The sequence below is a fragment of the Vombatus ursinus genome, unplaced genomic scaffold, assembly GCF_900497805.2.
Source record: "Vombatus ursinus unplaced genomic scaffold, bare-nosed wombat genome assembly UNPS02014812.1, whole genome shotgun sequence".
Taxonomy (NCBI): Eukaryota; Metazoa; Chordata; class Mammalia; order Diprotodontia; family Vombatidae; genus Vombatus; species Vombatus ursinus.
The window spans coordinates 71,641,788-71,713,876 of record NW_020954590.1 but is presented as its reverse complement, the minus strand read 5'-3'; the positions used below and the strand labels follow the sequence as shown (position 1 = coordinate 71,713,876).

Below are 72,089 nucleotides of genomic sequence, written 5' to 3'. Positions count from 1 at the left end.
CATGTCTGACTCTTCATGACTTAATTTGGGCTTTTCTTGGCAGATATACTGGAGTGGTTTGCCATGTCCTTCTCCAACTCATTTTATAGATAAGGAAATTGAAGCAAATGGGAATAAGTGATTTGCTCAGGGTCACAAAAGTTAATTGTCTAAGGCCCGATTTGAACTCAGATCTTCCTGACACCAAACCAGGCCCTATATCCACTGTGCCACCTAGCTGCCCTATGAGCTGGAGAAGGACATGGTGAAACACTTCAGTTTCTGTGCCAAGAAAACCCCAAATGAAGTGACAACAAATCGGACACAACTGAAAAACAAGAACAATGAATCAAATAAAGGTAGAAGTGAGAATGGAGTGTATTCCAGGCACAGAGAATAGGCTTCAGACACAGGGAAAAAATGGGATTTCATATGTGAGAAACAGAAAGAAGGCCAGTCTTGGAGTGCATAGGAATAAAGACTTACCAATGGTTACATAATTAGTTAGTGTAAGAGGTAATATTCAAATCCTGCTTCCATACCTGGGACTTTGCATTACACTAGGTTATTTCTTCATCATAGACCTCATCAGTGAGTTGCCAATGTAGCTTACTCAGACTTCAAATAAACCTGAGATTCTTTCAGTACAATGGATTACTACTTTCTACTTTCATTTAGCTTTATGAATGCATTTATCCCCAGGAAAGTAGTATAGGATAAATCGAATAAAGAACCCTTTTGAATACCTAAGATGTTAAGGTAGAAGAGGAGTTCTCTGTGTCTGATTTAATTGGATTATATAGTGAATAAAAGCTCTCTTCTTTCAGCCTTTCACCCTTGTCCCATCCCCCCCACCCCAACAATGATGAAATAGAACTGAAAGGCCCATAGCTACCAATGGAATATCCAAGTTAAGTGCTGCCTGATCATTTCAAGTTGTATTATTACTTTTTATTTTTGGAAGCATACCAACTCTATTAAATTTCACTGTGAAAACTATAAGTCATACAGCTCCACAATAATCACAGAGTTGATAATGGAACATTTTCCTGAAGGAAAAAATATTGATGACAGGGATACTTGCTCAGGGGAGGGTGACAAAGTATTATTTGAACTTTATTTAGGCTACACAATTCATCACATTTGAATTTCTCTGATTAAACTATGGCAAGTTCCTCATAGATATTCTATCTCTTGCAAAAGGATATAGAGGGAAATCTATGGGGAAAAATAAAACAAAAACTCCATTATTATTCCCTTACCAAAAGACAGAAAGCTATCTTGTTTTTGAAAACAGTGGTTTATTAAGAATTTCTCATATTTTGTTATCTTACATTTACAGAGTATTTTCAACTCTAAGAGATCCTTATGTGTTATTAAACTGATATGGTTCCACAATGTGCATAGAGACCCTTTCTTCTTTATTCTCAAACTATAACTGGACTACTTTGAAATAAGAAAAGAAGAAAACCATACCTGGGGAAATAGAATGCATTTCCTTTGGTAAATGAATCAATCATATTGGATTTCAGCCAGAACTGCTGGGCTTGCATATGTACACTAGGTTTAGGATAGAAAGTGATTAGAAATTTTAGTAAACTATGGAACCAAATCAACATGTGTCAGTTGGCCAACTAGAATCAGGATAGAGAAGGGAGAGTGGCTCATACTAAATTACTAATGTCATTATAAGTGACAGTGGAGCTCATTTGCCTAACAAAACCTAGGCTGGTCAGCTAGAAATCTTGATGAAAATTCATTTCTAATATTCATCATCTAATATTCTGAAAGATTTATGTCTTGAATTGTCCATATCGTTGGCCCAAATTCACCAATTATCAAGCTCGATTTTTCTTTGGCTTCCTGTAAACCTAATTAGGTATAATCCTGGTGTAATTCCTTCCTCTCTCCTCTCCACCCTCTAACCTCAACTGACCTTCAAAGGTGTTAGAATTCCTCATCATAGCTCATTCATGTAGGAAATTGACTTGGGCTGATTTTACTTTTTATCCCTACTAAATTATCTTCTTAGATTCAGTCCAATGTCCTAACCTGAAATTCTTTCAAATAATTATTTTTCAGCCTGATATGTGAGAATCCAGGATGGAGTAGAGAGTGCAGTATGAAGCTCCCTAATAGCCTTCCCAATATTTTATCTTGTCAGGTCACATGTAAAGGTCCAATAAAATTACATTTCTTCCAGCTTGTATCCTTCATTCCACAACCCTACTGAGAGATGGAAACAAAAAGTACCTTTTCTGTGTGCTCTAAGGTTGATGTGATGATCATCAATTTCATTTGAATGTTTTATTGCTTATTTTTACAAATGGAAAGGTCTTATCATTTGACAGAAAGCAGCTTCCTTAGTTCATTCCCATGGCCAATTGACGCTACAATTTTTAGACCTCCTGTTCCAGTGAAAATGAAGAGGCCCCCTTCCTAATAGCTGGAAAGGAATAAGATATCTATAGACTAACAATACCATCAAAATAGCTAAGCAGGAAAGCTTCTAACATGACAGACAAAAACAAATTAATGTTCATAAATGTGAGATGCATAATACCAAAATACATTATTCTGGGTCTGGTTTATACATGTTTTGTTGAGGATTTGGATACTAGTCCTGGCTCTGATAGTCCTTAGCTATATAACCTTGCATAAACCATTTAATTTCTTTAAGCCTCAATTTTATCATAGTCAAACGTGGATGATAACACTTGAAGTATCTATTTAATTTGTGAAAGTAAAAGAAATTCTAGCATATAAACTCTTTTGCTTTACAATATTCTATAAATTTAAGATATTTACCAATAAGGTACACCCTGGCTATTACTTAACGAAGACTCTCTGCTAAGGAGTATAAGCAACCTCTATCTTACTGGCAGATGATACACGAACACAAAGTCACATGTATTAATAAATTCAATCATATGATTGCTTATGTTCCTAACAAGGAAACATTATTTTTAGACTTTAACTTATACCACCAATGGCTATAGTTGATAATGGTGATATATGTCATATAACTGGTCTTAATTTGAATCACACACTGATTTTGGAGTCAGAGAACCCAAGTTTGAACCTCAGAAGTACTACTTACTGTCCAAAGGCCTTGTTAAAGTCCCAGGATTACAGAATCTGACCATTAGAGGAGACCTGAAGGCTATCTAGTCCAAATCATTCCTAAACCAGAATCTGGTCTTTCTTTACCCCTCTTAAGAACATATAAAGAAATAAATATTTATGAGAAATAATTCTGCACTTATTTTAACACTTGTTTGTATTATTTACAGCTGTTTTGTTTCAGGGTGGGGATCATGTCTCATCCATTTTCCCTCTCCCCTAGGATATCTAGAACAAGGGTGTGGAACCTGCAGCTTTGAGGCCACATGTGGCCCTCTAGATCCTCAAGTGCAGTCTTTTGATTGAATCTAAACATCATAGAACAAATCCCCTTAATAAAAAGATTTATTCTGTAAAACTTGGACTCAGTCAAAAGGCCACACCTGATGACCTAGAAGGTCATATGTGGCCTCAAGGTTGCAGGTTCCCCACCCCTGGTCTAGAACATAGGTTCTTAAATTTGTTTTGTCATGGACCCCTTTGGTATGCTGATAAAACTAAATGAACTGTTTCTGAAAATACCTATTTTAAGTGCATGAAATTAAATGTATGGTGTTACAAAGAAAACTGATCATATTGAAATACAATTATTGAAGTGAAGCCAAGATGGCAGAGGAAAAGCAGTGATTTGCTTGAGATCTCCTCCAAACCCCTCCAAATACCTATAAAAATGGCTCTAAACTAATTCTAAAGCAGCAGAACCCACAAAAAGACAGAGTGAAACAAATTTCCAGCCAAAGACAGCCTGGATGATTGGTCAGAAAGGTATATTGCTCCAGGTGGGGAGAGGAGCACAGTTTGGCATGGGAGCGCAGGCCACAGTGACCCTAAGGCAGGCCTCAGAGGACTGAATCATGGGCAGGTGTGGTGGTTTCCAGACTTCTCAATCTATGAACACCAAAGACAACTTGGAAGGTCAGTGGGAAATATCTGTGACTGTGGTGAGAGAGGAGCTAGGTCTCAGCCACAAGTCTCTAGCATTCCCTGGGGCCGCAGCTGTTTCCTGAGCTTCTGGCCCACAGACTGAGAGGGAATCAAGTGGCTGATCAGAGGGGGATTGCAAGGATCTTTTTGCCAGTGCTGAGGCAGGAATTTCTTCCTTTGCCCATGCTTGGATCTGGGTCACAGTTCTGAGGGATGATCCTGGGGTGAGGAGAAGTGTTGGCATGGTGGAGCTTGTTGTGGTGGTGGAGAGGAAACACTTTAGCCCTTATCATAGCACCTTGAAAGAACTGAAAATTTACAGGTCCCTAGAAGTATCTCTAAAAACAGCTGTACAAAACCCCAAAGCTTGGGACAGTACATTCTCCACATTGGAAGCAGACTTTTACCTTAACAAAGAGTTTAAAACTCAAGCAATTGGCTGGGATCATGAGTAAGCAGCACAAAAAGAGTCAGACTATATTATCTTACTTTGGTCACAAAGGAGATCAAAACATACAACCAGAAGAAGACAACGAAGTCAAAGCTCCTACATCCAAAGCCTCCAAGAAAAATATGAATTAGTCCCAGGACTTGGAAGAGCTTAAAACGGATTTTGAGAAGCAAGAGAAGTAGAGGAAAAACTGAGAGTGATGCAAGAAAATCATGAAAAACAAGTCAACAGCTTACTAAAGGAGACCCAAAAAAATACTGAAGAAAATAACACCTTAAAAAATAGCCTAACCCAAATGATACAAGATGTCCAAAAAGCCAATGAGGAGAAGAATGCCCTAAAAAGCAAAATTGACCAAATGGAAAAGGAAGTCCAAAAGATTACTGAAGAAAATGCTTCCTTAAAAATTAGAGTAGAGCAATTGGAAGTTAGTGACTTTATGAGAAATCAAGACACTGTAAAACAAATCCAAAAGAATGAAAAATTAGAAAACAATGTGAAATATCTCATTGGAAAAACAACTGACCTGGAAAATAGATCCAGGAGAGAGAATTTAAAAATTATTGGACTATCTGAAAGCCATGATCAAAAAAAAAAAAAAGCCTAGACATCATCTTTCAAGAAATTATCCAGGAAAACTGCCCTGATATTTTAGAACCAGAGGGCAAAATAGAAATGGAAAGAATCCACCTATCTCCTTCTGAAAGAGATCCCCAAAGGAAAACTCCTAGGAATATTGTAGTCAAATTCTGGAGCTCCCAGGTCAAGGAGAAAATATTGCAAGGAGCCAGAAAGAAACAATTCAAGTATTGTGGAAACACAATCAGGATAACACAAGATTTAGCTGCTTCTACATTAAGGGAATGCAGGGCGTGGAATGTAATATTCTGGAGGGCAAAGGAAATAGGGTTACAACCAAGAATCACCTACCCAGCAAAACTGAGTATAATCCTGCAGGGGAAAAAGTGGTCATTCAGTGAAATAGAGAACTTTCAAGCATTCTTGATGAAAAGACCAGAGCTGAATAGAAAATTTGATTTTCAAGTACAAGACTGAAGTGGAACATGAAGAGGTAAACAGGAAAGAGAAAATCACAAATTAAGGTTGAACTGTTTACATTCCTTCATGGAAAGATGATATTTGTAACTCATGAGACCTTTGTCAGTATTAGGGTAGCTGGAGGGGAAAAATCATATGTACATATATATAGATATAGATAGATAGAGGGCACAGGGTGAGTTGAAAATGAAGGGGTCATATCTGGAGAATAAAATTAAGGGGTGAGAGAGGATTATACTAGGAGAAGGAGAAAGAGAGAGGTAGAATGTGGTAAATTATCTCACAAAAAAAAAACAGAAAAGAAATGGCTCTTACAGTGGAGTGGAAATGGGGGAAGGTGAGAGGGAATGAGGGAATCTTATTCCCATTGGATTTTGTTTAAGGAGGGAATAATATACACACTCAATTGGTTATGGAAATCTGTCTTACCCTACAGGAAAATGGGGGCGGGTAAGGGACAAGAGAGTAGGGGGATGATACAGAGGAGGGCAGATTGGGAAAGGGGGTAATCAGAAGCAAATACTTCTGAGGAGGGACAGGGTCAAAAGAAAGAATAGAATAAATGGGGGGTGGGATAGGATTAAGGGAAATAGAGTTAGTTTTTCACAGCATGTCTACTATGGAAGTGTTTTGCGTAACTGCACATATATAACCTGTATTTAGTTGCTTGCCTTATCAATGAGGGTGGGTGGGGAGTGAGGAAGCGAGAAAATTTGGAACCCAAAGTTTTAAAATCACATGTTTAAAAAATGTTTCCACATGCAACTGGGAAATAAGAAATACAGGAAATGGGGTACAGAATTCCATCCTGCCCTACAGGAAAATTGAAGGGGAAGGGGATAAGAGAAGGGGGGAGACATAGGAGGGAAAACTGACTAGGAAAAGGGGTTTTCAGAATGCATGCCATCTTGGGGTGGGGGGAGGAGTGAGATGGGGTGAAAATTTTGAACTCAAAATCTTGTGGAAGTAAATGTTGAAAACAAAAATAAATAAATAAATAAATACCATTAAAAAAAGAAACAACAGCAACAACAACAAAAAAACAAAAAAAGAAAAACCAATCAAACAAAAAAGAAATACAATTATTAAAATAGGTTTTTTAAAAAGTTCCAAGTACAGTTTAAGAAACCCTGGCCTAGAATAAATAATTTATCAATAAAGAGTGTTTTATGCTTTAGTTTTCTCATTTGTAAAATGGAGATGAGGGTACTAGATGAGCTGTGAGGAGAGTTTCAGCTCTAAATTTTATGATTTTGAGTCCACCATTAGCCAATTTTTAAGGTTGGGTAAATTACTTATCAAAGTTGAGTCTCATGTTCTTTATCTACAAAGTTGGGATAATAATACTTTCATTACCTGGTTGTTATGAACATCAAACATGTAAGAACATTTTATAACATGTAAGTTACCATGCATATACAAGCCCAATTAAATTTTAATCAGAAAACATTTGCTAATTATCTATTAGGTATAATTATTGAGCAAGGTGCTCAAAATAAATGTGCAAAAATGTCATTTCCTTCAAGTTGCTTAAGATCAATTGTAGTTATTTTTGCTACTTGTCTTAACTATTGTTTTCCTTATCTACAAAATGGGAGAAGTGTGAGCCTCACTTTCCTCATTGGTAAACTGACTAAAGTTATACCTACCTCTCAGGGTTACTGTGAAGAGCAAGTGGGATGATATTTGTAACTAATGCATTTGTCACTACTGTATTTGTTAATCTTTGTTTTCTATTTGTAGGCATTCACCCTAGTGAATCTTTGTTCTTAAAAAATAGCTTAGGTAACCAATACAAAATGTTGGCTTGTCTCATTCTCTTGCATAAATAATCAAAATCACCCAGATATTTTAGATCCCACTTGGTCTTTTATTGAACTTGCTATTCTATTACATTCCCTAGTGAACCACTTTTAACTTCCTGGGTTAGTTTCTAAGAACTGTATCTTAAGCTCTTTCTAAAAACTGGGTGAGTAAGATACATGATATACTTTTCCACCTTAATAAAAGCTGAAAAATGCAGTACTAAGCTCAAGGCTTTGCTTGTTCCCCCTGCTGTCCTTCACATTACTGAGTTGGTACCATAATAAATAATCCTTAGTGTAATGTGAACTACAGCAGTTTTCTTCCCAGATACATCACATCAGGAACTTACCATGTTGTATCCAGCAGTGCTAGGGAATATTCCTTTGTCACTTTAGCATGTGAGATATTGGCAATGGTCTTTTTTCTTACCTTTCTGCTTTCCTGTTGGATGCCAAATGAGTGACAGTCTGTTTTTAACATTTACCCAGAAGCCCATGATGAAAACTGAACTTTCCATATTTTTCTAGGCATGCTGGGACTGCAGGAGGGGAAGAAAAATATTTCATATCCCTGGGAACACTCTCTTTCTGTCTTTCTTTCCTTCCCTCTCTCTTCCTCTTTCTTTGTGAGCTAGTGTTTAGGCCATTTGCTAATGATGTTATTGCCTATGTATTTAATTTCTCTCTATCTTTACTCCAAGAATAGCACAGAGAATGTTGAATGTATTCAATGTTGAATGTTTCAATTAGTATGCACTTCTTTTATCTCTCTCCCACCCTCCAGTCCCCACTGAAAAATAGAAGAAAAAGAAACTTCTGTAGTTCTGTTTACCTCACCTTCCCTCAGTTTATACAAGTTCTCTCCAAGTGTCTATGACATTGACCCCTTTGATATAGCATGATAGTTTTCCATTACATTCAAATATATAAGAATAAGTAACATTCCACATTTGAGAAATGGTCAAAGGATATGAAATGGCAGAAGAAATCTAAGCTGTCAATAAATGAAGAAAAAAACATGTGCTCCAAATTACTAATAACTTGAGAAATGCAAATTAAAGCAACTTTTGATGTCCCACTTGACCTGGACTGGTGAAGTTAAAAAAAAACAAAAACAAAACAACACAATATTGGAGAACCTGTGAGAAAATAAATGTATTAACATAATGTTCTTGAGCTGTGACTTAGTATAACGATTCTGGAAAAATAATTTGGAACTATACTCAAAAAGTTACAAAGCTGCAAATATCTATTGACTCAGAAATGTTATTATTATGCCTCTAACCCAAAGAAATCACAGAGGAAATGGCCTTTTTGGCTAAATAGAAAATAGAATAGAATGATGAAAAAACTTGAGATATGGAGACCAACCAGAAGTCGATTATTATAGTTCAGGCATGAAGCAATGTGGGCCTTCACCAAGGTGGCATCTATGTGAATAGAAAGAGGGGGATGTGTACAAGACATGTTACAAGGATGGAATCCTCAGTACTTGTCAGTAAATGGGATATAAAGGTGGGAGAGTGCATCAAAGATAACATCAAGGTTATGAGCCTGAGTGACTAGGAGGTGAGGATATCTTTAAGAGTACTAGAGAGGTGCCCATTTGGTATTAAAAACACTATAGAGAGCATAGGAATAAATGGAGTCTTCCTTAAAAATGATAAGTAGCATCTACCTAAAAACTACATAAGCATTATATGTAATGCAGAATCAGGAGGTGGGGGGGAGGGGAGTGAAACAAGGATGTCCATTATCACCACTGCTTTTCAATATGGTACTAGAAGAAAGGATAGCTTTAGCACTAAGAGAAGAAAAGGAAATCAAAGGTTATTAGAATAGGCAAAGAAGAAACAAAGCTATCACTCTTTGCAGATGATATACTTAGAGAATCCTAGAGAATCAAGTGAAAAAGTGCTTGAACTAAGCAACTTTAGCAAAGTTGCAGGCTATAAAATAAACCTACATAAATCATCAGCATTTCTATACATTACCAACAAAACCCAACAGCAAGATATAGGAAGATAAATTCTATTTAAAGTTACTGTAGACATTATGAGATATTTAGCAGTCTATCTGTTGAAACAAATCACCAGAACTATGTGAACACAATTACAAAAAAACTTTTCACACAAATAAAGTAAAATCAAAATAATTGGGAAAACATCAGTTGCTCATGGGTAGACCAAACTAATATAATATAAGTGACAATTCTACCTAAGCTAATTTACTTATTCAGTGCCATACCAATCAAACTACCAAAAAAAATATTGTATAGAGTTAGAAAAAATAATAACAAGATTCATTTGGAAGAACAAAAGAATATCAAGGGAACTAATGAAAAGAAATGCTAGGGAAGGTGGCCTAGCCATACTAGATCTTAAATTGTATTATAAAGTAGCAATCATCAAAACTATTTGGTACTAGCTAAGAAATAGTGGTTTATCAGTGGAATAGTTTAGGTTCACAAGACACAGTAGTCAGTAACCTACTGTGTCATAGTCATAGTAATCTACTGTTTGATAAACCCAAAGACACCAGCTTCTGGGTTAAGAACTCACTCTTTGACAAAAACTGCTGGGAAAACTGGAAAAGAGTATGGCAGAAACTAGGCATAGACCAAAATCTCACACCATATACCAAAATAAAGTCAAAAATGTGTACCCAATTTAGATATAAAGACTGATACCATAAGCAAACTGGGAAAGCAAGGAATAGTTTATCTGTCAGATTTATGGAGAACAGAAAAAGTCATGACCAAAAAAAGAGATAGAGAACATTATGAAATGCAAAATGTTTAATTTTGATTACATTAAATTAAAAAGTTTTTGCACAAGCAAAGCCAATGCAACCAAGATTAGGAGGGAAGCAGAAAACTGGGAAAGAATTTTTACAACCAGTGTCTCTGATAAGGGCTTCATTTCTGAAATATATAGAGAACTGAGTCAAATTTATAAGAATATAGTCATTCCCCAATTGATAAATGGCCAAAGGATATGAACAGGTGGTTTTCAGAGGAAGAAATTAAAGCTATCTATAGTTATATGAAAAAATGCTCTAAATCGCTATTGATTAGAGAAATGCAAATCAAAACAACTCTGAGGTACCACATCACATCTATCAGATTGGCCAAGATAATAAAACAAGAAAATGATAAATGTTGGAGAAGATGTGGGAAAATTGGAACATTAATGCATTGTTGGTGGAGTTGTGAAATGACCCAACCATTCTGAAGAGCAATTTGGAACTATGCCCAAAGGGCTATGAAAATGTGCATACCCTTTGACCCAGCAATAGCACTTCTAGAGCTGTATCCCAAAAAGATGATAAAAATGGGAAAAGTACCCATATATACAAAAAAAATATTTATAGCAGCTCTCTCTGTGGCGGCAAAGAATTGGAAATTGAGGGGATGCCCATCAATTGGGGAATGCCTGAACAAGTTGTGGCATATGAATATAATGGAATACTATTTTGCTGTAAGAAATGATGAGCAGACTTCAGAAAAACCTGGAAAGACTTGTGTGGAGTGATGCTGAGTGAAGTGAGCAGAACCAGGAGAACATTGTACATAGTAACAGCTACGTTGTGTGATGACTAATTTTGATAGACTTCTCAGCAATGCAAGGATCTAAGACATCTCCAAAAGTCTCATGATGGAAAATGCTATCCACAAGCAGAGAAAGAACTGTGGAGTTTGAATGCAGATCAAAGCATGCTATTTGCTCTTTTTTTCCTTCTGTTTTATTGTGTTTCTTCTTTCTTGTGATTCCTCCTATTTGTCCTAATTCTTCTTTACAATATGACTAATGTGAAAATATATTTAATAGGAATGTATATGTAGAGTCTATAAGGTTGCGTGCTGTCTTGGGGAGGGACAAGGGGAGTGAGGGGGAGAAAATTTAAAACTCAAAAGTTTGTGGAAGTGAATGTTGAAGATTAAAAATAAATTAATTAATTATAAAAGAATACTAGAGAGGTTAGGAAGAGAAAATAGTTTTTCAGAGGAAAATAATAAGTTCAGTTTTGGAAATGTTGAGTTTATGATACCTGACATCTAATTTGAGATATCCAATAGGAGAAAAAGAAGGGAACAAACACATATCAATCATCTCTTATGTGCCAGATATTTTGTTAAGCACTTTACACACATTATCTCATTTTATCCATACAACACTGAGCATTAGGTTCTATTATTATCCCCATTTTATAGTTGAGAAAACTAGGGTAGAAGGTGATTAAGTCACATCGCCAGGTTCAAACAGCTATTAAATGTCTGAGGTCAGATTTGTACTGGACTTCAGGTCCAATGCTTTGTGTAGTGCAATATATAACTAGTTAGGCAGTTGGAGAAGTTAGACTGGAGGTCAGGAAAGAGGTTAGAAATGGATAAACCAATTGAATAAAGATGCCAATAGAATCCATGGGAACTGTTGGCATCACTAAGAGAAATAGTATAGAGGCAGAAGAAAAGAAGGCCCAAGGCAGAATATTGGGGAATATCCATAATTAGTATGTATGATGTAGAGGAAGATCCAGCAAAGGAGACTGAGAAATATCAGCATTATAGAGAGAAAGAGATAAAGAAAGAAAGAAACAAAGGAAGGAAAGAAGGAAGGAAGAAGAAAGAAGTAAGAGAGGGAAAAGTACTCAGTGGAAGAGAGTTTCAAAAGCCAAAGAGAGGTCAAGAAGGATGAGGATTATAAAAAAGACCACTAGATTTGGCAATTTGAGTGATCATCGATTACTTTAGAAGGGGTAGTTTTAGTTGAATAGAGATTAAAAAACAGATTCTGGAGAGTTTATAATGGAGTCAGATTAAAGGAAGTAGAGGAACCAATTATAGATTGATTCCTCAGAAAATTTAACCAAGAAGAGGTGGGGGAGGGGTGCTCTATTAAGACTGTTTGTCCCTGGTCAGGAGTCTATATTTTCTGTTTTAGGCTGCTGCCTAGAAATTTAAAACCCATTTTCAGACCACATCTCTTTACCAACTCTTCTTGAGTTGAGTGATATGACCAAGACAAAACACAAAGGCCAAGCTTTCACATTTGGTGCCAGGCTACCATTTCAGGCTTATTTTACATTTTGCATTTTTCTCCTTCATACACTACATATGCCAAATTGATCAACTTACTGTTTCTTCTATAGGAAATTCCATCTCTTACCCCAAAGCTTTTGCACAGGCTGTTGCCCAGGCCTGAAGGATTCTCTTTTTATCACCTCTGTGTCTTGGAAGCCCTAGCAGCTTAGGTGCCACCTGCTACAAGGGATTTTTCATTTCCTTAACTGTTTATTCATGTATATGTGGGTGTATGTATGTTTTGAGAACTTATGCACTAGTTCTATCCTTTTATTTTCACAAATCCCATTTCTTTTTGGAAGTTTTTTTTCTTTTATGTACTTTTCACTTTCTAAATGTTACAGAGACACATCTTCCTTCTCCAAAAAAAAAATCTGAGCCTTTGTTTTAAAGGGTTTTTTTTGTCCTTTTCATTGAGCAGCCAAGTGAGGGTGTATTTCAAATAAGCATTTTGTGTCATACCCAATTGCCAGTTCAACAGACTAAGATTACCTCCCACAAAACTGTCATTTATTTGGTCTGTCTGCAGCTGTCTGAACAATGAATAAGAACTGATAGTTCAGTTGTCCAGCTTATAAAACCAAGTAACAAGCATATCAAAATATTCATATTAAAAACAAATTTCTCAGAAAAACTAAATCACAAGATTAAACTTTTACAATAGTATTTCCATATAAAACAATAGTAAAATATTTTTCTTAAAAGTTAAATAATGAAACACCAAACCAATTGTATACAGTATACACGAATGTGGCAAAACATCTAGTTCTTGGTGTTTCTGGTGGCAAGAAGAGGAAATCTATCACATTTTTGGCACTAGAAAGCAATTCATTCAAGACCCTAGACTCATGAAGTACTCAGTGAGAAAATGTTTACATCTCCACACTTGACCTTTAGTGGACAGGTTTGACTCAAGTCTCCAGGGAGAGATCTTGTGTTTACTTCAATGGGTAGAAAATTGAAACATTTTTCTGACATTTTTGTTTCTGAGAAGCATTTAATGAGATACTATAAACAACAATAAAAAAAGGCCAACCCTTCCCACCCCATCCCTGCACAGTCCCTTCAAATCCTAATGCATGTTCTGTGATACTGGAACCAAGCATTCACTGGTGAAGGCTCAGGAAACATAAGGCTTGAGGTGAAGAGGACACAGTGAGAGGCAGTGCATAAATCTTGCTGTATTAGAATTTATCCCAGCACCTGTTTGGGTACAGGAGATGCTGGAGGCAACAACGCAGTTGCAGTTTACATAGAATGCTCTATATGTATTTCCCCTTCTAGAGGAGCCATATCTAATGTGGTAAACTGAATGAATAGGACTGGAGGTCTCCAACAAAAGTTAGTAGTGGTACAGTGAGTAAGGGAAGTCCTGTGAAGGCAGTCCCAGCCCCGGAAAGGTCCCTTGCTATCACATCAGAATCCCAAAGTTCTCCAGGATCGATCTGTTAGTGGTGATATTACACCTCCATTTTTGCTGATGGTGGGGAAGAATGCCTGGTATATTCTGGGAGGAACACATAGCAAGGAAGGCTGTTTGTTGGAGTAAGCAACTAGCACACCAGAGCTTGCAGCCATGAGCAGGGACCCTTGTCACAGTTCAAAGGCGGAAAAGAGTTCTTGTGGTCACTCAGACTAGAGCACAGGCCTGGAGATTAGTAAACACACTTCTCCTTAGATCATACCACCTTGGAAGAACTGAAAATTTACAGGTTCCTAAAAGTATCTCTGAAAACAGCTACACAGACCTCTGAAATTTGGAACAGTGTGCCGTCCACTCTGGAAGTAGAGCTCTACTTTAACAAAGAGTTAAAAGTCAAGAAATAGGCTGGGAAGAGATGAACAACAGAAAAAAATTCTGACCATAGAAAGTCACTGTGGTGACAAGAAAGATCAAAACACACACTCAGAAGATAACAAAATCAAAGCTCCAACATTCAACGCCTCCAAGGAAAAAAATATGAATTGGTCTTAGGCCATGGAAAAGTTCAGAAATTATTTTGAAGATCATGTAAGAGAGGTAGAGGAAAAATTGGGACGAGAAATGAGAGTGATCAAGAAAATCATGAAAAATGAGTCAACAGCTTGGTAAAGAAGACACATGAAAAATATAGTGAAGAAAATAACACCTTAAAAAACAGACAAGGCCAAATGGTAAAGAGGTACAAAAAGCTACTGAGGAGAAGAACACCTTAAAAAGTAGAATTGGTGAAATGGAGAAGTAGGTACAAAAGCTCACTGAAGAAAATAATTCCTTAAACACTAGAACTGAGCAAATGGAAACTGATGACTATGAAAAATCAAGAAACAATAAAACAAAACCAAAAGAATGAAAAGATAGAAGACAATGAGAAACATCTCATTGGAAAAAACTGATGTAGAAAATAGATCAAAGAGAGATAATTTTAAAATAATTGGACTACCTGAAAGTCATGATCAAAAAAAGAGCCTATATGTCATCTTTCAAGAAATCATCAAGGAAAACTGCTCTGAGGTCCTAGAACCAGAAAGTAAAACAGAAATGGAAAGAATCTACCAATCACTTCCTGAAAGAGATACCAAAGTGAAAACTCCCAGGAATATTATAGCCAAATTCTAGAGGTCCCATATCAAGGAGAGAACATTGCAAGCAGCCAGAAAGAAACAATTCAAGTATTATGGAGTCACTGTCAGGATAACACAAGATTTAACAGTTTCTACATTAAAGGATCAGAGGGTTTGGAATATGATATTCTGTAGGGCAAGGGAGCTAGGATTACAACCAAGAATCACCTAACCAACAAAACTGAGGATAATTCTTGAGGAGAAAACTTAGGTATTCAAAGAAATAGGGCACTTTCAAGCATTCTTGATGAAAAGACCAGATCTGAATAGAAAATTTTACTTTCAAATACAAGAATCAAGAAAAGTGTTAAAAGGTAATCTTGAAAGCAAAATCACACAGGACTTGATAAGGTTAAACTGTTTACATTCCTACATGTGAAGATGGTACTTACAACACAAGATCTTTTTCATTATTAGGACAGTAGTAGGGGTATATATAGAAAGAGGCATGAGTTGAATATGAAGGGATGACATCTAAAAAACTAAAATTAGGGGGTGGGAGGGGTTTATATTGGGAGGAGAAAGGGAAAGGTAGAGTGGGCAAATTATTTCACATAAAATAGGCAAGAAAAAGCCTTTGCAGTGGAGGGGAAGAGAGAGGAGGTGAGGGAGAGTGAGTGAATCTTACTCTCGTCAGAATTGGCTCAAAGAGGGAATAACATACATACTCAATTGGATGTAGGAATCTGTATTAACCTACAGTAAGCTGGGGGGAGGGGATAAGAGAAGGGAGATGGGTGGCAGAAGCAAGGACAGATTGAGGGAGGGGGTAGTCAGAAGTAAAACACTTTTGAGGAGGGGCAGGGTGAAAAGAGAGAGAATAGAATAAACTAAGTGGGGGGAATAGAATGGAGGGACATATATTTAGCAATTGTAACTGTGAAAAAAATTGAAGCAAGTTTCTCTGATAAAGGTATTATTAAACATAGAGAACTGAATCAAATTTATAAAAAAGAACCATTCCCCAGTTGATAAATGATCAAAAGATAAGAACAATTTTCAGATGAAGCAATCAAAGCTATCTTAACCCTAAGAAAAATGCTCTAAATCACTATTGATTGGAGAAATGTAAATTAAAACAATTCTGAGGTACTACCTCATAGGTATTAGATTGGCTAATAGGACAGAAAAAGAAAATGACAAATGTTGGAGTGGACATGGGATAGAAGGAAAATTAATGCAATGTTGCTAGAGTTGCGAACTAATTCAACCTTTCTGTGGAGCAATTTGGAACCATGCCCAAAGGGCTATAAAACCATGCACACCCTTTAACTAGTAATACCACTACTAGATTTGTATCCCAAAAGAGAAAAAAATAAACAAAAAGGAAAAGGACCTATATGTGCAAAAATATTTATGGCAGTTCTTTTCTGATGGCAAAGAATTAGAAATTGAGAGGATGCCCATCAATTGGGGAATGGATGTACATATTGTGGCATATGATAACAAAGGATATTATTGTGCTCTAAGAAATTATGAGGAGAATGCTCTAAGAAAAACCTGAAAATCCTTACACGAGTTGATGCAAAGTGAAATGCACTGTGTACAAAGTAACAACTATATTGTAAGATGATCAGCAGTGAATGATTTAGCTATTCTCAGAAATACAATGATCCAAGACAACTCTGAAGCACTTATGATGAAAAATGCTATCCATCCTCAGAGAAAGGACTGATTGTGTCTTAATACAGATTGAAGCATACTTTTTTAACTTTATTTTTCTTGAGGGTTTTTTTGTCTATGTTTTCTTTCACAACATGACTAATGTGGAAATGTTTTGCATGGCTATACATGTATAACATTATATTACTTGTCTTCTCAATGATGGGGATGGAGAGGGTAGTGAGGGAAGAAGGGAGAGAATTTGGAACTTGAAGTTTTAAAAATGAATGTTAAAATTGTTTTACATATAACTGGGGAAAATAAAATACTGAATAAAATTAAATTAAAAACTGTCATTACTGATCACCAAAATAATATCAAAATGTGCCTGATCATATAACAAATGGTAACATCTAGACAAGGTAACACTGAATAGTTTCAAATTATTAAGAATAAAGTACACAAAAGCTAACAAAATTGAAAAACAGGGGAAAAGTTACCCTTTATCCTTCTCCAGCACAAAACTTTGGGGGAAAAAAGGGATTCTTGGTTTTGTTTCATTTTACCAATTGTCCAGAAAATCAAATCCTATCTTTAATATGCCATTACTTATATTGAGCTGTGTGGGCTTAGGCTCTGAGATCAAAGCATCTTATGTATCCTCCATTTTGGTGCCAGATGAAAACAGCTTCACCAGGGCTCAGAGATGAAGCCATCATCAAGCAAGCTGACTGAAGATTGGCCAGACCCCGCCCTTTCCTTCTCAGCACTCAGGTTGGGGAACATAAATTTGTCTTGTGAAAGGCCACTGGGTCTTTCCCCTCTGACTACCTCCTTGTCTGTTTGGGCTGAGTCTTGCCAGTACTGGCCTGGGGGGACCTTTTCCCCTTTCTTCATGGACTTGATTTGGCTGGGAGTCAGTGACTGGTAACCTGATTCTTGCCCTTCCACTTGGGAATGCTCTGCACTTATCTTCCAGAAAGAGGATTCCTCCTCCTTCCAGATAGACCCTAGGCCATCCATGCTTGATGTTTTATTTCCCTGAGAGGATTTGGGGGCCTGGGCACCCTAGGACACTTTAGATGGTTGACTTAGTTCATTCTGGAATGTGCCACTTGGTCTTGGATGAACAAAGGGACAATACTGAAATCCACTGGATTCCTTGTTTCCCAGGAGAAAGGGGCAGAGTGTCCATACTGCCAAGTTATATCCTCATCCCTGAAGTATATGACTTTCTGGCCCATAGCCACATGCAGGTTGAGGTAGCAGGAGGTGGGTCTGGTCTGGTAGGCCCCCTGGATGTGGGACTCCACCATGCACTCATAGATGATCTCGTCTTGCTGCTGGGTGGAGGGCAGCCACTCCCACTTGGGCCATACTTCTTGTGGATCTTTTTCTTGTCTTGTGTGATCTTCCTGACCACGGGGCTCAGTGAGGAGAAGTAGGTTTGTCTTTTAGGTTTTCTGCTTCTAGCTCAGAGCTATATTTTTGAAAGTAATACTTCTCTTTGTGTATGGTGATTTGTCCATTGGAAAGAGGACCCCTTTGCATTGTCCCCTAGTTCCCTCTGGAATTTGCTTTATGATGGTAAAAATTATTTGATCCTAGAATTGGATTCAGATAACAAATCAAGGAAAATTGATGAGAATCTAAAGGATCAGCAAATCTCTAAAAAATAAGTTTTGGCTTCAAAAACACAAGAATCACACAAATAATCTTTCAATATAAATCATGACAAAGCCTTAAGTACACACTTGCAAAGCTACTTTGGGAAAATTGAGAACTCATCTAGAATGCTTAAGAAATATCCTACTGCTACCATATTCCTAGCAAGTATAGGCTACTCTTCTCAGCCTCTTCTTTCATACTGATCTTTTCATACCCCCTTCCTAATAATAAGTAAAAACAACAATATGTACCACTTGAACAATTTGGATCATTTAATAAAAATTTGTCAAAAATTCCTTCTACTAAAGTAAATGTCATCTATTTTTTTGTTTCCTCCTTATTCCTTTTTAAGTTATTTATAATAGTCTGTCTATATTCTCTGACATTTGGCTATGCTTGGACTAGAGGGATTGCTATTTACATCTAGAACCTTTTCTATGACTGGGTTGCATTTCCTCTTGTCTTCACCTTCTTTAGACCCAGAGTCTGATGAGTATTCTTCCTCTTTGCCATTGGACTTTTCAGCTCCCTTCCCCAAATTTCCTTGAAGATGTAAAAAAAAAAAGTGTGTGGATATCTTTTTTTCATTATTTTTTCTTTCCCCTCATATTCATTCATTATTTTTCCTTCTTTGAACTCTTGAATAATTTCTCCAGGATGGATGAAGTTTCTCTGAGTTAGGGAATGGAAGAATCTCAGACTCATGTAATACTTACATATTGTAAGGGTTACCTAAATGATTCCAGATTACTTTGGAGGAGATGTGCTTCCCTATGTTCTGATGAACATGTCCCTGATGTGTATCATGTAGAAGTGCCAGTTCATACTGACAGGCTTGTGTTGCAATATGTGTGGAAGAGGTACACTTCCACTTTGGGGCTTCACCTCACAACTTGTTCTCCAAGGCCTAGGCTGACTCCACAGGGCCCTTCTCACAACTGTCTCCAGATCTGAGCTAGGATAGGCCATCACTGTTGCTACTTCTGTTGTAAGTCTTGGTTTTTTAAAACAAAACAAAACAAAACTTGAATTCCCAGGAAGCAAGCTGAAATCAAAGTGAATGCTTATTTCATATCTGATAACTTTTGTTATTCAACTCAGGAAATCACAAAGTTGTTCTAATTGTTTTTTTTGCCTATTGTTTTTTTTCTGAATAGACATCTTACATTGTTTTATGATGTAAAATGATTTCCACCCCATATAAGTATTAAAATCTTCCTTTTGTCTCTACTGTAATACCTATTGAGAGGAAATTGTCTTCATTTGAAATATTGGTCAAGATCTGTTCCCCCCCATATTCATTCTGTTTCCATGCATGGAATTTTATTCTGAGAAAATACTTCATGCTGTAACAAAATGACACTTTCATCTCCAGAGCAGCCAGCCCCTTTGTAGTCAATCTGGAGACAAATAAGTAAAATATGTCTGGAACTTTGCATACCATTCCCAACATACAGTGCCTGACCTCAGGTAGAAAACTGAACACATACTGGCACAATAATTTAGGTTTACAGATTTAAACTTACAATCCTAGCATTCACTCATGAAGTAAAAAGGATATTGAAATAATTCAACAAAACAAAAAAGTAATAAACCAATATCAAGTTAAACACTTAAGGCTTTAAATGAAACAATCTGCATAAAGAATATTATGACTATAGAAGGAGCAAGCCATCAATTCCAGAGGGCCTTTGCCTTGCAGTGTGCTGTTCAACCAATTGATTATTTTGCTGTGACAGACTCTAAAGATTTCACATTCTAATTTTCAGGGAATGATTTCTCATTTCAGAGGGCACCCAATCATGCACTATTCAGAACTGAAATAACAAAAAAGATTATTTGCATGCTATTTTGTATAAATCTGCATGAACTATTGTACCCTACTCTGCATTCACATATGAAAGGCTGCTGGTCTAATGAACAGAATGACAGCTTTGGTATCCAAAAGACCAGGATTCAGTCAATCAATAAACCACATATTTATTAAGCATCAACTACGTGCCTGGCTCTGTGCTTGGAAACAATTTCTGTTTGCAAGAAGCTCACATTCAAGTCCTACCTATGATACATACCTGATTTCTGCATATGAACAAATCATTCAGCTGCTCAATGCCACAGTCAACTTGGTTCAGTCCACCTGCTGAAATGATGGCTCCTCTTACACAATGATGGCTCCTCTTGCACATGTGGAAACTGAGGCTCAGATAGTTTAAGTGACTTGCCCAGGACCATGGAGTTAGCAAGTGTCATATATATGAAATTTAAATCCGTGTCTACCCTACTTCCAGTCTGTCATGCCAAATTCTCTCAAAAGCACAGGTACAGCAATTTGTTGGTAGAGAAATAAGAAATATGCAAAGGCATGTAGCACTGGAGTGAGTAGCAGGGTAAGGAAGATGGACAGAAGTCCGTGTTAGAAGAAGTAATAATTGGTGATGAAGGAGAAATAATTTTCTTGCTGTTTATTTTAAGTTGCAATGGATACAATAAGGCTATATGAGTAGATATCCATAATGGATGGGCAATAAACTAAAGTCCATCATCAGAACAGTGAGTTAGAGGAAGGGTCAAATATATTGATAATCCTGATCTTCACTTCAGCTTTTTACCTCTCCATCAAATAACAAAACTCCCTATTATATCAGCTTAGGTCTACTGGGTTATGGACCTAAGTAGAGGAATGGGACCAAAATATTATCATTGTAGTAATTAATGTTAACAAATACTTAATTAATGCTTATCATGGATAAGATACATCTTATTTGCCAGAACAATAACTCATGGCTGGAAGGACTACAGAAAAAGAGATAAAGGACATCTTTTTGGTGGGTTGGGAAGTCTTGTTAGAGTAGGAAAATGGGATACTGACTAGGATAAAAAGCTTCCATGACATCTATATGAACCCTTACATTTCTCAATTTCTGTAACTCAGGAGGATCCAGGGAGATAAACCTCACCATTTTCTCACAATGATCTGGAAGTCCCCCACCCTGCAACAAAAATCTACCCTATACTTTCTGAAATTCCAACATTTCAATATAATTCAATTATCATTTAATAAGAGTCTATAAAATATAAGTCACTATGGTAGACATTGGGGATATAAGGATAAAAATGGAAGAAATGTAGTCTTTTCCCTCAAAGAGCTTACATTCAACAAGAGATTACAACGTGGCTCTCTCCCACTCCAATGTTATCACTTTTAAAGTTACCCTTATTTCAAATTTACCTGATTCTATTGGAGGTACCAATACCCTTCCAGTCTCCCAGATCTGAAACTCTGAGTCATTCTTCATCTCTCATTCTCCTTTACTTCAGATAACCACTTGTCATACTTTGTTGATGCCTTCTTCTAAAACTTTTGAATTTGTCCCATTTCGTCCAAGCAAAAGGACATCACCATAATTCTAGTCATAAATGCCTCTTAGTTGGATTATTGCAAATAACCTCCTAGTTTCTCATTATTAGGGCAGTTAGAAGGTGTATACTTGGATGGCATGGGTAAGAGTTGAATATGATAGGATGATTATCTAAAAAAAATACAAGTGGTGAGAAAGAGGAATGCACAGGGAGAATGGGAAAAAGAAATGTAGGATGGGACAAATTATCTCCCATAAAAGAGGCATGAAAGAGATTTTACAATGGAGGGGAAGTTGAGGAGGTAGAAGGGAGAACTTGAACTTTACTCTCATTGAAACTGGCTCATAGAGGGAATATCATACACACTCAGTTGGGCATAGAAATCTATTTTAGCCTACAGGAGAGTAGGAGAAGGAGATAAAAGAAAGGGGTTGCTGATAGAAGGGTTGATTGTAGGAGGCGATAGAAGAAAAACAATTTTGAGGATGGACAAGGTGAAAGGAGAGAGTAGGATAAATAGGGGGAAATAAAATGGAGAGAAATACACAGTAATTATAACTATGAAAAAATATGGCAAGTTTCTTTGCTAAAGGTCTAATTTCACAAATATATAGAGAACTGAATCAAATTTTTAAGAATTTTAGTCACTCAACAATTGATAAGTGGTCAAAGGATATGGACAGTTTTCATAACAAATCAAATCTATCTATAGCTATATGAAAAAAAATCTTCAAATCATTATCAATTAGAGAAATGCAAATTAAAACAATTCTGAGGTACCACCACATATATATTGGGTTGACTAACATGACAGAAAAGGAAAATGACAAATGTTAGTGGGGATGTGGGGAAATTGAGGTACTAATGCATTGTTACTAGAGAGGGAACTAATTCAACCATTCTGGAGATCAATTTGGAGCTATGCCCAAAGGACTATAAAAACAAGCATATCCTTTGACTCAGCCATACAACCACCAGGTGTGTACCCCAAGAGATACAAAAAAAGCAAAAGCACCTACATGTATAAAATATTTATAGCAGCTCTTTTAGTGGTGGCAAAGAATTGAAATTGAGGGAATGCCCATCAATTAGGAAATGGTTGAACAAGTTGTGGTTTATGATTGTGATGGAATAGTTTTGTTCTTTAAAAAATGATGAGCAGGATGCTCTCAGAAAAACCTGGAAAATCTTACATAAACTGATTCAAAGTGAAATGAACATTGTAAGAAGTGAAAGCAACATTGTACAATGATCAACTGTGATTGACTTAGCTATCCTCAGCAATACAATGGTACAATACATTTTCAAAGGATTTATGATAAAAATACTATTTATCTCCAGATAAAGAATTGATGGAATATGAAAGCACATTGATGTATATTTGTTTGCTTTCTTTATTTTTCTTGTTTTCTTTGGTCTATGTATTTTTTTTTACAACATGACTAATAGAAATATGTTTTACATGACTGCACACATGTAATCCTTATTAAATTGAAGGAGGTAATTTGGAGTTCAAGATTTTATAAAACGAATTTTAAAAGTTGTTTTTATACCTAATAAAGGAAAAATATTAAATTAAAAATAAAAGTGATAATATTGAATTCCTTTCAGTCATGTTGAATTTGAGATGTCTATCCTACTCCTTTTCCCTGCTGGTGCCTTCCTTTTGAGATTACCTTCCATTTATACTAAATATGTGTTGTATGTACAAGGGATTTTTTTTAACATATTGTCTCCCTCATTAAAATGATAGGCAGAGAGCATGATTTTGACTTTCTGTTTTATCCAGTGCAGCATAGTGCTTGCCACACAGTATGTACATGATAAATGCATATAAACAGACTGACTCTCCAGTTGGAGATATCTAATGTTCAGTCAGTGATATAAGACTGTAGATGAGGAGAGAGACATGTATTGGTTCTAGAAATCAGTAAGTTATGTTCATGGAGATGATAATTTAATTCATACAAACTGATGAAGTTACTAAGAGAGTGCAGAGAGAGAAAAGAGGCTTTTAGGAATATCCTTGGGATAGAAAGAGAACCCAAAAAGTTCCATGTCACAGAAATCCAGGAAGTAAAGGATGCTCCATAGTGAAGGAAAAGAAGGAAAAAGACAGAGTGGACAATCATATTCTGCAATTAAGAGATCATTTTTAATCTTAGAGAAAGAAGTTTCAGTTGTGTGGCAGGGCAGAACATCATATGAGAAAATACCAAAGAGTGAATGAGAGACAGAAATGGAAGCAAGAAGTATTGAAAGTATTTTCCAGGAGTTTGGCTATGAATGGGAGGAGAGATTCAGTATAAAAACTTGAGGTCATGTCATATTTAAGTGAAAGATTTTTGTTTTTGTTTCTCCAAATATGAGGGAGCTATGAGTACTATGCACATCCTATTCTGGAAATGAACCAGTAGAAAGGAAATGACTGAAGATTATAGAAATAGATAATTATCAAAGGAGGCAGTTATTAGAGGAAAAGAATGGAATTAGAATAAAGGTATAAATAGAGATGTTGGTCTTAGTTGGTCTGGTCAACTCTTCTTCATAGATAGGATCAATGAAAAATAAAGTGGGGGATAAAGTTGGCAAGACTTGAGCTATAGTCTTGGAGAGAAGAAGAAACTCATGATAGAAAATTTCTATTTTTACAAATAAAATGTAGGAGATAAGGTCCTGGGCTGAGAGGGAAGACTGAGTGAATGTTGTTGGAAGTGTGAAAAGAGAAGAGCAAATTCAAGTCATCCCTGGGGAGTTCCAGTTGGGGAAGGAGAAAAAGGTTTTCCCTGCTCCAGTGCAGTAGTATGTTGGTAAATGTTTAACAACTGCCATTTATACACACATATATGTATACATATTATATATATATAGATACATATATAATATGTACATACACATATATGTATGACATACTTTTCAGTTTAATCTGAATTAACATTTTCTCCATCACTTTCAATAAAATGTCATTTAATAAACAATTATTAAGTACCTATGTGTGCTACATATTGTGCTAAGGGCTAGGTTTACAAAATGAGGCAAAGGACACAGTCCATGCCCTCATGAAGCTTACAGTCTAATGGGGGAGACAACAAGCATGTAAATTGGTTTTGTCCTTCCTTTTTGAAGAAGATTAATGGTGTTGTGGGGTTGTCTTGACTTGCATGTGAATTCGATTTCAGTGAGGTAGAGGTGTACAAAGTCATCAGTCTCACTTCTCTTCCATAGTCATCAAAGTCCACTGGCAAGACAAAAGTCCACTGGCAAGACAAAGACTGGCAATGGCTCAGGATGCAGTGGTTGACCTTTATATCTTCAATATCTGAACAAACTCTAACCCCTTCACAGTCCCTACTTTAGTTACCTTTATTGCCATTGGAACAAATTGTTCTCAACAACCCTTTCTGCTGGGGGAGGTCTTCACATGCTTGTGGTGGACATCCCCCCATCTCACCAATGGGTTTTAGGTCCATCAGTTACTTTCAACTTGGTTTAGCCCATTTGCTGAGATGGCTGGGCTAGCACCACTAGTGTGAGGTCTTTCTGAGCCCTTTTGAGGGCTTCTCATCCATGTCTCATGTCCAGTGGGTCACCCAGCTCTCAACTGCAGCTCCAAGAAGCTATTTCATACACAGCAGACACACCCCATTAAAAGCTAACAAATATATACAAACAAGCTGCATATGGATAAATAGGAAGTAAAAAAAGAGAGAGAAGACACTAGAATTAAGAGTAGTCAGTGAAGGCTTACTGTAGAATATGGAATTTTAATTGGGACTTGAAGAAAATCAGGGAAGTCAGTAGGCAGAGATGAGGAGGGACAGTTAGAGAAAATTCTCTGAGTGTCTTATTTATGTGAAAGCAAGGAGGCCTGTGTCCTTGGTTGGAAGAGTATGTGTCAGAAAGTAAGGAGACTGAAAAGCTAGGAGGAGGTTAGGTTATAAAAGGCTTTGAATGTCAAGCATTACATTTTGTATTTTATTTGACTTGAGCTCCATCATGGATCCAGGTTGGACTGAAAAACAAATCTGTTTCCCCAAATCTCTCATATCTGCTACCTGGCTCCATTCTAGCAGTTCATCTCATCTTTTTGCTACAAACATTATTTCTCTCTGCCTTTGTGAATCATCAATATATTGCTCGTCAAACTTGGTAGAGAGAAAGCAAGGTTCTGTTGTCACTTCCCAGACCTCTTTCCAGGGTAACACTATAGCCACTAAGATTCTTTCCCTTGAAGTTGAACGTAGTTTGCTGCCAAATAGCATAGGAAAAGAGCTAACATCATTTGGGAGAGGATATAGTGGAGGCCACATCAGGTGGCTTTGGCATGGCTTAGGGAAGAAAGGATAAAGAAGATGCATTTTAACATCTGGATTTGTATATAATTATTTTAGTGAGATAATTCCAGGACCACTAGGTTATTAACAGCTAACCATGTACCAATTGGTGATGTGGGACTTGTAATTCCAAGAAATACTTGGTAACCTTATACATTACTAACAGAGCTACTCAAAAGATGGCTTCCTCCAATTCATCCTATCTATCTCTTGTATGTATGTAATTGCTTGCAGGTTGTCTCTCCTAGGATAGGAACCTTATTTTTGCTTTTCTTTGTAATCCAAGTCAGGTACAATGCCTGGCATATGAGTGATTAATAAATGCTATTAACTGACTAATTAAGTTGTAGGATGCATGAAAAAGCAGAGGTGGAAAAGTTGGAGTGCCTGCATTATCCATATGGACTTCCTTCATGGTGTTCCAAGTGGAAATAATGAAAGGAAGGAGAATAGCTAAGGAAGTCAGCATCCTAAGCAGCTGCCTTTTTGAAGAATTTAAACAGCAAGGGTAGTCATTTCTTGGTTGGAAGTAAAGAAGGGGGGCTAAAGAGAAAAGTAATCATCATCACAAGTGATTGAAGTAGCAGATTGTGCACAGAGTGTGTTCTATGTCCATAATTGACTCTATTATTTAAGAAAACACAGATCAATTTTTACCCAGAGGCCACAGACTTTCTACTAGACTTCAGCAACCTCAGTCAATGCTTTGGTTTTTGCACTTAGGGTGATTTCTGAGATGCCTTATGCTTTTAAACCATTAACTAAAGGGCTCTGTTTAAATCCTAGAGGACAGACTGGAAAGTGGATTCTGTGTTTCCCTAATTAACAGAATGTGCTATAGCTTTACCAACCTGAAGATGTTTTTATGGGCAAAGACAAGTGTGATATAAAAAAATGGCATCAAAATACAAGATGCCAAGATAACAAGCCATATGTTTCTTTTTTAAGATTTTAAATATCTTTGTTGCTGTTATTTAAGTTATTGGCATGAAACTTGGAGAAGTTGAGAGAAGGGGTAGGATAAAAATCTGCTTTGTCTATTGATTTATAGTTTCAAAATTATTTTCCTGCAAAAAATAAAGATATTAGCTCTCAAGACACAAGTATTAATATTACTAGCATGTCTAAAAGATAATACAACCTTGAAAATCATATATTCGATGAGAAAGATGGGAGTGGTCATGGCTGGTAGCAGTTTAACTATAGCTAATTAGCCAAGGTTAAGTAGGGTCTTTTTGAAATGTGTTTTTCTTTTGTTTTTACCTCTGGTGCCTGAATTAAACTTAATGAATCAGAGACCAATGCTTTATTCAGATTTTAAATAAGAACTACCTCACAGGAAAGACCTGTGAATTTTGCTTGATAAAGGTTATTGAAATGCAGAAATCTGTGAAATCTATGTATTTTATCCAGACTATCACTGTACTGGAAAAGGGGAATAAGTCATTTTCATCATTTTTTTTGTTTGTTTGTTTTCATCTTTTTCTAAGGATGTTCAAAAGAACAAATCATTTATTCATGCCAATATCTCTGTGAGGTTAGTGGACAGTTGGAGCAGCATTGTGATGCTCCCCTATTGTATTTGCTCACACGAAGACAGAAGGATTAGGATTTTATTTTATTTTTCCTTTATGGTATTTTGTTTTTCTCCAATTACATGTAAAGATAGTTTTCAACATTCATTTTGTAAAATTTTCAGGTCCAATATTTTCTCCTTCCCTCTCATCTCTCCCCCTTTCCAAAGACAATAAGCAATCTGATAGGTTATACATGAACAATCATGTTAAACATATTTCCACATTAGTCATGTTGTGAAAGAAGAATCAGAACAAAAGGGAAAAAACATGAGAAAGAAAAAAAAACAAAAAAAATGGAAAATAGTATGCTTCAATCTGTATTCAGACTCCATAATTCTTTCTCTGGATGTGCTTAGCATTTGCTATCACAAGTCTTGGAATTGTCTTGGATCACTGTATTGCTGAGAAGAACTAAGTCTATCATAGTTAATCATCACACAATGTTGCTTTTTTTTTTGGGTGAGGCAGTTGGGGTTAAGTGACTTGCCTACGGTCACACAGCTAGTAAGTGTCAAGTATCTGAGGCAATATTTGAACTCAGGTCCTCCTGACTTCAAGGCTGGAGCTCTATCCACTGCACCACCTAGCTGCCCCCACAATGTTGCTTTTACTGTGTACAATGTTCTCCTGGTTCTGCTTACTTCCCTCAGCATAAGTTCATATAAGTCTTTCCAGGTTTTTCTGAAATCTGACTGCTCATCATTTCTTATAGAACAATAGTATTCCATTACATTCGTATACCACAACTTGTTCAGCCTTCCCCAATTGATGGGCATCACCTTAATTTTCAATTATTTGCTACCACAAAAAGAGCTGCTAAGAATAAATTCCTAATCACAGGTTCCTAAGTGATTAGGTGATTTTATCACACTCACACAGGAAAATTCAGGACTCCTCATTTCTAGCTTTCATACATTCTTCTACTATATTCTCAAGGCTTCCTCTTCCATTTCCTCTTTTGTTCCAAGCAAATAACCCATCCTCAAAATCATACTTAAAAATGCTTTCACTTCTTTTTTTTCATTCCTTTCTATTTTCTACAAGTTCATGTGTACTGCATCCCATTGGAAGAGAGAATTTGTCACAGGGCAGAACCTGACCAATTTCAGATGATGAAGAAGCAGTAGAAGTTGTCCAAGATAGGTGTCCAGTGGTTCTCTCTGTACAGAATACCTAGTTATATGCCACTAGGTGTGCATTCTTGAGAGTCTCAAATCCTCTTTATGCCTCAACTTCACCAGCCCTAAAATGAGGAAACTAGATTATAGAATCTCTAAATTTTTGTAGAGTGAATGTTCTATGCCACATATTCTATATGTTACCAGGCTTCCCCTCTCCCTACTCTAACCATGTACCCATAATTAAATACCTATGAATTTTATTAGAAACAACACAAAGAATACAATTGTCAAACAGAAACCCTACAGAAGCTTTTTAAAAATTATTGGAGTTTCATGCATTAAAAATTAAATTCAAAAGAAAGCATGCCTTTCTAGGTTAAGGTCTTTGTTTAAAAAATGTTCAATATATAATATTCAGAACTTTTAAAATCACCTCCAAAAGCCCTTAACCTAGTTTTATTTTGAATTTAGTTTTTAATATATAAAGATCTAATAACAGCAAAAAAAATCATCCAGGTTCTATTTAACAAGTATGTGAGGATCTTTCTTGAAAGGCAGGATATAAAAATTTTGGGGAATTTGAGGTAGTTATTAAGGAGAATGTACATTTCAGTTATACCTTGGAAGTAGCTAGAAGGCTGTTGGGTAAAGGGTTATTTCTTCTTTAGGAGGAGTGGAAAGTTGTCTCCTTTTGATGGAAAAAAAAATCAAAGGACATTAAGCTCCTCAAGCATAAAAATACTTTGCAGCTTTCTTTAGGGGGTAGGAAAAGAACAAAGAATAGAACATGGAAAAGAGACTGCTCCATTTTACACCCCATACCACACCCACTACACAAACACTGTTTTTAGCCCATTAGTTGAGGAGAATCAACTTAATTCAACTCAAATCAGGAAACATTCATTAAGTTCATACTAGGATATTTTTGCACTAGATCTTGAGAGAAGCTGCAAAAATTATTAAGACAACATTCCTCAGGGAACTTACAACTGAGTAAGGTAGCCATTTGGTATGCCACTGAGAATAATGAAGAGTGACTGAGAAACTTTAGATAGCAAACTATCTTAGTAGTCTTAGAAACATGAATGAGCCCCAGAGGTATTCAGTCCCAACAAAAAGGGTACAGTTAATTTTCACACAAATTCTTTAGGGCCTGCCCAGTTTCTTATATGATGACTTTAATTCAAGAAGATGTGTAGAAACAGTTCATCTGGGTTCTAATGGGTTGAATCAAGATGTGTTCTTATTTAGTAGATGTAATTACTTTTAAGTGGGTATAAGAATTAATAAAGCTGCACACTTACACACTCAAATAAATTTTCCTCCAAACACACCTGTGAGTGGGATAGTACAAATATTAATCCCCTTTTGCAGCTGAGAAAAACCAAGGCTCAGATGGTTAAGTGGCTTGTCAAAAGTCATATAGCTTAAAAAAGGGTCCTTGACAGTGATGGATTTAGGGCTAACAGTGAGATCCATTTTGGTAGACAGACACTGAGGGAATTCATTTTGTTTGACCATGCATATTTGACTTTTAGACCAGGAGTCAGACTCCTAGGCTCATAGCTTTAGAACTGGCCTGGAGGCTGTTGATATTACAGAGGAGGAAACAGAGGCTCAGAGAGGTTAAGTAACTTACACAAAGTCTCACAGTCAGGAAATAGCAGAGTTGTGATTTAAACCCTGGTCCTCTGACTTCATTTCTTTTCATTAGAGCATGTCTGTCTCTGACATAATAAAAATATCATAGTAGGGAATATGCCACACCTCTTACCTCACTTATTTTGGAGAAAAGCCAAAGGCATTTAAACTTAATTATACCCTTTACTTTTATAAAAGGTTTATACCATTTTTTCCTAACACTGTTACATTTATTATTTCATTGAATTGTCTGAACAATCCTGAAACTTTGTGATATAGGTATATTTTTATTTCAATTTTATAAATGAAGTAATTAATCCACAGAGATGTTTAATGACTTGCACAAGGTCGCAAAATACCAGCAAAACCTATGGTATCTGAAAGTTATTACTGGAACATCTGGATTTTTAAGTTAAAATATCTTCTTGGCATCATATTTGAATTTAAGATAGATGGAAAGATTTCTATAATTACAAAGCATGAGTGGTCTAGAATTCATTCCTTGATGATACTATTCTAGATAGGTGAATTGTACCATTACGCATATCTTCCATCTTTCTATTCCTGTTTGTGCTATCTTAGGTACAAATATCATCTGCCATGTAGACATATCAAGCTCTCCCAACATGACATAAAAGCTGTAATTGAGCATAGGGACCTGAATTAGGATCAAGATGTATGTTTTTTTTTCCCTTGCTTTGTTTCTTTTTGATATTGTAGATCCCAAAATCTGTTAGCTTTTTTCTGGTTTGGATGAACTATAAGAAGCAGGATCAAGTGATCCTGACTCCTAAATGTCAGTCCCAAAACTTTATATAAAATTTATAACCCATAACAAATAAATAGCAGGCCTGGGACAAGAACCCAGATCTCTGGTGTCCTTCCTGCAGCAGCTAAGCAGATTGTTAATTCTTAAGGCTACATTCATCATTGGGATCATCTGCCAGTATTTGCAAAGTTGTCTTAAAATACGACAAGATTTCACAGAAATATGTCAAAAAGATAGAAGAACCTCTGTCAGTCTTCTTTCCTCCTTAAGCTCATTTAAAAGAAGGTATTTAAACAATATTAATTTGTTCCATTAAACTTGTTCCACAAAGGCAAGCACTTCAGGTGTGCAGTGTAAAACATATGCACACCTGAAATGCTTGTCTTTATCATAAAAGAGTTGATCTAAAGGAATACCCTTAAGGGATGTTGTGTTTCTGTTTCCAGATGACATTATGTTAAGTGCAGTGAGCCAAAGCACTAAAAACTTCCTGAGCAAAACATATGGTAATATGAAAAAATAGGTCCAAACATTCATAATTGAAAAACAAAGGGGATAAAAACTTGTGTATTTCTTTTTTTGTTGTTCCTTTCAGTTTTATTGATGTGCTTTGTGTCTTACATTACATACGTATATATATTCTACTATGTGAGTGGCCTCTTGTAACAAAGTAAAATGATTAAGTGGACCCGACGATACAGTTACCTCATCTGGAAATGCATGCAACATTCCATATCTGTAGCAATCTCTCACTTCCCCCTTTTCCCCAATATATTAACAGAAATCTAATTTCTCTCTACTCCAATGAAAAAAGTACAAATTTTGTATAAAATATGCATAGTCAAGCAAAATTAATTCTCTCAATAGCTGTCTACAAAAATATGTCTCACTTTGCACCCTAAATCTATCACCTCCCTCTCAGAGACAACAGGTTTTCATTACTGTTCCTCTGGAATCAGGAATGATCCCAGATGACAAGGTCACAGTTTTGTAATCTTGACAGTAGTTCATGAAAGTGGCTTACTTTTAAGCCTTTCCATCTCATAGCTTTATATTAAACTAGCTAAGAAAAGATTCTCTTGTAACCCAGAACAAAATGGCAAATTGTTTCTCAGAGAGCAGTGTCTTTTTTTATGCACATGTGAAAAGGAAATTCTTCATCTTCCTTGGGAGATCATAGTGTTTGAACGTGCATGATACATTTGGATTATGCTTGTTAAACCATAGCAGTAGACTTTGTCTTTGGCACCCAAGGAATCTGACTTGGGGGATTTAAAATAGCAAGTCCTGGCTAAATTCTGGATTTGGGTTTTGCTAACCATTGCTGCTGTATTAATGTATCAAAGCACTGGGATAGTCTACTTCTAACTTGTAATTAATTATATTTGCCAGTTATCTCTTTGAAATAAGTTTGTATCTGAATAGTTTATTGAAATCATTAAAATTGTACAATTATTGTTCAGGACCTAAAGCTCTGTACTGTGGAATGTGTTTAATAAAAAAAAAAGTTAAAAAACTAACATTTTGCCCTGAACCTTGATAAACAATTTGGCCAACTCCACCTTTCAAATTCATAGTATAAGAACTTCACACTCAGAAGAGCACTTTGGAGCATACTGTCCCTTCCAGCTGGAGCAGCCCTTTTCTCCTGAATGGATGCACATTTCTGTGCTCTCCAATGCAGCATTGCCCTTATATGAGTTGTACCCTATGTTAGTTTGTATGTCTGAGTTGTATGTTGGGTCCCCTTTTCCTCTCTCTCCTTCCTCCTCTTCCCAATAATTGCAATAAAGCTTTGTATTGAACTAACTCCCATTGTTTTACATGTTATTCTCAGTACCCAAAATCACTAAGGGGTTGTTTTCCCTACCATCTCTGACTGGCACATGGGCCTTTTCTTAGACTTAAACTGGGTTCCCAGACAAGGAATTAAAACATTAATATCCACACATACACTGGGAGAGTATAACATGAGTCCAGGGTCAAGAAGGGAATATATCCTCCTGGGGAGGGACTCCTCTTATGCCAGAGGACTTATAAAACAGTTGTGCAGTGAGCAGGGTCAAAACAGCCACCAAAGTCTCTAGAAGCTTGTGATCTCTTTTCCCCTGGATTCTGTAAGTACTTGCAGGAGAGTACGTTCTCAGTTTTGGGGAATGTTTTGTGCCAACTATTCTTACTATAAGACCATAATAAATACATATTTCTATATAGCTGATTAGTCTTACTTGCTGACTGATATCAATTGATAATCAATATGGGACACACCAGTTGGAGTTTTAATTCTAATATTAGAACACCACCTCCAATCCCTCAGGGAGGAGAGAAACCACTCTCTCTGGGAACCTGATCTGTCAGTGGTAGGATGGTTGGGATAGTAGCTTCAGAGCCAGTGTTACTCTCTTCCTCCTTTCATATTTCTGGGTTCTCACCTCTCACTCCCTCACTCTCTCATTGCTACTAGCCACAACAAAAGCCCAAACCACTAATATTAGCATTATTGACATGATCCTATTATGCCAAAGAAAACCACATTCCAAAATAATCCAAACTAAAAGTAACCCTAATGGCAATGGAAAGGCACAGAGTGGGAATAGGGAGGATACACGACTTTTGTATAAGATAACACAAAAAGGTATCATTGAAGCCAAATATGGACAGAAAAGGAGGTGAGCCTGTCATTTATTGGAAATGAGAAACAGTAGATAAGCAAACCTAAGTCCTACAATGTTTTCTGTAAGAACTGTAGCAAAGTAATAACCTTTGTATGACAAAGTAAGATGTTCAAAATTTTAAATTTAGTCCACAAAGGAATTTAAAGATCATTGGGTCCAATTCCCTCATTTTATAGGTAAAGACAGCCAGACCTATGTAAGTTAAATCAGTTAATGACCCATGAGAATCTACAAAGCACTCATAATATGCTAGACCCTGATGACACAGATTACAAAATTAAAACGGTCCCTGACCCTAAACAGCTTAGTTTCAATAGAGGGATATACATAATATACATAAAATAAATACAAGGTAATTTAGGGGTGAGGAAGGTAGTAGTATCCAGAGACATCAGGAAAGACTTCATGTCTTAAAGAAAATTAGGAATTCTACAAGGTAGAAGTGAGGAGTAAGTATATTCCAGGCAAAGACTTGGAGATAGAAGGTACAGTGTCATGTATGGCATAAAAGGAAAGCTAGTTTAGTTAGATCATAGAGTGCATGCAGGGAAGTAATACATAACAAATTTAGAAAGCTGGTATTGTTGTGAGAGTTGCTATAGGATGAAAAGGGATATTTGTAAGGTATTTGCAGAGCTAGAAGTGCTTTATAAATGCTAGCTATTGTTACTATTTTATTATCTCATTCATATTTTTCCACTTTTCCACAAGAATAGCATGATGTAGTTTGTGAAGCTACAGCGGCCAAACTGATATTCCTAAAGTCTAAGCTTGACCATGCCACTCCCAAGTTCAAGTAGTTCTATTGTCTCCTTATGGTCTCCAGAACAAAATACAAACTGCTCTGGCATTTAAAGCCCTTCATAATCAGGTGCCTTACCACTTTTTCCAGATGTATTGAATTTTATTCCTATTTCTTGTATCTAATGCTGTGTCTCCTGTCTGTGCCTTTCAAATGTTCCCCCCATATACCTAGAACTCCCTCTTTACCTCTGTCTCTTAGAATCCATAGCTTTCTCTGACATTTAGCTCCTGTGTTACTGGAGCCCTCATATGCTAGTTTCCCTTCCCCTAACAAATTACTTTGCATTTTAAAAATTTAGTTATATGTGTAGATGTTTTTTTTTCCTCCCAATAGAATATATGACTAGGGAAGGCAGGGAATGTTTCATTTTTGTGTTTGTATCACAAACACTCATAAAAGGCCATGACACATAAGTGCTTCATAAATGCTAGTTAAATCAAGGAATTCTGAAACTAAGGTATACTCTTATTTAGAATATTTATTTGATCTACTGTTCCAGTAACACTATTAAAAAAATAAGTCTAGTTAAGCATGACCAACACTCTTCATGAAGGGACATTTACTCTTGGTAATCATGTCTTTTTCAATAATTCCCTTTAAGGATTAATTCTAGAGGTACTAACAGTGAAAGTCAACACTTTCTGATTTATCATTAGTTACAGAGTTCATTGCCTTCCCTTATAAAAAAATAGTGGTCTTTCTCCAAGCTAGTACTGTCAGTTGGATTCTTTCCATAATTATTCAATGAGCAGTTACGGGACTAAAAAAATCAGATCTATTTTTCAGTACCCTGGGATGTAGCTAAAACTAACTCTTAATGTTGGCTTCCATAGCCAGGTTCTTTCTTAACGTTTCCTTACATGCATTTCAGCTCCCTGTTGGCCAGATCATTCTCCTTAACAGTGAGAAAGTAGAATCAAAATACAAGTCGCTTAATTCTTTCTTCTCTGCTTTTGGCTGTCATCTTATCTACTCTGAGCAGTGATCATGCCTTTTACTCAATATAGATTGAGTCACATATTAAAGGATGAAATTATAATTAAAGTAATTCTGGAAATTGCTAGAAATTCTGCTTGAGGCAAAGAGAAAGCTCCCCTGGATATGCTGATAATTGAATTCCCCCATTATTTCTTTATCATACTTCTGTGACTGTGATGTGTTTCCTATACTCTTCACCTATATTTTTTTCTTTTGTCCAGGTGGCCTATAATATACTCTGATAACACAACTTTTGTTTTTGTCTCCATTGATCATCATCTGTATATCTCCCTCATGTTTCCTAACTTTGATTTCTGCATTTCCTTATATATACTTATCTTCTTCACATGTGATGCTATTTGGCCTCTCTTCTTTTACTTATTGTGAAACAGTTATAGTCTAACTATGGGTGTCATCCCACCAAGTCACATTGCAAAAAGAGCTCCTTATGCCCAGGATGCCCACTTCATCAGTCAGCTTCATCATGACTCCTAGAATGCAGTTACATTTTGATCTTTGGACCCATCATCCTTTTTATTAGTGATTATCTGCCCTGCCCTAGCCCCCTAAGGTCCTCAGGACATTGCCATCAGCATTGTTAATTTCCCTGTCAGAACCTAAGTACTACTTGGCATTTCTTCCTGTCATGACCAGAAGAGGAGCTCTCCTTTATGTGTTACCACCCCCAACTAGAATGTGAATGCCCTTTGAGAGTAGAGTCTGTCTCAATTTTCTATTTGTATTTTCAAATATACTTAGTTCAGTGCTGGGCACATAATAAACATTTAATAAATGAGCTTTTTTTCCCATTCCGTCTATCCATCATCTTATTAGAATGATTCCAATACTTCTATCCTTTCAAGGTCCTTTTGGATCCTGGCTCTGCTATCCAGTGTCGTTTCCAGTTTTGTATCATGTAAATTAGATGTGTATGTCATTTTTGCCTTCATCCAATTAATTAATAAAAATGGCAAATAACACAAAATCAAGCATAAGTTGTGTTTGCCCACCACTGGGTTTATTCTACCAATTTGAGAGTGAATCATTAACATCTACTTTTTGAGTTTGGACATGAATTATCTCAATCCATCTCACTGTTTTTAGCATCCAGCCCACATCTCCCTATCTTTTTATAGTATGGGACACTCAATCAAATAATTTATTGATGTTGAGATAAACCATAGCAACTTCATTTGTTAGATCTACCAGGTTGAGAACCCTGTCCCAAATGAAATAAGATTAATCTGTCACAGCCTGTTGTTGATGAATCTATGATGTCTATAATTATTTGCAAGATATTTGCTAATAATTGGTTTAATAATCTATTTTAGAAAATGCTGGTTAAAGTTATGGTGTGGGTTATAAAATAGGTAGCCACTTGGGTTATAAAATGCAGAGTGGCACATTCTTTTTTCAGGTTCATGGGACCATAGATGCATCGAGCTCAACCCTCTCATTTTAAAAATGAGCCAACTGAAGTCTAGAAAAATGAAGTGACTTGCCTAAGGGCAAACAGGGACTAACTGGCAGAGCCAGATTTTAAACTAAGATAGTCTAATTCCAAATCTAGTGTTCTTTCCATTGTACCACACTCTTTTCTAAAACCAGAAAATTTCATTCTTCCTTGAGCATAGGAATCCTGTGATAATTCTTTGATGTGTTACCATAAAGTCACAAATTTTCTAGTGAAGAGTAGCACAACAAATAGGAAACATAATGCTATATATACCTCATATATGGAACACAAATCTATTGTCCCTCATCTGCTTCTTGTCCTGGGGCATTCATAAAGCTTTGTTCTCTTCTAGCAGTTGTGTTACCATAAAGTCACAAATTTTCTAGTGAAGAGTAGCACAACAAATAGGAAACATAATGCTATATATACCTCATATATGGGACACAAATCTATTGTCCCTCATCTGCTTCTTGTCCTGGGACATTCATAAAACTTTGTTCTCTTCTAGCAGGAAGGAAAGAAATGTCTGGCCCGAGCTTCTATCATTTTGTCTCTTTCTATTGCTTTCACAGCTCAGTCTTGAAACTTACAAGGTTTCCATGCTTCCAAGGTGTTACAATCCAGAGAAAAGATCTGTTCACTGCCCTCCTGGTCTGCATTCTGCAAGTTCCTGACCTGGAGTTATGTTTTTAGCTTATACTTCTGTATCCTCCTATCTATATTGCTTTACTCATGTTTCCTTCTCTATAATAAATTGACAACAGTCATCTCAGCTTATTGAAGATAAAAATTAAAAAAAAGGGATAAATAAAAACCAAAGAGATTTAAAAGAATTCACATATAATTCAGTATAGTGCATTTTTTTTAATTTTAAGGTGATTGTTAATGGCTTAATTTCTAAGACTGGATTATTTAAGCTTTCTATTTTGATTGTATTAATCCAAGGCAATTTACATATGCTTTTTTGTAAATATTGTCAGTGTTAGACTTCTGCTGCCATCTTCTCTCCCAGTGACATAATTGTCCAGTCAGGAGTACACTTTCATAAAACTCTACCTCAGCAATATTTGAAACTCAAAGCATGTACCAATTTTCTTTAGATTATTTTCCACCAGCACCTCAGGAAGCTCATGTACTGTGTCTATATCACAGCAGGTAGCCTTCTCAGTCATTTTTATGTTATGCAGACCATATCACAACACTCTTTAAAGTTCACAAACTATCCTTTATTGGCACTAAAAGTTTGTATCTTGTAGTTTTCACCAGGTCCTCCTTAAGTATTCAAATTAATGTTCTATGTTCTTCCAAAGCATCAAATTATCCTGGTTCTATCCTGAATTTATATTCTTTTTGAAATTATTTAGCATTTTATTTCCCCCCAATTACATCTAAAAACATTTTCAATATTCATTTAAAAAAATTTTAGTTCCAAATTATCTCCCTTCCTTCCTCCCTAGTACCCTCATTGAGAAGGCAAGCAGTTGGATATAGGTTATACATATGTAGTCATGCTAAACATATTTCCATATTAGTGATGTTGTTAAAAAAAATTCGAAAATAAAGTAAAAAAAAAGTATGCTTCGATTTGTATTCAGATACCACTAGTTCTTCCTCTAAGAATGGATAGTATTTTTCATCATAAGTCCTTCAGAATTATCTTGGATCATTGTATTAATGAGAATAGCTAAGTTGTTCACAGTTGATTATCTTCCAATATTGCTGCACATAGTACATTTCACTTTTCATCAGCTCATGTAAGTCTTTCCAGATTTTTCTGAGAGCATCCTGGTCATCATTTCTCATAGCACAATAGCATTACATTACATGCACATATCACAGTGTGTCCAACCATTTGACAATTGATGGACATTCTCCTCAATTTCCTACAATTTTCCACCAAAAAAGCACTGCTATAAATATTTTGTATATGTAGGTCCTTTTCCTTTTTGTTTTTTTTTTTCTACCAAACCTTTAAAGACAAATAATTCCAATACTACATAAAATGTTTGGAAAAAAAGGATAAATAAGAAATCTTACCAAATTCCATGTATGACACAAATGTATCCACTAAGAGTAAGGTTCAAACAAAACTCACCCCCCACCTTCTTTCCCTGTACTGTAATAGGTCTTTTGCATCTCTTCACGTGATATAATTTACCCTATTCTGCCTCCCCTTTTTGTCTTCTCCCAGTACAATCCTGTTTTTTCACCACTAATTAATTTTTTATATTATTACATCAAAGTCAACTTATATTTACAAGTATCATCTTCCTGTGTAAGGATGTAAACAGTTTAACCTTATTGAAAAACATGTTTTCATTCTCCCCTTCCTATTTACCTGTTTATGCTTCTTTTGAGCCTTGCATTTGAAGACTGAATTTTCTGTTCAGCTCTCATCTTTTCATCAGGAATTATTGAAAGTCCCCTATTTCATTGAACATCCGTCTTTTCCCCTGAAAGTATATGTTCAATTTTGCTGAGTAGTTGATTCCAGAATATCATGTTCTAATCCCTTTCATTCTTTAATGTAGAAGCTGCTAAATCCTGTGTAATCCTGATTGTGATTCCATGATATTTAAATTGTTTTCTTTCTGGCTACTTGCAGTACTTTCTGCTTGACCTGATAATTCTGGAATTTGGCTACAATATTCCTTGGTGTTTTCATTTTGGGATCTCTTTCAGGAAGTGATTGGGGGGTTCTTTCAATGACTATTTTACCCTCTGGTTCTAGGAACTCAGGGCAATTTTCCTTGATAATTTCTTTTTTTTTAATTTTTTTAAAAATAATTTATTTATTTTTAGTTGTCAACATTTACTTCCACAAAATTTTGAGTTCCAAATTTTTTCCCCATCTTGTCACCCCCCCACCCCAAGATGGCATGCATTTTGAATACCCCTTCTCCTAATCTGCCCTCCCTTCTATCTCTCCTACCCTTCTCTTATTTCCTTCTCCCCCTTCAATTTTCCTGTAGGGCAGAATAGATTTCTATACCCCTTTGCTGTATATCTTATTTCCCAGTTGCATGTGAAAACAATTTTTTTTTAACTTTTGTTTTTAAAACTTTGGGTTCCAAATTTTCTCCCTTCCTCTCTCCCCACCCACCTTCATTGAGAAGGAAAGCAACTCGATACAGGTTATACATGTGTAGTCATGCAAAACACTTCCATAGTAGTCATGTTGTAAAAAACTAAGTATATTTTCATTAATCCTATCCCACCCCCTATTTATTCTATTCTCTCTTTTGACCCTGTCCCTCCTTAGAAGTGTTTGCTTCTGATTACCCCCTCCCCAATCTGCCCTCCCCTTTATCATCCTCCTGCTCTCTTGCCCTCTTCCCCCCATTTTCCTGTAGAGTAAGATAGATTTCCATAGCCAATTGTGTATATTATTCTCTCTTTAACCCAAATATGATGAGAATAAGATTCACTCATTCCCTCTCACCTTCCCCCACTTCCCCTCCAATGTAAAAGCCTTTTCTTATCTGTTTTATGTGAGATAATTTACCCCATTCTATCTCTCCCTTTCTCCTTCTCTCCTTATAATCCTCTCTCACCCCTTAAAACTCCAGATATCACCCCTTCTTCAAATCTCCATGTACCTTCTATCTATCTATCTATATACATGCATATACATACACATATTTTTCCCTCTCACTGCTCTAATACTGACAAAAGAATCCTGAGTTACAAATATCATCTTTCCATGCAGAATGTAAACAGTTCAATCTTAATAAATTTCTTATGATTTCTCTTTCTTGTTTACCTCTTCATGTTTCTCTTGAGTCTTGTATCTGAAAGTCAAATTTTCTATTCAGCTCTGGTCTTTTCATCAAGAATGCTGGAAAGTCCTCTATTTTACTGAATGTCCAATTTTCCCCCTGAAGCATTATGCTCAGTTTTGCTGGGTAGGTGATTCTTGGTTGTAATCCTACCTCTTTTGCCCTCCAGAACATTATATTCCAAGCCCTGTTATCCTTTAATGTAGAAGCTGCTAAATCTTGTGTTATCCTGATTGTGTTTCCACAATACTTGAATTATTTCTTTCTGGATGCTTGTAATATTTTCTCCTTGACCTGGGAATTCTTTAATTTGGCTACAATATTCCTAGGAGTTTTCATTTGGGGATCTCTTTCAGGAGGTGATTGGTGGATTCTTTCCATTTCTATTTTGTCCTCTGGTTCTAAAATATCAGGGTAGTTTTCCTTGATAATTTCTTGAAAGATGATGTCTAAGCTCTTTTTTTTTATCATGACTTTCAGATAGCCCAATATATTTTTTTTTAATTTTCTCTCCTGGATCTATTTTCCAGGTCAGTTGTTTTTCCAATGAGATATTTCACATTGTTTTCTATTTTTTCATTCTTTTGAATTTGTTTTACAGTGTCTTGATTTCTAATAAAGTCACTAGCTTCTAATTGTTCCATTCTAATTTTTAAGGAATTATTTTCTTCAGTGAGTTGGACTTCCTTTTCCATTTGGCCAGTTTTGCCTTTTCAAGTATTCTTCTCCTCATTGGCTTTTTGGACCTCTTTTGCCATTTGGGTTGAGCTATTTTTTAAGGTGTTATTTTCTTCAGTATGTTTTTGGGCCTCCTTTAGCAAGCTGTTGACTTGTTTTTCATGATTTTCTTGCATCACTCTCAGTTTTTCCTCTCCTTCTCTTACTTGCTTCTCAAAATCCTTTTTGAGCTCTTCCATGCCTTGGGACCAATTCATGTTTTTTTTGGAGGCTTTGGATGTAGGAGCTTTGACTTTGTTGTTTTCTTCTGGTTGTAGGTTTTGATCTTCTTTGTCATCAAAGTAAGATTCTATAGTCTGACTCTTTTTACGCTGCTTGCTCATGATCTCAGCCAATTACTTGAGTTATAAAGTCTTTGTTAAGGTAGGGGTCTGCTTCTAGAATGGAGAATGTACTGTCTCAAGCTTTTGGTGTTTTGTGCAGCTGTTTTCAGAAATACTTCTAGGGACCTGAAAATTTTCAGTTCTTCGAAGGTGTTATGATCAAGGGTGAGGTGTTTACTCCTTTCCTGTCCTGTGCTCTGGTCTATGAGTGACCACAAGCACTCTTTTCTGTCTTAGAACTGTGAGGAGGATTTCCTCTCCACCACCACTACCATCTCTACCACACCAGCACTCCTCCTCACCCCAGGAAAACCACCCAGAGCTGTGACCCAGATCCAAGCACAGGCAAAGCAAGAGAATCCTGCACCAGTAAAGAGATCTCTGCAATCCCCCTCTGATCAGCCACTGGATTCCCCCTCAGTCTGTGGGACAGAAGCTCAGCAGGCAGGTGCTGCCCCAGGGCCACGCTCGGGGACCAGGGTTGGGACCGCACACTTCTCTCTCACTGTAGACACAGACTTTTCCTACTGACCTTCTAAGTTGTCTTTGGCGTTCATGGGTTGAGAATTCTGGAAACTGCCACAGTTGCTCGTGATTCAGTCCTCTGAGGCTTGCTCCAGGTTCACTGAGGCCTGTGCACCCACGCCAAACTTTGCTCCTTTCCCAGCCTAGAGCAATATACCTTTCCTATCAACTATCCAGGTTGTCTTGGGCTGGAAATTTGTTTCACTCTTTTTGTGGGTTATACTGCTTTAGATTTTGTTTAGAGCCATTTTTTACAGGTATTTGGAGGGGTTTGGGGGAGAGCTCTAGCAAGTCACTGCTTTTACTCCACCGTCTTGGCTCTGTCCCCTGATGATGTCTTGAAAGATACTCGTCCAGGATCTTTTTTTTTTTTTAATCATAGGTTTCAGGTCGCCCAATAATTTTTAAATTATCTCTTCTGGTTTTATTTTCCAGGTTAGTAGTTTTTCTAATGAAGTATTTTACATTTTCTTCTATTTTTTCATTTTTTTGATTTTCTTTAACTGATTCTTGTTGTCTCATAGAGTCATTAGCTTCCACCTGCTCAATTCTAGAATTTAAGGAATTATTTTATTCATTTAACTTTTGTACCTCCTGTTCCATTTGGCCAATTCTACTTTTTTTTAACTCTTTTTTAATTAATTTATTTTTAGTTTTCAACCTTCACTTCCACAAGGTTTTGAGTTTTAAATTTTCTCTCCTTGCCTCCCTCCCCAAGACAGCTTGCAATAGGCTCTACTTATTCATTCCAATTAAACATATTTTCACATTAGTCTTGTTGTAAAGAAGGATTAGAACCAATAGGAGGAACCACAAGAAAGGAGAAGCAAAACAAAACAGAAGAAAAAAAAGGAGCAAATAGTAGGCTTCAGTTTGCATTTAAACTCCCATAGTTCTTTCTCTGGATGTGGATAGCATTTTCCACCAGGAGACTTTTGGAGATGTCTTAGATTCTTGTATTGCTGAGAACAACTAAGTTAATCAAAGTTAGTCATTGCACAATGTGGCTGTTACTATGTACAATGTTCTCCTCGTTCTGCTCACTTTACTCAGCATCATTCCATATAAGCTTCTTATGCTGGGGGCCAGAGGTCTGGTCAATGGCTTTCTGCACTGGGGCCTGAGGTGCTGGTGGTTTGCCCACTGCACTAAGGTGGCCAGACTTAGTCGTGTCTGTTGCCCTGGTTTTCTGGGACTGGCAGCTTGCTCCCTGTACTGGGGCTTGAGGCCTCACAGCTGGCCTGCTGTTCTACTAGCCTGCTGAACCAGGACAGAGGGGCATTGGTTACCAATTGGTGCGGTGGCTAAGAGTCTCCTGGTGGCTTGCCCAGACATCGTCTGTGCTGGGCTGCACTGCACTTTTACTCACATGAGCCAAAACTTTTATGAAATCCTTTTAAGTTATCTTTAACTGGAAAACTGTTTCATTCCATCTTTTTATATGTTCTCTTGCTACAGAATCTGTTTAGAGGCTTAACATTGTATCCAAGGAAATCTGGGGAGAACTTAGGTAACTTTCTGTCTTTTCTCCACCATCTTGGTGCCACTTACTAGAGTGTTTACTTAAGATGGAAACAGGAAAGCAGACTATTGTGCTTGAATAGTAAGAGATTATTTTAAAAAGAAATGTAAATCATTCAAAATTTGATGAGTCATTAACCTAGTACACTGAGTGTGTAAATAAAATAAAATGTATATAATTACTCATCAATCATGAGATGGGTGGTCAAGTTATACTGAAGTTGCATGGTAACTATGAAAAAATGGCTCCTTAGAAAATGTGATGTGAATTGTTCTAAGGTAATGCTGTTGGTACCCAAAATTTGTTCTATGTAGTTTCACTGAATGTCAGATCGAAAGATGCACAGATGTACTAATTATTCTTAGGCAGATGACCCCATTTGGCACTATATGTTCTAGTCAAATTATTCCTCAGTCTTGTTCTTTCCTGTATCCAGGATTTTGTACATTTTATCTGCCATAATAACAATGGTCTTCTCAATCTCTTCTTATTGAAATTCTTCCCTTCTTTCAAAGCATGGCTCAAGGGTCACCTCTTTCATGAAATCTTGTCTGATCCTCACAGTGATCTGTCCCATCTTAAATCTCTCATGTAACTTTATTTGAAACTTCTCCACACATTATCATATAATAACTTGTCAGTCAGTTGTGTGTTTGACCTAATTTTCCTCTGTCTTGACATTGCCCACCCCCACTACCTCTTCTTCTCTCTCTTCTAACTCCATGAGAGCTAGCATTAGGTGTGTCATTAGGTGTTATACAGACCTACATATATAGGTCTGCATAACCAATCTAAATGTTTACTGAGTTGAAATAAATAGAATGCTAACATAAATAAATATTTTTCTTAGAATCATTACATAAAAGATGAAGCAAGATAGCCTACCTGAAATAGAAAGGCACCATGAAGTGGATCCAGGAGGCAGCTTGTGCCAGGCAGGTCAAACCACCACTATCCCCTTGATCACCACTGCCCCTTGGATCCTGATAGAGACAGCCCACAACACTGGACCTACGAATTTGGAATGTTGGAAAACAACTCTTGTGGAGATGCAGCCTGGTGATTGCTTCTGTAGGTACTACCTCCAGAGCTGCTAAAGACCCATAAAAGAAAGGTATTTCTACCAAAATCCTTTGCATTGTTAAATGTTTATATAACACTGAAACAACATTAAAGAATGAGCATTATTTTTTTTTGTCACTGCACCATAAAGGCCCACAGGACCTTCCCATCTGACTCAAAGCCGTAACCTTCCATGTATATTGTCTTCTCTGTTAGAATGTGAACTCTTTGAGAGCAGGGATTGTCTTATTTTGTATTTGTTTCCCCAGAACTTAGCAAATTGTTTTGCACACAGTAAGAGCTTAATAAATATTTTGTTCATTTGTTCATTCATTGATTCATTCTGTAACAGGAATTTCTGAAGTGGTACTCAAAAACATGTTGTCTGGTCCCAGCTCTGTTATTAAATGTTAATGATTTTGGGGAAAATACTCTTAACTTTTGTAGTCCTCAGTTTTCTTACCTACAAAATGAAGGATTTTATCTTTCTAGAAGACCAGGGTTTTAAGTATTAACCTTTTTGTCTGGCATGACCACTTTAATAGACATAGGAAGCCTTTGGATCACTTTGCAGAATAATGTTTTTAAACACACAAAAATTACATAGGATTAGAACAAAAACCAATTAGATTGAAATAGCTTACAAATTATTTTCCCATTTAAGTTCACAGATCCCCTGAAATAAGAACTCTTAATCTATATGCTCTTTAAAGATCCCTTGCTGCTTAAAAATTCTTGAGGAATGAAATGATTTCTATTCCTCAATTGATTCTTTAATATCTTCATTGTACATGTATTAATCATCAACAAACACAAATATATCATGATATAGAGAAGAATATAGAAGAGGATAGTATGAGAAATTATGAACTTTTGTTATATACAATATTGAAAGGGATATGTATGTATCGCATATATGTTTAATTTAATAAGCTAGTGATAAAATTTCTCTATTTGTATCTTCTAATGCACTTCTTTTTTGCTTCTGTACATTTACAAAAATATTTTTGTTAATGTTTTTATGCCCATTACTACCAGGTGTCTTGTGATGCTCAAATGGGATAATAGCTATAAAATATTTTGCAAAATGTATGGCACCATATAAATATTATTATCAATATCATCATCATCATCATCATCATCATCATCATCATTCAGTCTGGCAATATTTTCATTCCCTGAGCCTTCTACTACACTCCTGCTTCAAGCAGTGTTTATAGAGCAGCACAGGGGGTGTGTGCTGGTAAATGTTTAACAACTGATCTCTCTAGTAAAAAAAAAAACAACATGTACACACACTTTTAAGTTCAATCCACATTATGAACATTTTCTTAATTCTGGATAACTGACAAAACAATAAATCTAGCCCTGAACATTATATCAATTTTATCAATTATATTGCATTATATCAATGCAAAATTTTAACAATTACCTCTCCTGAGCAGGTTAGAGCTGGCTCCAGAAGATTCCTTCCTATTCATTAATCACTTTCCCCTACCAGGAGATCATCCTACATAGTAACAAATATGTATGATAAAGCAGAATAAATCAACACATTGGCCATTTGAGAATATATGTCTTACTCTGTAGGTCTGGTCCATTCATGACCTTTCTGCCAAGAGATGGAAGATAAATTTGTTTAATCTTCAGTCCTTTGAAATCACACCTAGTAGCTGCTTTGGTCAGACACCTTTCAGAATTTTTTTTCTTCATGCTATTATTGTGACCATCATGTAAGTTCTCATCACAATTCTGCTCACTTTACCCTATAAGTTTATATGACTTTTTCCATATTTCTCCAAATCTTTTGTATCTGTACTTCTTACAGCACAGTAAAATTTGTCAACAGTCAATCACAACTTCATCAAACTTATTTTAAAACTAGATTTATTACAAGAGAATTGAACATGCATGTGGAACCCAAAGAGTTCACAATCCATATAGAAGTTTGCTTATTTATAACAGTAGGACAAAGAAAGGAAGTTGAAACATAAATCTCCATCTAAAGGAGCATGCCATGAGAGGGGGAAATTTACAGTAAAGGTAGGAAAAGTGAAAAAAAAAAACAAAAGGGGAGGAGCAAGGTGATGTCAAAAGCCACATTCTTTTCCCTTGGGAACTGCTAGAGTATGAAGATAGCATGGTCTGCTTACCTACCTGGGTCCCAACTGCATAAACCTAATGCATACTGTGTGGCACCCAAGGATATTCCCAAGGATATACAGGGAGTCCATTTTGGGATGCAAACAAATTATGTCAGGTGTGTGTGTAGGTGGTGGGTGGGGAGCTTTGTCATTGACATATTTAGGGCTTTTTGAATACTTTGGGTCCAGTGTTTATGGAAAAAAAATGACAACTCAAAAAGACAAGTTCAGAGTATCCATTAACAGTCCTTAACATCCCCTACTGTTGGTCAAAGACAACCTCTAGACCTGCCAATGACCACAGAGAGCACACTAGGTAAAATAGTACTGTGGATATCCCTGAAATAGTACCAATTACAAAGTGAGAACAGAACCATTAACCAAGCACAGATTATGCCATAGTAGGAATGACCAAAATTAGGGACTATTTAGAAGGGGAAAGTCAAACAGCATTAAGATAATTGAGATAATTTAGTATACAGATATAGAAAATAAAAGCCAAATGGGCCACAGACACAGAGAGCAACAGTAACAGACATTAAGTATCGGCTACTTAGTACTTCTTTTGAATATCCATTAAATCAACACAATTCATCCTGAATCTTAGATGCCCCATGCAGTTGTCTGGTCCCTGAAACATTTTTCTTTGGGGTTGTCTGGAAAATATTGTGTCCTCAAGGGCACCCCTCCTTTGGATTTCCCATTCTGGTTCCAAGTTACTTGTAGAGGGTTCTCAGATGTTACTACTAGTATCCCTTCAAAACAGATCTCAATAAAAGTTGGCACAAATTCTCAAAAATTTCCTTCTCCAACAACTAGTTCATGTTGTGAAAATCATATCAAATCTTGCATTTCTAACCTAATCAATAATAGAACACCAAAGTAGGAAACCAGAGTTTACCTGACACTTGAGAAAATTTAGGTTGTAAGTATCCCAAGCCATTTCTATCTTAATCTAAAAATACCTAACATGAACACTGTTCACAACAAAGTTTACTAATACATTGATATATGTAAGACAATCAAATACAAGCTAAACATTTTAAACACTCTAGAAGTCAGAACTCTCAAAACCTTCCAAAGCCTATATAATAATTATGACATTTATACCAAAACTATTTTATTTTTTCATTGCCATACCAATAAAACTACTAAAGACATGTTATAGAGCTAGGAAAAATAATAACAAATTCATCTGGAAGAAAAAATGTCAAAAATAACAAGGAAATTAATTGAAAATAAATGTAAAGCAAGGAAGCCTATCAGTACCAGATTTCACATTATATTAGCAAGTGGTAATCATCAAAACAATCTGGTACTATCTAAGAAGTGGAGTGAGGAATCAATGCAACAGATTAGCTAGGCAATACTGTATTAAAAGACCATAGTAATCTAGAGTTTGATAAATTCAAAGATCCAAGCTTTTGGGGTAAGAACTCACCATTTGACAAAAATTGTTGAGAAAACTGGAAAGCAGTTTGGCAGAAACTCAGCATAGATGAATATCTCCTATCTTGTACCAAGAGAAGGTTAAAATGGATAAAAGAGTTATATGTAAAGAGCCATATCATGAGTAAATTAGAAGAGTACGGGGAAACATCTGTCAGATTTATGAATAAAGAGTTTCTGACCAAACAAGAGAAGGGGAGGATGATGGGAAATAAAGTGGGTAACTTTGATTACATGAAGTTAAGTTTTTTTTTAATAAACAAAACTCATGCAGCCAAAATTAGTAGGAAAGCAAGAAACTGTGGAATTTTTTTAAATAGAAAGTTCCTCTGATAAAGACCACATTTCCTAAATATTAAGAAACTGAGCCAAGTTTATAAAAATGGGAGTCATTCCTTAATTGATAAATGGCCAAAGTATATTAACAGATAGTTTTCAGAAGAAAAATCAGCTATCAAGTCACATGAAAAAATCCTTGGAATCACTATTGATTAGAGAAATATAAATAAAAAAGAAAAAAATCACATACCATTTCACACCTACCGGATTGGCTAACATGACAGAAAAGGAAAATTACAAATGCTTGAGAGGCTGTGGTAAAATTGGGACACTAATCAACTGTTGATGGAATTGTAAACTAATCCAACTGTTCTAGAGAGCAATTTGGAACTACATCCAAGGGGCTAAAAAACTGTGCATCATTTTGGACCCAGAAATATCACTATTAGGTTTGTTTCTCAAAGAGATAAAAGAAAAGGGGAAAGGACCTATTCGTAAATTTGAAAATCTAAAGGGAAATCACAACACGAAAAAGGAAGCTAAAAATCAGGGAGGCTGTGAAGGAAAAATGTATCTAACTCATGTGGAGTTACTGGAAAAGTCAGAAAAATTCCAGAAAATTGCAACAAGGTAAAAAATGAGATGGCTGAGTTAAGCTCCATCCTTAAATGGAGATCTTATATTTCATGACTCCATCCTTCAATCAGAGAAGCAGAGTGAAGTGATGAAGTAGAGTACAAAGACTGATAGAATCTTGCTGGATGGTGAGATTTTCCCAAGAGAAGTCACAAGGATGGGAAGAAAGAAGGTTCCTTCCTTTATGCATCACCAAGGTGGTACTGCACTTAGTTTTCAATAGATAATGTTACCCTTTAACAAATTATTCATGTACCTTTATAAGTTCTAGTGTTTTTTAAATGAGTATAATATTTTGATAAAAACCTTTTTCTGTATTTATTAATAGAATCATCTTATTTTAAAATTATTTTGTCATGAATATGGTCTATTATATTTATAGCTTTTCCCATGTTGAGCTAGTTCTCTATTCTGGGTATAGATTCAGAATGATCACAGTGAAAGAACTTATGCATATGTTAGTGTCTATCATCTTTGGTAATATTTTATTCATTAATTTGTTTCAATATTCATTAGAGACATGGGTCTATTTTTTATTTCTCTTTTTTCTCTTTCCCCAATTTAACCACATTTGTTTTATCAAGAAAAAGAATTTGTTGAATACCTTATTTCACTAACCTTGCAAACAATTTATGGAGAATTAGAGTTAGATTTTCTTTGAATGTGTGATAGAATTCATGTGTAAATCCTTCTGGGACTGAGTATTTTTTTCTTTGAGTGTTAATTTATGATGCTGAATATTATCTCCTTTGGTCTATTCCTTGGGCTATTTAATTTGCCTATTTTTAAATCTTCTAATCTGGCTATTATTTTTTCTAAGTATTCACCTAATTCTTTTAAGTTATCAGGTTTTTGTGGCATGTAATTGTGCAAAATAGTTTATAACATCTTTTATTTCTGCTTCATCTGATGCAATTTTTCCTTTTATAAATTTTAACATCAGTGATTTGGTTTTCCTCTCTTTTTAACAATCAAATTAGCTAATGATTTGTGTAATGAATTGGTCTTTAAAAAAGAACTCCAAGTTTTATTACTTTACTGACTTTTTTCAAACTTGTTTATTCTTTTATCTTCAGAATTACTGTTTTGTGGAGTATTTTACTTGCATGTCCAGTTAACTGATCTCTTGTTACTCTATTTTCTTGTTAAAAATATAGAGGGACACTTTCCCCCTGAGGATGTGTTGACTATATCCCCAAATTTTTGATATTGTCTCAAGTAGTCTCATTGTCATAATTTTATTTAATAATATTATCTATTGTTTCCATGAATAGTTCTTTGGCCCACATATTAATAAGAATTACAATATCTAGTTTCCATCTTCTGAATACTTTCTACTTTGATATTTTATTATTGATGATGTTTTAAACATTGACTCCTTGTTTATCTCTTTAAGTCAAATTGATTTTTATTGCTGTCTATCAGAAATCACAATTGACTCCCTTGCTTTTTAAATTTACCTGGAAGCATAATGGATTCTTCCATAGCTCCTTATTTTAATTAACTATTGGGAATATTTATGTTTTAAGTGTTTCTTTTAAACAACATATTATTGGATTCTGCTTTCTAATTCATTTAGCAACCCTCCTCCATTTAAAGGTGAGTTTATCATATTAGTCTGTCAGTCACTAATAATTTATGAGAGAGCTAATATGTACCAGACAATATGCTAAGTACTGGGGATATAAAAAAGGTAAAATAAAGTCCCTGCCCTTAAGAAGCTTACAGTTTAATTGAGGAGACACTAAGAAAACAAATATATCCAAACACGCTATATACAGGATAAATACAAGTAATTAGAAGAGGAAAACACTAGAATTTAGAGGGTTTCGGAAAGCTTTCCCGTAAAAGATAAAATTTTAGTTGGGAACTGTAGGATGACAGAGAAATCAGAAGATAGAGATGAAGAGGGAGAATATTCCTGGCATGAGGGATAACCAGAGAAAATGCCAAGAGCCAAGAGATGAAATATCTTGTTTAAGGAACAGCAAGGAGGTCAGTATCTCTCAAGCAATATGGTGAGGAATAAGGTGTAAGAATACTATAAAGGCCAGGAAACAGATTATGAAACACTATGAATGTCAGAGGATTTTATATTTGATTATGTAGGTGATAGAGAGACACTAAAGTTTATTCAGTAGTGGAATGAAGTGGTTGTATCTAGGGTTTAGGAAAATAATTTTGTCATGGAGGAATGAAGGATGAATTGGAGATCAATTTGAAGCAGGGAGACTAATCGGCAAGCTAACATAATAGTCTAAGCACGAGGTCATGATGGCCTCCACCACTATCTGCTCTCATGGTTTTTAAAACTCATTGACAGTCCTTGGCAATAGTTTAGATATTGAGGTTGAGATAATGGGAAGATAGCAGTGACCTCAGCAGCAATAGACATGATTAGAAGGGAGCAAGGTTTAGAAAGAAAGAAAATGAGTTCAGTTGGACATTATGAGATGCCTGAAAGACAGGTGGAGATAGGAGTAAAGAGGCTGAAGCAGAGTAAGTATATTTGAGAATCATCAGCATAGAGATGGTAATTAAATCTGTGGGAGCTAATGAGATCACCAAGTGAAGTACTATCAAGGGAGTAGAGAAAAGATTCCAGAAGAGAGTTCTGTGGAACATCTACCATTAAAGGAAGTGACCTGAATGAGGCTCCACCAAAAGATACTGAAGAATAGTCAGATAGGTAGGAAGAAAACTAGGAGAGAATGGTGTTTTAAAAACCATGAGAGCAGGTAGCACAAAGAAGGAGAGAGAGATTAATAGCATCAAAGCCTGCAGAAAGGTCAAGAAGAATAAGGACTAGAAAAAGGCCATTGGATTTAGCAATTAAGATTTCATTGATGACTTTAGAAAGAGCAGTTTTGGTGAAATGATGAGCTTGGAAACCAGATTGTATGAATTTAAGAGACTAAGAAGAGAGAAAGTGGAAGTACCTACTATAAATAGCTTTCTCAAGGAGTTTAGCCACAAAAGGCAGAAGAGGATAATAGTTAAGTTTCTTTGAGGATGGAAGAGACATGGACACATTTGTAATCAATAAGAAGCAGCCAATAGATGGAAAGACTGAAGATAAGAGAGTGGTGATGACAGAAGGGACAATCTGTTGGAGGAGAAATGATGGTCAAAATTATAATAATTAGTTTGCATTTTTGTCCTCTATCTCATTTAATATCAATTTTTTCCTTGAAGGATTATACTTATTTTTACTGGGTAGATGATTCTTGGTTGTAATCCTAGTTCCTTTGCCCCTTGGAATATCATATTCCCTGCCCTCTGCCCAGTCATTTTTCTATGTGTTACCTAAGGAGCTCACACTTCAAGGGGGTGAGACATGTGAAGCCCTATGTACAAACAATAAATAAATAGATTAACACATATGTAATATGGAAATTATCATAAAGGGAAGGCACTAGCACTAAGGGAGGATCAGGAAAGAGTTCTATAGAAAGTAGGATTTTAGCTGCATCTTGAAGGCAATTTGAAATAATAATGCCAATGCAGAACTTTTGTTTTCTAATGCTAAAGTTCATTCAAACAAGGAAATATAAATAATTTGAGCATATTTATGGCATGGAGATGTTAAGTATCATCTCAGTGGATGATTTAGATTCAGCATTTCCCCTAATCCCACATGTAACCCTTTTAGCCCAGATCTTGATGGAGTAACCTGCCCAAGGTTGGGTCTGTTCAAGTTCAGGAAGCCACTGGGGTTTGGGGGTAGGTGGCTTTTATATAGTTTATGTGACTTGTCACTGGATCAAGCCTAAATGCACAGATACAGTTATTTGAGCTAGCTATATACTTTGATGCCAGCAAACTTTCCAAAGTTCTTAAATATTAGTTTAAAGGCAAAAAAAAAGGAGTTTCACAGGGTCATCCAGTGTATGTCTCCTAGTGTAACCTTGTACCTGCTTCTTCCAAAATCCATTTCCATTTGACATGAAATTAGCATTCTCGGTTAGTCTCAAATTAACATATCTTATGGAAAGAGCAGTAGGAAATATAGATACATAGAAGCTTCTTAAAACATTTTTGAACCATCTACTTTCTCTCACAAATTCCCTTAGAAGTTAAATCCAGTATTTGTCTTGTATTAGATTTTGGAGAAACACTTGTCTAAATCAATAAGATAAGCAGAACAAAATAAGTAATAAGTAACACCTATGCATAATAATAATCTGGGCATACCACTAGATTAAGGAAAGCCATGATGCTGGAGGAATATTTCTTAAAGACATCTCATCTGTGACTTTTGGTTAAAACATGTTAATTAGCTATGCCTAGATGATATAATAATGATTACATTAAGCAAATTATTACAGTTATAAATGCATGACTGTGTACCTTGCTTAGTACCTCCAGGCAACTATCTAAATTCTAAGACTATACATTATAGAGCTGATGCCAATTTGCATTGATTTCCTGCATTATTGGAATCAAAGTAGTTGTTCAGTTGTGTCTGACTCTTCATGATCCTATTTTGGGTTTTCTTAGTAAAGGTACTGGAATAGTTTGACATTTTCTTCTCCAACTCATTTTATAGATAAGGAAACTGAAGCAAACAGGGGTAAAGTGACTTGTCCAGGGTCACACAGTTAGAAAATGGCTGATGCTGGATTTGAATTCAGGAAGATGAGTCTTTCTGACTCCAGGCCTGTTACTCTATCCACTGCCTCATTTAGATGTCCATTTAAATCAAAGGCCCTGATTAATTACTACTACTAAGGATTATAAGCAAAACATGGTCTCTCCTGGATAATGTGAGATCCTTTGGATCAAAAGGTTTTTTTTGTTTTTTGTTTTTTTGTTTTGCCTTCCTATCTCCAGTGCATCCACATTTGGTTTGGCACTTACTAACAATATGACTGAATGTCCTTAATGAATTTGTTAATGATTGATGTTTATTTAAAGTATAAATGTAAATTCAGTCTTTGATCCTGTTGTATTTGGGGAATGGCAGAGACACAATTAGACAGAGAAACAAAGAGAAATTAACCCTTTTCTGGAAAGTTTTAGAGAAAAATTTATTTGCCTTTGCTTTTTCCTGCTTTGCCAAAAAACTAGTGGTGTGACCTTGGGCAGCATGTTTGATTTGGGGCCTTTTGACTTCAATTTCTTCATCTGTGAAATGAAGAGACTATGCTAGATTACTTCTTAGTCTCTTCTAGTTCCCAGTTTTTGATTCTATGATTTCTGAATACTGAATTTGGTGTGTTTTGCATAATTGTTCCAAAAATGTAAGTTTTCTCACAAATTACAGCTTGAACAATTAAAAGGACATTTCAACCAAAACATTTAGGGTACAATAAAATGATTTTAATGTCTCAAACTAAGTACAAAGAGCTGGAATATTTTGTTCCTCTTATTTATGCTAGTTATGCGATGCTAGTACTATGATTCTAACTGTGATGATGCTATATAATTGTTTCTTGGATTCATTTTTTTTTCAAGTCAACAAATATTTATTTAATACATAATATCTGCAAAACACTATACTAGATGTCAAGGATACTGATTTTCTCAATATGCATAAAATATATATAATAATAATCTTTTTTGTGTCTCTGGTATGCTTGATAGTCAAAGTATATCCTGTGTTTTAAAAACAAATCAACAAAACTCCCAACTCCATTCTTAGAATACTGTCATATTTTTATAGTTAGTACTAAAGTCAAAGGCTGATAATTTGTGTGAGTTTATTAGATATCCTGAAAGTTTGCTGAATTTATTCATTGCTTCAGTCAATGTTTTTGTTGACTATGGTTCTTTACATATACCATTATATCATTTGCAAGAAGTGACAATTTTATTTCTTCTTTACCTATGATGTTCCATCAATTGCCGTTTTCTTTTTGTTGTTGCTGTGGCCAGGAATTGTAATACTGTGTGAAATAGAAGAAGATACAATGGATATCCTTGTTCTACTTTTGTTTTGCATATGTATTACTTTGCATTCTGAATCAATCACTTCCGCCTGGTCGTGGACAGTTCCATCACAAAACCTCTGGAATTGTGATTGGTCATTGTATTAATCAGAGCTACATCTTTCAAAGTTGTTTTTCTTTACAATGTTGCTAACACTGTGCAGATTCTTCTCCTGGTTCTATTCATTTCACTTTGCATCAGTTCCTACAGTTCTTCCCATGTTTTTGTTTTTATTGCTGTTTTTTTTTCTGAAATGATATCCTTAATCTTTTCTTATAGCATGATAGCATTCCATCACATTCATATAACCACAACTTGTTCTGGCATTCCCAAATGGACAGGTACCACTTCAATGTCCAATTATTTGTCACCATTAAAAGAGCTTCTAAAAGTATTTTTACATATATGGGTCCTTATCATCTTTCTTTGATCTTTTTGGGATACACAGACCTAGTAGTTTTATCAATGGATCAAATGGCATGCTGCAGTTTAATAACTTTTGGGGCATAATTCCACACTGCTTCCTAGATGGCTTGACAAGTTCACAGGTCCACCAACAGTACATTAATGTATCTGTTTTCCCACTGCTTTTTCAGTATTTTTTTTTATTTTCCCTTTTCTTTGTCAGCTTTGCCACTCTGATAGGTGTGAGATAGTACTTAAAAATTGTTGAAAAATAAAGGGATTCCCATCAAGGAGTATGGATGAATAAGTTTTGGGATATGAATATGTTAGGACATTGTTGCACTGTTAGAAATGAGGAAATAGATGATTTGGAAAAGACATGGAAATAGTAATATGAAATGCTTCAGAGTGAAGTACCATAGGAACAACTTATAGTAAAGTACCAATAATATAAAAATGAACAATTTTGAAGACTTTTATAAATTCACCAAGAGTGACAAGCATAATCATAAGAACTATTTATACAATAACAACACTATAAAAACAACTTCAAAATCTATAAAATTTCAATACAATTACTACAATGACCATACACAAATTGAGAGGACCAATAATGAATCATGCTGTCCCTGATAGAGTAAAAATGTATTTAGGGTGCAGAATAATACCTGTTGATTTTGTAGTATAGTCATTGAAGATTTTTATTTTGCTTGACTTCATACTTTTACAAAGAATTTGCTTTGTTTTTCTTTTTTCTCCAATGGTATGTAGTGGGTGGGAAGGAAAGTAGATTTCTGTTAATTTTTTAAAATTACAGATATAAAGTATTTCATATATATTCAGATAAGTTTATTATAACAAAACAGTAAAGAAAAACTAATAATATAATGAACTTATCACAGAGAGAGAATAATCTGTAAATGATTGTAAGGTGAACACTAACACATCAACAAACCTTAAAAAAGTAAGATTTCACAGTCTTCCTCTGTTACTTGCCCTGACGTCCATGATCTTTATGCATCTTTTGAAAAATCTAAGATGGTTGGTGAATTCCCTTTGCATCGACATTAGTTTCCTTACAAAGTCCTTCACCCTCCCCCTGTTCTTCCTAGTTGGAATTGGATCTGTTTGTGCCTTCAGAATTTCAGTTTTGAATGTCCCATCTTTTCTTGTTTTACCTTATAGAAATTTCATCCATGGGATAATTTCAACCTTCAAACAAATTATTTGAAGTTTGTTCTTTAAAAATTTAATGTGTATTTAGAATATATGCAACTTTATTCTCCTCCTCTGTCACAAATCTAGTATGGAGTCTCTTCAAAGTTGTTTATTTTTTTAACAGTTCTACCCCAGCAACCAGTTCCAGCCTGTTGGTAAGGACTTGGAGTGAGGAAGAGCTGGGTCCAAATCCCACTTTTGACACTAGCTTTGTGACAGGGTAAGTTTACCTTTCTTTTCTGAGTCTCTTACTTTCTTCATCTGTAAAATAAGAGTATGTGAATAGATTATCTTTAAGGTCCCTTTCACTGGGCATCTAGATTGTACATTGCATAGAGCACTGGGCTTGGAATCAGGAAAACTCATCTTCATGACTTCAAATCTGGCCTCAGACAATTACTAGCTATGGGTCCCTGGGCAAGTCATTTAATGCTGTTCACCTCAGTTACTCATCTGTAAAATGGTCTGGAGAAGGAATGGCAAACCACTCCAGTATCTTTGCCAAGAAAACCCCAAATCAAGTTACAAAGAGTGGGACATGACTGAAATGACTCAACAACCACAATTAAAAGTCCATTTCAGCTCCATACCTTTGATTTTATGATCCCCTCTCTATTCAGGTGGTCTTGAGTATATCTTTATGACACTATTGCCTTTACTTCTGCCTCTATTAACTTTCACTTAAATGTATTCTACCATGTTTCTTTTCTCTCTGGTTCATGAATTTCCTTACATAAGTATATCTTCTTAATGTACAATGGTACCTTACTCTTCTTGTTTCTTTCGAAAAAGAGTATATCTTTCAATTTCAGTAAGTGTTTTGGTTTTATCAAGTCTTAATGTTATATCTATATGGTGAAATGTGTCTTCTTGTGTTAGTATTGTCAGTTCATCTTACTTATTGGCCATTATTTTTTTTTTTTTGCTTTTTAGATATCTGAGACACCAGAAATTTAACTAGTTTTCTTTCTACATTGGAGATATTATTGTTAGTATCTAACTTGGTGGATATACAAAGGGTATACTCTTCTCTTTTCTTTTATCTTTTCTTTTTTATTTTAAAATCTTTTTTTTATTTAAATTCAACTGCACAATTCCAAGCAAATATTTGATTATGAGACAGTCACTTTTGGATATATTCCATCCCTAACTAGAAACTTGTCATTCTTACCGATGTAAAAAGAAGAATTATAATTTTGGAGAACCACATGCCTGATTTGCCACATTATTTTCTATAAAAGCAGGGATAACAAGGAGATGAAGAAGGTTGGAAAAATATTGTAGTGATCTGTTTAAAATGACATTTGTAATTTTGCCATAGCAAAGCCACTATTATCTATGCTGAAAGTATAGCCTGGTCTCCATCCTAAGAAAGAAGGTAAAAGTGCTTGAGAGATATATTTCCACTTTGCAATTTATTAGTTAGATATATAAATTTCTCCACAAAAGAGAGGGTGGAGATAGGAGAAGAAAATGATATTATAGAGAAAATAAGGAACAAAAAAGATAATAAGAAGCAGGGAGGGATTATGATATTTGTCAGATAGTCAATAATAGAAGAATGTGGCCTTTGGGGAGAAGTAGAAGAACCAGTGACTACATGTAATGAATCCTCCCATGGCCCCCAGAATTGTTACAAAAATTAAATGGAATGGTTTCAGTGAGGTTCTGGGAAAGAATAGGTGAGTAGTAGTGCTTGATTATTGCCTGCTGAGCTAGTCCTAAGACATCTCTCTGTTTGCTTGAAGACAGCAATCAAGAGGACAAATATTTAGAAAGTAACAGAGAATATCCCAAGATATGCCAAACCAGGTGAGTAGTACATATTTCTGTTGATTAATATGTGCATAAATGAATTGCCAAAAAATCAAAGTAACTCTGCTGAAAGTTAGAAAGACAAATTTGAATGAGAAAGTGAAGTTCTTAGGGGCCCAGACAAGATGTTTTCTGAAAATAAGAATTGGAATTTTGTACCTAAGATTAAAATTTAAGAATGATAGTTCTCTAAATAGGTATAGAGAGCACCTAACAAAAGCTAATAGAAATATATTTGCATAGAGTCTTGCAAAATAGTCAACATGGCTTTAAAACCAAAAAGAAAATAATCCTATTTACATCTGCAGAACTAGATATCATAGAGACTACAATGTGGAATGATGGATAATAGTAAAGACACTCAAAAATTCACATAAGACAAAAAGCAAAAAGAAAACATCAATGAAGTCCATACCCTCAGTTGTATACAAATGAACAAGGTATATATAATAATTGAGGTAAAACTAGAAACTCTGATGAAAGAAGACAAACATTTCAGCAATAGGTAAATGAAGTAGATATAGAAGGGTATTATATATTAAAAGTATATATCCAGGTGAGAAAATTCAGAAACCAGAGAGGATGATAGAGTGTTTGAAGGCTTTTTTCTTGGAATATACTCCAGATGACATGAATCAGAAAGAAGGAATAGTTGATGAATTTAGCAAACAAATCACAAGCCTAGTCCAGAGGCATAATAAGCTCAAGGTGATGTCCATTGTATGGATCTATTAGAATTATCTGACAAAACAGGACTAAATATGTTTTTTAACTCACCATCATAGTAATTTCACTCTTTAAAAAATGAAGAAAAGGATAAAGGTAATAGGGAGCTCCTTGAGTTCCACGAATGTACGAGTGGCATCATCAGACTAATGCTTTAGGAAGAATATTTTGACAGCAGTGTGATTAGTGGATTGGAAATGAGAATGACTGGCATTGGAGGGTCTATTTAGGAGACTATTGCAATAGTTCTTGCTAAAAGGCAAAGACTTCCTGAACTAGAGTGATTGTTGTTTAGGGGAATAATACAAATGCAAAAGCTATTGTGGAAGAAGAATTGCCAAGACTTGATATGTAATTCGACATGGTTTATGAGAAAGAAGGAAGAATCAAATGTGACATGGAGGTTATAAACTTGGATGAAAGTAAGTATGGTAGTGACCACAACAAGATTTAATCAGTCAGTCAACTAGCATTATTAATTGCCTATTATTTGCCAGGCACTGCACTAAGCACTGAAAATACAAAGCCCTTGATCTCAAAGAGCCCACAGTGCAATGGTGGCGACAATTTGGAAACATTTATGTGGAAACAGGATATATATAGGGCAAGTTGGATATAAATGAGACTAAGGAGGACTACAAAAGGATTCCTGTGCCTCCACCTCTCCTCTTCTCACCTTTCATTAGGAGAGGATCTTGTAGACTTCCAAGCACTAGAGGATTTTGAATTTCCTCATCAGCATCCTAATCCTAGCAGCATTTGTTTGCAGCAGTATCTGCATCAGAAGCTGAGAACAAACCATACAAACCTAGAAAAGGAAGTTTCAGGTCTCTTCAAAATGCCTAACAAAAATTAGGGGAAATATCTTTAGACCTCCAGCAAAAGAATTTCCAAGAGTTATGATTTATTCTATTTACTTCATATGAGCTAAATTGAGCCTACTTTCCCATGGACTATATATTTGTGGGACAGTGCATCAGAGAATTTAGGGGGGGGACTTTTTGTGCCAACTTTTCTTACTCTGCCACCTTAGTAAATTTCCCTAATTAAAACCCAGTGAAATCTGGATGACTAATAGATATAAACTGATAACCAATAAAAGGAAACACATCATGTTTGTGGCTTATATAATACTAGAAAACCACCCCTAATCATACATGGATATCCCTAGAAAATGAGGGGTGGGGACCCAACCTGACAGTACCACTGAATTTGTAAAGAGTAGCTTAATAATATATGCAACATTATATTAGTGCCAAACCTCTTTATTTTTCTGAATGCCTTTAGACAAAACTTAAACAAAATAAGAAAATACTGTTTCTTAAAAGCAGATTTTTTTCCCACAGAGGCTATAATACTGATCTAAAAATAAGTCAGTAATGGAATATATCATTTCAAAATACAAGATACTAGGGTCAGCCACACAAGTTACATACTTAGGAATAAAATGGAATGCAGAAGTCATAAAGCTTTGTATACTCAGCATTTGTCAGACTTTTCTAACTGCTTCTTTGGGAACCTATACCTTAAGGGTCATATAGGGAACAATAAGAGACCTTGAAGAATAGCAATAACAATGACTAAACATTTGGTTAATAGCTCCCATGGGAAAAGACTAAAGAAACTGAGCTTATTTATTATAGAGAAGGTTGAAGGTAAGTTAAATAGTATTAAAGAACATTTTATCAGTGACAGAAATGGGAGGTGTTTGGGGAGTGCTTTCTATTTTTGTAGAGGAGAGAAGATGAAAGAAGCAGTTTAAATAATAGACTGTAGCAGTTAGATTTAATATTATAGGAAGAATCTATTGAATATATGTATTGAGAATTAAAAGAACTATTAGCAAGGAAGTCTGTCAAATGTCCTCTAAAACTTAGTCATTTAGAAAAGCATAGACACCGAATTTAGGAGTATTATGAGAAATAATGCTTTTTTTTCCAGGTAACAGAAAGGAAAATACTTTCTTTCCAGTCCTTTGGGATGATGAAAGTGACTGTACATGGTAAGTCTAATGAAAGAAAAAAAGAGATACTGGAAAAAGAGATTTAGGGACTGATCTTAGATGGAGAAAATTGGGGATATGATCAAGAGGAAGAAAAGGAAGGGCTAAATGGTTAACCTTAAACAATTTGCAAGCCATCCATAATTTCAAGAGCATGTATATAAAATGCATATAAAATACCTTAAGTCATAGCCATCATCATAAAGGACAAGAAAAACCCTCTAATACATTTCTAAAAAATTGTGTCTTGGGGCAGCTAAGTGGCGCAGTTGATAGAGCACCAGCCCTGGAATCAGAATCAGGAGGACCTGAGTTCAAATGTGGCCTCAGACACACAACACTAGCTGTATGACTTGGGCAAGTCACTTAACCCCAATTGCCTATCCAAAAAAAAAATTGTCTTTATTATTGAATAAAAACTTTCTAAAGTAGCATTTTTGGTGAATAATGAAAGGATAGTCAAGTCTATAATATCAACTTAGTTTACATTTTTTTAAAAGTGTGCCTACTATGTGTCAAGTGCAGTATGTATTAATGTAGTATTGTATTATGTAGTATCATATATAATGTAGTAACATTTATAGAATCAGTCACCCTCACTTGTCAGTTATATTCCTTAGCCTAGTCCTGGACTCCTTTCCATATTTAATCTTAACATTTTGAGCTCTAGAGTAACCCAGGGGAATGTTTGGATATTTTCCTATTTATAAATTAATAAAATTGTATCATTTTTATTACTAATTGGTTGAATCTTCCCCTCACACCAGTTCATTAAATGTAATTTATTGAATAAACTAGAGAAACTGCCTTTCCAAATAGCAGTTACTCAAATTTCTCTCTATATATTAAATCCCTTGATCTCATGATTCAATAAACATTAAAGCTATTAAATATGTAATTTTAACAGTGAATTCAATAATAAAAACAACTCTGGTAATTATTTATAATATTTTGGATATAGGAAAGATCACAGAGTCTAAGAATAAAATTCTACTAGACATTTCACATAAGATACTGATCAAAATTTTTCAAGATTCCTCTTCATATTTCTCTTAAAGATAAAAGTCAAATTCAGTCTCCCAGGAAATAAACTAATTTAGTCTTTCTTCTTTATCTCTTCCTCAGTCATCACAAAAATGTCTCTCTATAATGCTTTATAAAATGGCAATTGTACAAAGATTTTCAGAGAATTCTTTTTGTATTGTTTCTTCTTAAATAACAGTAAAGATTGTTCTATAAGGAATAAAGTTTTTCCTCTCCCTTTTTCTCTCTTTATTCTCCATATATATGTATATTCTCATAGATCCTCATAGATCGATGTTGCCTCACACAAACTCTCCATAACTCCATAAGAAGAAATACCTTATAGAAAGGAAATTGTAACTTGCAATCCAAACTACCAGCCCAAACAGAGTTTTCTACAACATCCCATTAGGATTTCAAAGATACAGTAAAAATACCTATGGTCTCTGTGGGAGAACCTAGTAAAACAGATGTAATATAACAAAGCACTTGAATTTTTTTTAAAAAAATTCATATTTAAATATGGTACTGTTATTCATTTTGATATTTTTGATTTTGATGTTTTCTCTTATGAAAAAGAGAAAGCCTATTCATGCCTGATGGTCCACTGTGGGACTAATCCATATCATCCCCAAAGTTTTATATATAGGGTCCAGCCAATGTGCCAAAGGCCTCTGTTCCTTTTTAATGACATCCCAAAGATACCCAGAGAGCACAGAGGCTGTTCATCTGTCATCCCTTGCTCTATGTGATGTCCATTAGTCAATAAAAAAAAATCTGCCAACCAAAACACTTATCTATTAAGTGCCTACTCTGTGCCAGGCACTGTCCTAAGCACTGAAGATTTAAAAAGAGGCAAAAGACAGTCCCTGCCCTCAAGGTGTTAACCATCTAATGAGTGAGATGACCAACCAAAATACACACACACATATATACAGGCTAAAAGAAAAAAAAATAACAAGGAGAAGGAAATAGAATTAAGAGGAGGTGGGGGAATGCTTCCTTTAGAGTAGGAGATTTTAGTTGGAACCTAAGCCAGGGAATCCAGTAGGGAGGGATAAAGAGGGAGGGCATTCCAGGCATAGGGGACAGCCAAGAAAAATGCCTAGAGCCAAGAGATTGAGTGTCTTGTTCATGAAACAGTTAGGAAACCAGTGTCACTGGATTAAAGAATATGTGTCAGAGAACAATATATAAGAAGAAGGTAAAGGAATGAGGGGACTATGTTATGAAAGTTTTTGAAAAACCAGAGAATTTATACTTGATCCTAGTGGCAATAGAGAAGCACTGGTGTTTATTGGGTAGGAGAGTGACATAGTTGAAACTGCACTTTAAGAAAGTCACTTTAGGGGAGGTGGAGCCAAGATGGCAGAGTGAAAGCAGTTACTTGTTTGAGCTCTCCCCAAACCTCTACAAATACATGTTTAAAAAAATGGCTCTAAACAAATTCTAAAGCAACAGAACCCACAAAAAGACAGAGTGAAACAAATTTCCAGCCCAAGATAACCTGGATGGTCAATCAGAAAGGTACTTCGTGCCAGGCAGGGAGAGGAACGCAGTTTGGTGTGGGTGCGCAGGCTGCAGCAACCCTGGAGCAGGCCTCAGAGGACTGAATCATGAGCAGCTGTGTAAGTTTCCAGACTTCTGAACCCATGAAAACCAAAGACAACTTGGAAGGTTGGTGGGAAAATCTGTGACTGCAGTGAGAGAAGAAGCTAGGTCTCAGCCTCAAGTCTAGAGTGTAGCCTGGGGAGGTGTCTGCCTCCTGAGCTTCTGGCCCACAGACTGAGGGGGAATCAAGTGGCTGATCAGAGGGGGATTGCAAGGATCTCTTTGCCAGTGCTGAGGCAGGAATTTCTCCCTTTGCCCATGCTTAGATCTGGGTCACAGTTCTGAGGGATGATCCTGGGGTGAGGAGAAGTGTTGGCATGGTGGAGCTTGTTGTGGTGGTGGAGAGGAAACATTTTAGCCCTTATCATAGCACCTTGAAAGAACTGAAAATTTACAGGTCCCTAGAAGCATCTCTGATAACAGCTGTACAAACCCCCGAAGCTTGGGACAGTACCTTCTCCACATTGGAAGCAGACTCTTACCTTAACAAAGAGTTTAAAACTCAAGTAATTGGCCAGGATCACAAGTAAGCAGTGCAAAAAGAGTCAGACTATATTATCTTACTTTGGTGACAAAGAAGATCAAAACATACAACCAGAAGAAGACAACAAAGTCAAAGCTCCTACATCCAAAACCTCCAAGAAAAATATGAATCAGTGCCAGGCCTTGGAAGAGCTCAAAAGTGATTTTGAAAAGCAAGTAAGAGAAGGAGAGGAAAAACTGGGAAGAGAAATTAGAGTGATGCAAGAAAATCATGAAAAACAAGTCAACAGCTTGCTAAAGGAGACCCAAAAAAATTGAAGAAAATAACACCTTAAAAAATAGCCTAACCCAAATGGCAAAAGAGGTCCAAAAAGCCAAAGAGGAGAAGATTGCCCTAAAAAGCAAAATTGGCCAAATGGAAAAGGAAGTCCAAAAGATTACTGAAGAAAATACTTCCTTAAAAATCAGAACAGAGCAATGGGAAGCTAGTGACTTTATGAGAAATCAAGACACTGCAAAACAAATCAAAAAGAATGAAAAATTAGAAAACAGTGTGAGATATCTCATTGGAAAACCAACTGACCTGGAAAAGAGATCCAGGAGAGAGAATTTAAAAATTATTGGACTATCTGAAAGCCATGATCAAAAAAAGAGCCTAGACATCATCTTTCAAGAAATGATCCAGGAAAACTGTCCTGATATTTTAGAACCAGGGGGCAAAATAGAAATTGAAAGAATCCACCAATCTCCTCCTGAAAGAGATCCCCAAAGGAAAACTCCGAGGAATATTGTAGCCAAATTCCAGAGTTCCCACGTCAAGGAGAAAATATTACAAGCAAACAGAAAGAAACAATTCAAGTATTGTGGAAACACAATCAGGATAACACAAGATTTAGCAGCTTCTACATTAAGGGACTGCAGGGCATGGAATATAATATTCTGGAGGGCAAAGGAGATAGGATTACAACCAAGAATCACCTACCCAGCAAAACTGAATATAATCCTTCAGGGAAAAAATAGTCATTCAGTGAAATAGAAGACTTTCAAGCATTCTTGATGAAAAGACTAGAGCTGAATAGAAAATTTGACTTTCAAATACGACTTAAGTGGAACATGAAGAGGTAAACAGGAAAGAGAAATCTTAAAAGACTTATTAAGGTTGAACTGTTTACATTCCTGCATGGAAAGATGATATTTGTAACTCATGAGACCTTTGTCAGTATCAGGGTAGTTGGAGGGAAAAAATTTAATGTATGTATGTATAGATAGATAGATAGATAGATAGATAGATAGATAGATAGATAGATAGATAGATAGATAGATAGATAGATAGATAGAAGGCACAGGGTGAGTTGAAGATGAAGGGATCATATCTGGAGAATAAAATTAAGAGGTGAGAGGATTATACTAAGTGAAGGAGAAAGGGAGAGGTAGAATGAGTAAATATCTCACAAAAAAACAAAAAAGAAAAGGCTCTTACACTGGAGGGAAAATGGGGGAAGGTGAGAGGGAATGAGTGAATCTTATTCTCACAGGATTTGACTTAAGGAGGGAATAACATACACACTCAATTGAATATGGAAATGTCTTACCCTACAGGAAAATAGGGGGGAAAGGGGACAATAGAGTAGGGGGATGATAGAGAGGAGGACAGATTGGGAAAGGGGATAATCAGAAGCAAATACTTCAGAAGAGGGACAGGATCAAAAGAAAGAATATAATAAATGGGGGGCAGGATAGGATTAAGGGAAATAGAGTTAGTTTTGTACAACATGTCTACTATGGAAGTGTTTTGCATAACTGCACATATAGAACCTATATTGAGTTGCTTGCCTTTTCCATGAGGGTAGGTGGGGAGGAAGGAAGGGAGAAAATTTGGAACCCAAAGTTTTAAAAACACATGTTTAAAAAAATGTTTTTGAATGCAACTGGGAAATAAGAAATACTGGAAATGGGGTACAGAAATCTATCCTCTCCTTGAGGAAAATACAAGGGGAAGGGGATAAGAGAAGGGGGAAGAGATAGAAGGGAAGGCAGACTAGGGGAAGGGGTATTCAGAATGCATGCCATTTTGGGGTAGGGGAGGGGCAAGATGGAGTGAAAATTTGGAACTCAAAATCTTGTGGAAGTAAATGTTGAAAACTAAAAATAAATAAATTTATTAACAAAAGAAAGGATATGAGAAAAAAAAAGAAAGTCACTTTAGTGGCTGAATGGTTGATAGATTGGAATGGAGAGAGACTAGAGACAGGCAGACTGGCTAGTAAGTGTAGGCATGAGTTAACAAGAGCCTGTATGCTTAGATTCCTAAAATCTAGCCACTGCTTAGATTCTTATAATCTAACCAATAGCCTACTTAGTTCAGACTCCTTAAGAGTCTGCCCAATATGACCAGTGTTCAAATAAACCTTGTCTTTGGCTGAAAGAAGGCTTGGGTTGAATTCTTTCAGGCAGCACTATATGTTGTGATTTTGGGGTCCCAGGATCCCTGAAGCCCTAAACCACATGATTTTGGTGGCCCATACAGGGAAACCGCCTAATCCCAAGCTCTTCTCCAGCCAATACTGGAAGGTATGTAATCCTCCTCTCCCTCCCTTTCTTGCTTTGTAGTTGGAGTTGCTCTCTAGCACCAAGGCTTGGAGGTGATTTTTGGGCAGATAGTTAAAAGGCTGTCTAGCACTTGGCCTGATGCTCTCAGGCTCTTAGTCCACTGGGTTGGTTCAAGGCCATGGACCAAGGTAGATAGAGCACAGAGGACAAGGATGGATGCCCTCTCTGGTAGTGTATGCTCAATTCTGTTAATTCTCTTGGTGCTATGGAATTGGGGAAAACTGCAGTCGCTTTTTGGTTTCCTGAGGTTTACTTACTCCCTTCCCTCTGCACCTCTGAATCCTACTTCATGGAGGTTACAGGGAAAGTTAGAACAGCTCAAAATGTCTTGGCATATTCTTGAGTGATTGATTTGTATAGAAGTTTTGAAACACCTGTACAACCTGGTCATTTATTTCCCTTGAGACAAGAGGGTATCTGTTAACCCTTCTCATAGGGAAGAGAGTTTCACCATTTACCCCTCAACTTTGATTTCACCTTCCCCCATCTGGGAAAGGAAGGAGGGGAGAGGGGAAGCAGCTACAGCATGGGCCCACTGGCAATGGCCTTGGGCCCTGGGGCAACCTTTACCTGGAAGCATCACCCAGGTTCAGCACATCCTGCTCAAGGTAAAGAAGCTAGGGGCAGTTAGGTGACACAGTAGATAGAGCATTGTCCCTGGAGTCAGGAGGACCCAAGTTCAAATGCAACCTCAGACATTTGACACTAGCTGTGTGACCCTGGGCAAGTCACTTAACCCCATTGCCTAGTAAAAAAAAAGATATAAAACAAAAAGCAAAACAAAGTAAAAAAGCTAGCCTCCAAACTTGAGTAAGCAAGCTCTTTTAAATTTGTAGTTTTAACTGTTAATGATGAGATGTTGATTCTCTGTGTAAAAGTAATTTGGAAGTGCATTTAACAAAACTAAAGTCACCTGATTGGTAATGGGTTTGTTTCAGGTTTCAAACTGGTGAACTTTGTTTATCAGTTATGTCAAGCAACTTTTCATAATTTGGTTACCGCTAAAATAATTTAGCTATTGTTGGTTATTGTTTTAATTTGTAAACTAGACAAAAAGTTTGTTTGGGTTATGTATGGCTTGCTGAGAATTTGCAAGTTTATAGAAATCTCTGATGATTGGCTTTTTACACCAGGACAAATTTAAGTTTGAGATGTAAATCCTGGAAAAATTTTTCCTAAGCTGTGATTAGTAAAACTTCCTGTTTGAGGTAAAAGCTCATAGGGTTTTATTTTGAGTTGTCTGAAGGGTCATAATCCATCAATAATCAATAATCTGAGAGAAATTCCATAAGCTACTCAGAGAAGGTGATAACTGGTGGGAAGTCAGCATTGGGAAAAGCTGAGAGGACAATTTTGCCTTAGTCTAAGATGGGCTCAGTTTCCCCATTATGTTCCTTTGAAAGGGAATGTTACCCCCCCACCTATTCCTGAGTCTGGCTATGAAGTGGATTTGATACTGCATGGTTGGAAAATTGAATTATCTGAATCCAAACAGAGCTAAGGATGTTTTATCCTCTCAAAGTTGGGCTCTAAATCTAGTCCCTGCTTTATATTTGGGCCCTTCAGTTTTTTTCTGTCAAATTTATGTCTTCCAGACTGTGGGCCATTCACCTACAGTTGGTAGCAAACAGCAAGTACCGGCCAATGTCCCTGCTTTGTTACCTGGATGAAACCTGTGCTTGGCTCCAGTCAACCTCCTCTTTGGGACCCCCTCATGGCAGGGACAGCTCTACCCCTCTTGCCAGCAGGAAGCAGTTTTAGAAGCCAAGACCTTCGCCCCTTACTCCAAAAGAATTTGGGTTCCATTTGTTTGAAGGGGGAATGATGGGGTTGGGATCTGGCCCCAGAAAGGAAAAACCCTGGACTTTCCCCCAAAGCCAAATCTCTGGCATTAGCCTGAGGCTATAATCCCATCAACTGGCCTTTCATTATGGCTACACCCAATCTCCCTTCCATTGTCTTGCCTCCCTATGGCCCCAGGCCACTTCCCACCCTTGGTAATTCTATTACCTCTTGGACTACTTGGCCACTCCCTCCCACAGTCTTTCTGTATATAAATTCCATCTTGTCTCCATGAAGATGCTTAGATTCCTAAAATCTAGCCACTGCTTAGATTCTTATAATCTAGCCAATAGCTTACTAATGTTCAGACTTTTTAAGAGTCTGCCCAATATGATGGATGTTCTAATAAACCTTGTCTTTGACTGAAAAAAAAAAACAAAAAACAAACCTGTACCATAGTTGTGGCATTGTTGGCAGAGAAAAGGGGACATATTGGAGAATTGTTGCAAAGGTGAAATCAATAGGCCTTGTCAACTGATTGGATATTGGGGTTAGAGATAATGAAATGTTGAGGATGATACCTAGGTTGCAAGCCTGAGGGTCTAGAAGGATGGTGTTGCCTATGCAGTAATAGAGAAGGTAGGAGTTAGGGAAGATTTAGGGGAAAGAAGGGTTCCATTCTGGATGTATTGAGCTTAAGATGTATAATCAGTATCCAGTTTGTGATGTCAAAGGTAGCTTGACATTTCAGATTAGAGATAAGATGAGAGTTTGGGGAAGCACAGGCAGATTTGAGAATTATCAGCATAGATATGGTAATTGAATTCATGAAAACTGATAAGATTATCAAATGAAGCATTATAGAGGGAGAAGAAAGGAGAGCCCAGGGCAAAATCCTATGAGACATCTTATCTTGCTATCATAAATTCCCCTGATATCTTTTATTTCAAATTCAATATCTTTTAATTTCCTCATTAATTTATGTTGCAACCTGATCACACCAATCATGCCCCTTTGCATTACTTTCTGTGTAATATTCAGTTTTAGTTCTTCAGTGTTGTGTTTTAAGTCTCACAGTCATAAAATAATGGGAGTAGAAAGCTTGACTTTTGTTTCCAAGAGAAAGTTATGCTAATTAAAAGCAATTTTCAATTTCCTGGATGGTGATCTAGGCTATTCTCTTCCATTCCAGGCACAATTTGTTCACTTGTACTGCACATGCACACACATACACATACATACATACACACACACATGCACACACTTGTGGACAATCTCATGGTTGTCCATACAGTTATATGCCATTTACCTAGGGAAAAGACATATTTCATTTATGTGATCTTTCTTGGATAGATGGTTAAGCCAAACTCTTTTGAGTGGTGGCAGGTCTCCTTCAGGATTCTCAGAAATGATCCAGGGCCAGATGTACCCTGAATGATATCATCTAAAACATGAGAAACTGCAGGACCTCACCATCCACAGAGAAACCCTCTTCAACTTGGGCCTGGAAAAGGAACTCATCCATCTCAGTAGTGAGCACCTTTGGCAAATCAATCTCAATCTTAATCTCTCAATCTCAATCTCAATCTCTCCTCTCCTCTCCTCTCCTCTTCTCTCTCTCTCTCCCCCCCTCCACCCCCTTCTCTCCTGATTTTATCCTTGCTTGGTGTTTACCATCCCAAGGTCATAAAGGTTTATTTCTATTATAAATCTTTCAGTGAATATTGGATTGTTTCAAGGTATGCATGAAAGATACATTATTGGATAGAGATTAAAATGCAGTGTTTTGGTCTATCAAATCAAATGCTCTTTCATAATAAAGAAACAAGAAGCTCAGAGAAATTTTATATTGTCCCTTCTTTCAGATGATTGCAAGAAGATAAAGAATAACATTTTTGGATAATGATTGCTCATCCCTTGATTTATGTGTATACACATGAGTCTCAAAAGGATTTTGTACATGCAACAAAGTAGGCATATAGGTTGGTAGTTATTGTATTTTCTCAGTCACCTTTTCTCATATTAGTAAGATCTCACTCATATTTATTTTTTCATGCTTTTGGTGTCCTCCAATCCTTAAGATATTTGTGAATTGATCCCACAATGGCCTAATAATTGAGTTTCTACTACCATTGATTTCTTCTATATAGACTTGATCCAATCTAGCAGATTTTTGCATCTTTGTTCTTTTTACTAACTTTTTAAAGTTTCTGTATAAATATACATCTAACTGTGATGTTAGAATCCAAGTTTGGTGGCTAAACTATTGTGATGAAAGGTTTTTTTTTTTAATATACAAATCTTTGCATATCTTTTCCATTTTTCTTTTTTTTTGTCCTTCCATTTTCATCCTCAAAAATGCTTGGGATCCCTTTGTTGAGTTGGATATCTTGCTAAACTTTTTAAAACTGGCTTTACTGTTCACTGCATCTCTTTGTTTTATGAAGGCATGCTGCTCAAAATAATATAAATCCTTTGTAATATTTTACAAAGGAGTATAGATTCCAAATCAACTATGTCTTCAGCTACTTCCTCTTTTGATAAAAAAGGAAGAAAAACAAATTAATAGTATAAAAAATGAAAAAGTTGAATGCACCACCAATGAAGATAAAATCAAAGCAGTCATTATTATGCCCAATTAAATGGCAATAAAACTAATAATCTAAGTGAAATGGATGAATTTTTACAAAACTATAAATTGCCCAGATTAACAGAAGAGGAAATGGAATGCTTAAGTAACCCTATCTTAGAAAAAGAAATTGAACAAGCCATCAAGGAGATCCCTAAGAAAAAATCTCCAGGACTAGATGAATTTACAAATGAATTCTATTAAACATTTAAAGAATAATTAATCCCAATACTATGTAAGCTATTTGGAAAAAAAAAATAGGTAAAGAATGAGTCCTACCAAATTCCTTTTTGACTCAAAAATAGATTTGATACCTAAACCAGGGAGAGTTAAAACAGAGAAAGAAAACTATGGACTGATTTCCTTAATGAATATCAATGCAA

The 72,089-nt window shown here is 36.0% G+C and overlaps 2 pseudogenes; both read right to left on the bottom strand.

Moving 5' to 3' along the window:
• Positions 1-17,192: 17,192 nt before the first annotated feature.
• On the bottom strand, positions 17,193-18,496 carry LOC114053988 (annotated as a pseudogene).
• A 172-nt stretch (positions 18,497-18,668) lies between these two features.
• On the bottom strand, positions 18,669-43,714 carry LOC114053987 (annotated as a pseudogene).
• Between the last annotated feature and the right edge of the window lie 28,375 nt (positions 43,715-72,089).